A 71706-nucleotide genomic window follows, 5' to 3' on the forward strand; every position below is an offset into this window, starting at 1 on the left:
TAGATTTTCTGACTTTGATTTCTACAGCATTATCGGACGTAGCCCTCTCAAGTGGAATAAGAAGGCCAAGAGAAATTCTCAAAGTGATTTTAAGTGTTTATCAGATACCTAAGACTGAACATGTATCTTTTCTGAAGGCCGTCTTCAGTTTAATAGTGTGCCAAATAATCCTCACTAAATTCTTCCAAAGCTTTTCTGAGCAGCTACCCTAAAGTTAACCAGATCTGTGTTAACTTAATATTAGCGGAAGCTCTAATCCAGAGTCTATAAGAAAGACAAGACAGATGGGGAGAGGCTGTGAAAGTTTATTTAGCAACATGCTTCACTAAATTTTCCTCAGACCTGTTTTGAATGCTTCCTTCTCTTAAAAGAAACCTCAGAAGATAATCTAAGGGAGAGAGATTTTACTTTCCCCAGTTGTTTTCAGTGAGAAAATTTTGCATCATAACAAGTAAAACCAAATGTTTTGGGGCTACTTTTTGGCCAAAATGGAAAGTGCAGAATGAAAATTTTAAGTCTAAGTAAAGAAAGCAAAGCATGCCTGAATGCTTTATGCAACAGCAAAAAGGTAAGATCAAAAGTTCTGAACCTAGATTCCAACAGTACTAGTGCCAGCCACTGAACTTTGGGTAACTGCATGTGCTCTTGACCTTGAACCAATTTCATAGTAAAGGCATAGACAGACTGAGTTACATCACAGTATCTGTGGTGAGTTGTAAGGAAATAAAAGGACTGTAAGATAACTGAGTTCAAAGTCATAAACAGTTTCAATACAATGGGGGTTTTTAAGGCTGACATGTTATATACGTTAACTGCAGTTGTTTTATTTGGATGGCTATTCTGCAGAGAGTTTGCTACAGGCACAGGTTTGGTATCAGCTTCAGCCTAGAAATGCTGCTGGGATAGCAAATGATATGGATGGATAGCAAATTTTTGCAGTAGGACTCAATGTAATTTACAGTGATGAAATCAGTGAGTGGCTTTCTCCTCTTCATGTTCTTTGCAACATGTTTTGCTACCTCCCGGTAGGGAAAGGTTATATGGATGTGTATATATATACACACACACATTTATACACACACACATTTATATGGGAAACTTAACAGAACTACACTGTTTAAAAGGTGAATTATCAAGTAGTTGAAATATTCAGGGAAGCACTATCCAGGTGCCAGAGCAGATACTGAGTCGATACGTCTTAAAGTATGTAAAAGGTTTCTTTACGCTAGATATTAAGAGCAGGGAATGGTGGTTTGTAACTAACAAGCTGAACAACCATCTTAAAAGAGAAAAAAATCTAACAAAAAGAAGACATTCCAGGCTAGGAACTAAATAAACCCACAGGTTCATCATTTCAGATTGACCTACCAGTTTATTCAAGCCCTCTTTGGAAGGGCATGAAAAATTCATTCTCCATGTCCGGCCAGCCCGTCGTCTCTCCCTGGGACAGCCACGGACTGTCATGAAGTGTCACAGCTGCGATTAAAAAAGCCAGGGCCATTCACCTCTGTACTCTGCCAAGGATGCCGTTAAAACTTTCCCTCAGACTGCTGAAATCTTGCTGGAGGGCTAACTTTCAGGCTTCTGCTCCCTGGATTGGAGCAGACCTAATGAACTGATTTCCCAGTTCTTCCACCCTTCAGCATACGCCAGAAAACCTATTTTCCTCCTGCAGGTATGGTTCTGAGCAGAATGAGAGGGACATACAAATAAAACGAGCAAACAATGAGGAACAAACCACCTGCAAACAGAATACTCTCATACTAACCATCTTCCACAACAAGGTCTGTTGGTCAGTGTTTTTGTGATTCATTTTGTGGTCAAATTTATCTGTGGTAGAAGCCAACCACGTTGTTTCAATTTAGATTTGCTATGAATTTGGCCCAGCATTCCTAGTTTAAAGAAACAAGCTTCACAAGCTTCACGAGAACCTTCAGGGATGTCACCAGGTCTTGCTGGAATGAAGCTTAAAGGTCCACTCTCACCCACCCATTGCATTCAGGCTCTTACCGCTTGGGATGGTGCCTTGAAAGGTAACGTGCCCAGGGTCAGCCTCAGCTTTTTAGTGCAAATGCAGTATTTTTCTCCCCACAGTCTTAAGGAGGCATGGACTCTCTTATCACGTTCAGTGATGTGTGAGCATTTGTTTCCTCATTCTCTAGTTTCTTCCAGATCATTCCTGAAATATCTTTTGTAAATCATTTTTATGATGGGTTACAAAGTAATCTCTGCCAAGATTTGACAAGCAGGACGAAGACTGATCTCTCTTAATTATAGTGTTCATAATTAGTTCTTTATTTTCATGAATTTTTTTTTACTGTCCAAATTCTATAGCACTACAAGGCTATGAGTGATCTTTTTTTCATTCTTCATTCAGCAGTGGAAGAAAATTACCATTGTTACTGTTGTCATATTTCACTATAATACAGAGATACCCTATTTTCAAAGCCTGGTAATGGCTTCTCTGCAAGGAACAACTAAGTAGATTTTAACCCATCACCTTGAAAATGGATAACTTAAGGAGGGTGTGACAGAAGTCTGCAAAACCAGGAGTGGTGTAGGGAAGGTCAATAGTCGTTGAGTGTTTGTTCTGTCCTCTGATACAAGAACAAGGCTATATTAAGGCTGTATTAAATGAAACTAGCAGGATCCAGGTTCAAAACAAAGAGGCAGAGGTGATTCTTCACACCATGAGCAGATGTGTGGGGCTTGTTGCCAAGCAATGTTGAAGTCTACATCAGTGGGTGAAAGGCTGGACTAGTACATGGAAGAGAAATCCGTTGAGGGCTACTAAATACAGATACTTAGCTCAGAAACTTGCTTGAGCTGAAAATACTTGAGGGATGGAAGAGTGTTATGAGAAAGTATCCTATATAGTTACTCTGCTTTTACTGTTACCTAAGCATGCCTTCATAGCCACAGGTGGGGATAGCCTGTTGGCTAGAAGGTCTGACTGCTAATGGCTAAGTGTTAAAAATTAGTGTGTTGAGAACTTTAAAAACTTGGTACACAGAAATCTTGAAGCTTACAGGATGCTTTGCATCTTTGGGGTTCAGAAGGAAAGTTGTCTTGTTTGTAATAATTTTACCAGTTCATAAGAATTTTATCAATTCCTGCTTCTGATAAGGAAACTGCAAGAACAGCTTTTCTAGCAGGATTGTAGCTGAAACTAAAGTTGGCAAATCATTCAGAAAACTAAGGTATTGGACCACCTTTTCTGAACCTCCTAAGAGGGACTTGTTCAACTCAGCATAGTTAGAAACAGAAAGACTGGGATATTTAGGTTGATTGTTTTGTTCAATAGTACGTAGCTTGCTCAGGCAATCTCCGTACTGGATGAATAAGTGGAACTGTAACATTACACTGTTGAATGTCTGCAGTCAGTGTAAAAGACACAAGGATGCTAAGCACGCTGCAAAACAATCAGAAACACAGTTCCTTTCTAAAAGGATTTGAGATCAAACGTTCTGATACCGCAAGTGGATCAGTGCAAGCAGAACAGTAGTGCCCACAAACGGGGCAGAGCCCGAGTGAAAACCCTGGTAACGGGGTCGGTGCCTCCTGCGTGCAGGATCAAGATTTTCTTTTGGACTATGTGGAAAAAGATCAAGGTGCAAAAGAGCTACGGGGATAACACACACTTTATTCTGAAGATTGAGCTAAATTAATTATTCTTGTTATTGAAAGCGACAACTTACTGAACAAGAATGATTAGTGTAGTGTTATTCAGATGACAGTTTTAGGAGTCATTTGTCTTGAAGTGATGCTGGTACCTGGACGGAGAGGGCCAGGGAGGCTTGTACGCATAGTGGGGTGAGCAAAAGCTTGGATTTCCAAGAGGCTTTCTAAGCAGCCGTAGAGTGAAGGGAAAGGCCCTTGCGTGCATAAATAACTGGTCAGAAGACAAGAAATAGAAAGCAGGAGAGAATGATCAGTTCCATAAAAACGTTTGCTAAATCTTCAGAAGACAAAAGTGAATCAAATGTGAGGTTTTACTCCTGGGAAAGGCGTAAAGGAGATGAGTGCCTCTGTATGAACCTGTGGCTGACCTGTGTTTTGAAGACTGTGCAGTTTTGTTCCCTCAGCTCCAAAAGATGTAGATGGGAACTGGAAATAGCTCAGAGATGGACCTCTGCTCTAACCCAGCACAGACGTTGCTCTGTTCCTATGTCAGTGGAACAGACTCAGACTGACACTGTATCATGAGAAGCAGACCGAGATGCGTGAGCTTGACAGGCAGAAGGAGGAATCAGTGGATCAGCAGACACAGCTTCAGAGCTGAGACTCTGAACAGGTACTGCTTCTGACTTCTTCAGTGAGTCATCTGTAATTGTGCTCCATGTCAGAGGACTTAGTCACAGCCTCATTTGCTGAAAATAATATTTTTAGCACTATTTCTTCAAAATAACTGTGATACTTTTACGTTTTTGAAGTGGGTTCAGGGCTATGACATGTTATTTTTTTTCAAAGAGAATTAATGTATTTTTTGCACAGGAGGATTAATAATGTTCCAGCTACTGTATTATACATCTTCCTAAAATAAGAACTACTGGAAATTCTCTTCAGTTCTCTGCAGGTGCAATGAGCTGGGCTTCAGTGAATTTTTTTTTGACTGTAAGTGAAGTGCCAGAGGCAGAATTTTCTACTGTTAATTATAGTAAAGAAGATATAGTCTGTCATTTTAAAGTTTATATCTAATGGACTATTTAACTTCCTATAACTCTTATATATTTTTTTTTCTTTTTGTTCTATCTGTGTCACACTGATTTTTATTTGGCACAACTGTTTAAAATCTCTCATCTTATGTGGGTTGATGTAATTACAGAGCTGAAATGTGTCTTGATGTAAACTATGCTCTCTGCTCCCACTGTCGTGTTTGTCCTTATGGTAAGGTTCTTTTCAATACATTTATTTTTATGCATTTGTTAGTTTGAATATTGCAGGGTACTTTCATTGCTTGGGCACTGAATGTGTGAAGGACATGCACAAGAATCTCCAGCTAATTGGGGGTTGTGTGTGTTAATCCTTGCAGATATATGGGAAATTATCCCCTGAATGGCTATTTAAGTGCATTCCAGAGGTTAAGATACATCTTGAGTTATATGCAAGAAAGGCTTTGGTTGTGTACACAGAATTTAGGTGGAATTGAGAGGCCTCATTTAAAAGATGTATTCAAGCAAGGGATCAAACTCAATTAACAGCAGTAACAATGCAATTGCTGCAGAGTTAGAATAAGGAGGAAATTCCGGAGGCCTTTAATGAATTTCTGGTTGTAGAGAACACCACCTTTGGTAGTGTGCTGGTTTTGGCTGGGGTGGAGTTAATTTTCTTCATAGTAGCTAGAATGGGGCTATGTTTTGGATTTGTGCTGAAAACAGTGCTGATGACGCAGGGATGTTTTAGTTATCGCTGAGCAGTGCTTACCCAGAGCCAAGGCCTTTTCTGCTTCTCACCCACCCCACCAGCGAGGAGGCTGGGGGGGCACAAGGAGTTGGGAGGGGACACAGCCGGGACAGCTGACCCCGACTGACCCAAGGGATATTCCAGATCATACGACGTCATGCTCAGCAGATAAAGCTGGGGGAAGAAGAAGGAAGGGGGGGACGTTTGGAGTGATGGCGTTTGTCTTCCCAAGTCACCGTTAGGCGTGATGGAGCCCTGCTTTCCTGGAGATGGCTGAACACCTGCCTGCCCATGGGAAGTGGTGAATGAATTCCGTGTTTTGCTTTGCTTGCGTGTGCAGCTTTTGCTTTACCTATTAAACTGTCTTTGTCTCAACCCAGGAGTTTTTTCACTTTTACCCTTCCGATTCTCTCCCCCATCCCATTGAGGGGGAGTGAGTGAGCGGCTGTGTGGGGCTTAGTTACCAGCTGGGGTTAAACCATGACAGGTAGGAGGGGCATGATAGCATTCCCTGGCCATGCTGGTTTATTATCTGATAGCGATGTATGCTTTGTCAAGTGTGGTGAAATATCTGATGGGGCACTTCAGTGTGAATTGTAGTAGCTGAAGCAGTAACTCCCGCGCCGGTGTGCCTCTTGCATAATTGAAATACTTCAGACTCTCGCAGGATATAATTCTAAGGGCATTATTTTCTTTAGGTCTTACGGCTTTTATTTAAGTTTATTATTTTGGGGCCCAGTTCTGTTATTGAGAACCCCAGAGTTGAGGATGACTTAATTTCCCAGCACCTCCTTTGATTATTCAGTTGCTCCCATCATCTCGAAATGCTGTATTAGCAGTCCGGCTCTCTTCTTTTTCCACTCGCATGCAGGGCTGCCACTTTCCCAAGGACTGTCGTAACAACAACAACAACAAAAAATAAACCTACAAATACAAGGCAGAGGTTTAGTCACTTATTATGCTTCTGGCAGACTGTTCTGAAGGTTAAAAAGAAGCATGAAATTACTTTTCTCATAGGATGATGACAGATTCATGCACACTTAGGTACTATTTTGACACACCTTTCTAAGGGCTAGCAGCAGGAAACTACCTGGTTCAGCAGGTGGCACTCTGTCCTTTGACTTGGCGCCGAAGCCGCCACCAAAGGGCCAAAGGAGTAGAATTACTGGATCCGTCCTCGCACGGCGCGGTGGCACCCGCCGCCCCGGAGAGCCGCCGGGACGGGCGGTCGGCTTTGCGCGGGTGCCTCTGCCTGCCCGCGCGGGCCCTTCTCCGGCCGGCGGGCCGGGTTCGCGCCTCCCCGCGGCCCTTTTGGCTCCTCTTTATTCGTCCCTTCGGCATTTCCTACCTCGCCCGCGCTCGTTCCTAACGTGAGCCCCGGGGGCGGCGGGGCGGGGCGGGCAGCGGGGGTCCCCGCAGCCTCCCACCCGGGGAGGCGGCGGCGGCGGCGGCGGCGGCGGGGCGGTGCGGTGCGGGAGGCCGGCGCCCTCCCCGCGGGGCCGGGCGGCGGGCGGGGCCTGGCGCGGCGGCGGCGGCGGCGGCGCGGGCCGGGGCGGGCGCACTTGTTGCGGGCCGGCGGCGCTGCCTGCTCGGCGGCTGGGCATGGCCCGGCGCTAGCGGGGAGAGGGGCGCCGGTGGGACCGGCCGCCGCCGCCGCCGCCATGGGGCGGTACTCGGGGAAGACGTGCCGGCTCATCCTCATGCTGGTGCTCACCGTCGGCTTCTTCGTGGCCGAGCTGGCGTCGGGCTACCTGGGCAACTCCATCGCGCTGGTGTCCGACTCCTTCAACATGCTCTCGGACCTCATCTCCCTCTGCGTGGGCCTCTCCACCGGGCTCATAGCCCGCCGCAGCCGCCGGGGCCCCCGCGCCACCTACGGCTACAGCCGCGCCGAGGCGGTGGGGGCCCTCAGCAACGCCGTCTTCCTCACCGCCCTCTGCTTCACCATCTTCGTGGAGGCCATCCGCCGCCTCGCCCGGCCCGAGCCCATCGACGACGCCCGGCTGGTGCTCATCGTCGGCACCCTCGGCCTTGCCGTCAACCTCGTGGGGCTCCTCGTCTTCCAGGACTGGGGCGCCTGCTGCCGTCGCCGTCGCCCGCCCGCCCTGCCGCCCGCCGCCGCCGCCGCCGTGCTGCGGGCCGTGCCCGGCGGCACCCCGACGGGGGAGGCGGATGAAGCAGGTGCCTTTCGGCTGCAGCCTCGCCTCGCCTCGCCTCGCCTCGCTGTCCGGCCTTCCCCTCGCGTCCCGCACCTCTCCCCACCCCTCGCACCTTTCCCCATCCCTCCCCGTCCCCTCCGTCCCTCCCGTTTGTCCCCGGAACTCGCCGAGCTGCCGGACCCATCCTCTGGGCCCTTTCCGAGCCCCAAACCCGCTCACGGGCCCCGGGGACTGTCTCTAACCTCGCTCAGACACCCGCTGCCTCTTTCACCTTGTACTTTACGCCGGGCTGCTGGGCGTCCGCTTGGGATGGGGGGAGGAGGCGTTGCTCAGACAGCTGCCTGGAAAATGTTTTGGCTTGTTTGGTTTTTTTCCTTCTTGTCATCTTTGAAATAAGTTGGTTTTGAGAAGGTTGATGTTTTTTCTGTTTGTAGAACTTATACACAACACAGCGTTTCTTCTTTGAATGCAGGTGATTCACCAAATGACCAAAAAAGCCCTGAAGAGGGGTCTGAGAAGAAAAAAGAGAGAAAGTCTGAAGCCTTGAACATCAGAGGTACAGCATGGGAGTATGCCGCTAATATTATATTAACTTTAAACACTCTCTGGTTTCCATTTCAGACTCCCCCCCCCCCCCCCCCCCCCCCCAAATATCAGTAAGAAATGGAGCAAAAACCCAGGACTCTTCTATGTATCTGGACGCAGTTATCTTTAGCAGAAGGGGTTTGGTTGTATGGAATAGCATAGATAATAGCAAAATAGTGTGCTGCTGATTTGGCTCCGAGTGTGCTCACATTTTGATTTTAATTCTTTAGAAGAGTGCAGCTGAACTCTTTGGAAAGGGGGCAAAGCCTATTTCACTAAGCTCAAGTCACTAGAGGCCTTATAGGAAGGTAAAGCAGGTAGCTATGAGGTGCTTCTTTGAGTGTCACTGCTGTACTAGTTGAGCAGTTTTCAACTTTCAAATACTTTTGGGCAGAAAACAAAATTTCTTTAAATCCCAAGGTTGATAATGTTTTATTGTCAGCACAAGGAAAAAGGTGCTGAAACTGGTGCTTCAGCACAGTGTTTTTCCAGGTCCTTGAACTGTGAACCTGTCCCTGAGAGAGTCTGTGATAGGTTTGGCCCTTCTTACCTTGTAATTCAGCAGCTCTCTGGGTATCTGTGGGGTGAAACTGTATAGCTGCTTCTAGGAATAAATTAACCAAGTGCCTCTCTCCCTCTCTGTATAGGTGTTTGTATGCACACAGGTTTACAGACCTATTCTGAGCAGAGCCAAAAGCAGGTATCTTTGAATATATTAAACATTGAGTTTGTCCCCAAGGAAAGGGCTGTCAGCTGAAACAGAAAGGTAGAGAATAGTAGTTTCAGGCTTCTTATGGTCACCTCTCAGCATCTGATAATTCCTCCAGAGTCATGTAAGTTGGCATCACGTGAATTCAGCTTAAAGAGGTCGACACGGCAGTCAGGCACCTGGTTGGGGCGTTTTTTTGGTGTGTGTCTGTCTGCCTGTCTTTCAAAAGTGTTTTCAGAGTTACACAAGTGTGTCAGTAAGGGAAGACACTTTGGAAATCAAACCATGTGCTAGAGCCACAACACTTTCCTGAAAGTCTAGAAGTTGGTGTCACTGGATATTATAGCATTATAGTGGTAAGATTATTGGAGCAGGAAAAGCAAACTGTCACTTTCAGGGATGGAGGATAGAAGAATAAGAAACCGATGAGTATATTTTAGTGAAGGTCTTACTTGCCTGAATGACAGTGCTTAGGCATAACGATGCTGGAAACCCTCAAAAACGTCTGAAGGATAAGGAGTTTTGTTTCAGTTATTTTAAGATACCTGTCATCTTTGATTTTTAAAAAGAGAGTTTTTCTTTAAGTGCTACTTTAGTATGTCATCTTTGCAAAATCTATTTTTGTTGTCCTTACAAATATTCCTTGCTTCTGTAGCCAATACTACAGATATGTGTGTTTAAAATTCCAATTCAAAATCTATGTTTTTCCTTTGAAGTTAGTTACATAGCTATACTTAACTTCATAATCACTTGGCAAAAAATTCTGTATATTATAGAATTGAAGCCTCCCTGAAAAACATGGCTGGACAAAACAGATTGGCAGAGAAGCTGCTTCCTTGATTTTAAAAGTGGTAGGAACAGGAATCCATACATTCTGCCTGACAGGATTAATTATTGCAGTGTGTGTAAAATTATTCCTTTTACTTCTTGAGCATATGCAGAGTCGTTCAGGCTTTCCAACACAAGCTGTTGGAAACTCTGCGTTACCTATGGTCTTACCATACTGACTTTATCTAATAAAAATTCATTTTTGGTTCTATCTTATAACCATAGCTTTTGGGGATCGATAGGAAAATGGGTTCATTTCTGTCACATCATTAGGTGATGCCTAACCAAGACATACATGTTAATGGTGTTAGTAATGTAAAATAAGCATTTTCCAAATTCCGTATTCTCAATTCATAATTTATCCAAATTCTGACATACTTCCTTTTTTCTTAATTCAAAAGACTTTCTGAAACATTTTCCTGTTCTTTCTAAGCTGTGCTCTCTAGTTAGTTGCCTTGGCAATTGCATCCTGCCTGTCCCTCTTGTTAGTGCAATAGCTGATAGCCCGTGCTGAATCAGGGTTAATTTGTAAATGAAAAGGAAACACTGCAACACTGTTAGGAGGAGTAAAACCCTGTGGGAGTCTGCCAAATGGGGCAGAACGCGCCTGACTCCAGCAGAAAGAGTTGGACTCACTGGAAGCTTGTACATTCTTATCTGACCCAAGTGATTCAGAGGAACTCCAGTGGTTATTGCCTTCATTTCTCACACAGAATATCAATGTTCACGCACGGAGCTGGCAAGAAACAGGAGCACTGGCACAGCTCTAGGTCTAATCCAGTGTCAAAACTCTTCGCTGTGTTGTTAGTGAGTTTCGGAGGGAACCTTTTACAGTTTCTCCAGCCCAGAGGAAGTGATTCAATTGGAGTGAAGCTCTTGGAAGTGCTTGTTGTAGGGATGTTAAAGGGAGATGGTCCATTTTATTCTCTCACAGGCTCTGAATGAAAAGTATTGACAAAGAAATTAACTTCGTATATTTAGAGATGTTATGAATTAGGCATGGGCTGGAATGAAATCCGAGTCTGAACGGTAACGACTGACAAAACTGGAGTGCATCTGAGCAATGATGGGAAGAGGGAAGATTATGTAAAGCAGTAAAAAAAAAGAAAAAATGAGTTCTTAGATTATTGTAACTTTATAGCAAGAAGACTACTGTGGTCATTGTAGTTGAAAGGGCAGCTAAAAATATGTTATTACGGGAGCCTGTTTTGTGTCTTTACCTTTTGTGCAAAAACATTCCTATAGATGTAAAAAGTGGTACCCAGCATTCCTCTCAATTAAGAGTAGTCCAGGCACATATTAAACCATGGAGGCCATGTGACTGACTCTCAAACTAGATTCTGATTTTTTGGGGGAGTCTGAGGGCTAGTACTGTTAGTGGGACAAGGTTTAATATGACTATCAAGCTTGATCCGAAAATTGGAGTTTGAGGGCATTTGGAGCCATAGGTTTCACTTAAGTAATTTTTCAGATTCCAGCAGTGTCATAGAAGCTGATGGAGGAGAATAACTGTTACTGGGGGTGGTCTGTGGCTCTCTTAGCTTCAAGGTAGAACAGATAGATTTAGTCATCAATTTTTAATTGAGAATTGAGATTTAATGTGCCAGGATCTCTTAATAATCTGCAGGCATTTAAGCAAACGCATTTTACGTTGCCATGGCATTGCAGTTGGACTGCAGTTGCTAGCATACCCTACATGTTTAATAATGCATCCCACTTAAGCAGCTGTGGTTCAGAGTCAGTATTTCCCTTGCTATTTTGTTCTGAAAGCTGTTATTGAAAACTTCGGTTATGATGTTAGTGTCTGGAATACTGCGTCAATTAGAACAGACTTGCAAAATGCAGCATTGCTCTCCTCCTCCCCGCCCAAAAACCCCCTCTAATGGAAATTGTGCCATTTGTTTCAGGTGTTCTTTTGCATGTTATGGGAGATGCACTTGGATCTGTGGTCGTGGTAGTTGCTGCTACAATCTTCCATGTACTTCCTCTGGGGAATGCTCCGTGTAACTGGCAGTGCTACATCGATCCAAGCCTGACAATAATTATGGTGTTCATCATCTTGTCTTCTGCATTCCCACTTATCAAGGAGACCTCAATTATTTTGTTGCAGATGGTTCCCAAAGGTGTTAATATGCAGCTACTGAGTAAGTCAAATTTGTTGTTGAAATGCTATTAATTTTAATGATATATTTCAATGCATATGTTATTTCTGGAATGACATCTTTGGATTATTTACTCGTAATAGCTCTAAATTCTCAAGAACTGTGAGAAATAGTCACATGCCTGTGTCCTAGCAACATGACTCAAATCTCTCTGGATTAGTTAAAGCATGCATTTTGAGAATGTGGTACTCCAACAATACATCAAAAATGCCAGGTCTTGAGCTGTTAATGCTTTGTGTGGGGTGTTTGTGAAAGAAACAACATTGAATTACAGTATTTCCCAACCCAGCAGCGGCTTCTTCCAAAAGGCTTCCAAAACAGCTTAGACATTTCCATGAAGGTTGGTTAATTTTGTAGCTCTCCGGCGTTGTTCACACTGGTTAATTGTGGAGTAGCACTGGTTATTTCTGGAATTCCACTGTGCTGAGGGCTAAAGAAACCAGAAGATGGGTGTCTTGGCCAAGGAAGTGGTGCTGTAACGCTTCTGTGAACAGCTGGTAAATTGCTGTTTGGGAGCCTCAGGGACAGGTGAACCCAGAAGGAAGGGTGGCCTGCTCCTGTGGTCATCTGGAGACTGAACTGAAGGCAGCTGGGAGTAGACATATTTTACTAAGTACAGCTCTTTTAAAAAGATAGTTTGGAGACTGCTGCTTTCAGATAGGGCTCTTAATGAGAAAGCTGGTAATTAGCCAGTACACAAAAGCCTTTAATGTCTTTCTCTTATGTCTTCCAGCTGACAGACTAGCTCGTGTACCGGGGGTTAGCAGCCTTCATGAGGTGCATGTTTGGGAGCTTGCAGGTGGGAAGAATATTGCTACTCTTCATATCAAGTGCCAAACCCCTACTGATTACCAAGATGCTGCTTATAAAATTCGGAAGGTTTTCCATGAAGCAGGGATCCATTCTGTGACCATCCAGCCCGAGTACATTGACCACAAGACCTCCCAGCTACTGTGCAGCTCACCCTGCATCTCAAAAGCTTGTGACTCTCAGCTGTGCTGCAGTCAGCGGGAGCCCCCCCTGGCTAAAACTAATGGCTATACTGAGAAAAACGATAGTTGCCTTTCTGAACTGCATAAAGACAATGGTTCAAGTAAAAACGATATTGAAATCCCTATCGAGTACCCACTGGCAGAGGATAGCATTAAAAATGTTAAAAATTGTGACATGTCTGATGAGAAATCACAGTTGAGCCGTACACGACTTTAGGCAATTCCCTCTACTCTGCGTAATGTTTTCATAGAACAAATGTGTCCTGGCTGGGAAGGGGGTCATTGGTGGTTGTAGCTGAAGTTGGTGTGGCAAAAAGATTTCTGTGCTTTAGCTGTAAACCAAAATACACCTAAAACCCCCTTGTATCTGAAATAAGGATTAATATTTCCACGAAGGGTGTTGCATTCATGTAAGATTTTTTTGATACAGCCTAACCCAGTTCCTTACCAAACTACATGTGAATTTCTGTTGTTAGAGTTGGTGGGGTGTATTGCTGTCTGCACTGATGCTTGCAGTTAATGGCCAGTGGCACTGGGAATGAAACTCTGGCCTTTTCTGCTGAAGTGAGCTGTTTCCTGAAAGCCCTGTGGCCAGTTAACAATTGTACTGGGCTAAAGTACTGTATATTTATAAAGGACTTCAGTAGAGATGCTTTACTGATTCTTAAAACCCATTTTTGCCATAGACAGTTCGTGTTTAACAGTAACGCTTGTGCTTCTGGCCAGTGGGGTTTGTGAATGAAATTAAGAGTGTCTAAGGGGGACGGGAAGCACTCAGGAATTTTTACTTCCATTGTTTTCTTGATTGACTCCTGTATTTAGGGACAGAGCGGAAGCTGGTCTTGCTTCTCAACTAGTAATACTGGAGTCCTACCCGAATCACAGATAAGTATGCTAAAGAATAGACTTCTTGTCATGAAAGCAAAGAAAGACTTACTAACGTTGTCTGTACTGATTCTAGCAAATGGAAGTGCAGGCAGTCATCCAATTAACTTTACCTTGTTCGCTGTTGTGATTGTGTACAACTCAGTCTTTTTTATTTTTTTTTTCTCCTGACAACAGAAGTTATAATAGCCACGGTCTTAATTCATCATTGTGCAGGATGATTGCAGTATCTTTAACACTGAGTGTCTGTCATTATTCATGCTGAATAAATAAGCTAATGTGTCTATTATGAACAGTTAAAATTCTGCAGTTCTATTATTAAGACAATTTAATACAGTATTAATTAAGAAAGTCCCTTTAAAGTTTTATATGCCGTATTTTCACTTAGAGGGAGCTTTAAAAGAAATTACAGGGAACTTTTCCTGGTTTAATCTCAATTATTTCTTGTTGGTTTGTTTTAAAGGTCTAAGCCCTCCCCTTTGCCCTCCTCCTCGTCCCCCTGCCCAAAGGTGTATTTCCAAGTGTATTTAGTGAAGCAGTTCCATTATCTTTTTGGTGCTTGCTCTTTTTGAAGGTAGGCAAGCGTGCTCTAAGGAAAACAAGATGACGTGCCCTGTCACCAGTGCTGGATTTAGGTCAGGTGTGTTCTCCAGGTTTCTGGGAGAGGAGACCCACTACCTAATCCACAGTGAGTGTGGTGCTTAGCCTCACTGGCTATGCAGACCGGATCCAGAAGCTTTCAAATACATCTTGCTGTCAAAAGCAGCCTTTCAGTGGTCTGTGTGGCCTGGGCAGGCTATTTAATTCATTTATTCATAGGGACACCTTTATAAAATAGTGGTGTCTTTACCTCAGTGACAGCTTAACAGAAAGGGCAAACTGATTTCCTGCCTGGGCTGGGAAAATACCAGGACCTCCTTGTAAAGCTGGCTTGAAAGCAGCCAACTCCTTATTAATAAGGATGATTACATTAAGTCAATGAATATTAAAACACACAGCAGGATATTTTGCTGCTTGGAAAATGGTATTTACTGAAGCAGTGATTGCAGTCTAAATAGCACGTTTCTAGATTGTACTTACACCTTTTGAACAGATTCTTGGCTGAACTAATATATTTTATAGCCTTCCGTTGTAGGTTTGTATTATATAAATTAAACTATGTGTTAGTATAATTAAAAGCTTGATCCTGCACTCTGTCTGATTCTGTTGGCAACAGCAGAGGTGAAAGCAGCAGGATCTTGCTTGGCAGTTATTGCACGCATTAATGTAAATCAGGAAACATTTTAAGAATTGCTCTATCTTTTAAAAGCGTGTAGCATGAAGTAAGATAGCATGAAGTAAGACAGCCCTTTCCTCTGTTCTTTTTGTCCTTATTTTCATCTGTGATGATGTCTAAATGTCGAGGTTTAGATGTAAACAACAAATATATTTATAGGTTTTTTTGAGACCTGGAATAGAAGGCTCCCAAAATAACAACAAAGTCTATGGGAGAACTTACTTCCCAGATATCCTCTAAAACAAGCACCCTTTTATAATTATGCATTTGTGTCTTAAATCAGGTAATTTTTTTATATATACATTTTATTAAATGGTTGAAAGATGGAATGGCAGTATTGTTTACTCTGGAATTAGAGAAAACTAGTATGTGTAATGTTGGGGCATTTGACAAAATAGACCATCTTTTTCTTTATCCTTCCAGTGTTTGTTAAAACTGTGCTTATCAATGTTTTTTAAGTTTTTAAAAGTGTTGTAACCTGAAAATACAATGAAGTAACATCCTGAAACTTTTTTTTGAGTGTACTGTAATTATTGCCTGTGAATAAATAGGAAAATACCAGGGATTATAGAAATCTTCAGGTCTAGAAAACAACCAGATTTTTAAATTTGCTTTATTACTTAAGCAAGCAAACCCAACAGAGCCATGTTATTGATAAGAACCTTGCTTTTTCTGTGTAGGGACCTTCAGGGTATTCAGCTAAGGTTTCTGACTTGGTATCCTTGCCTTCCTTTGAGTCTCGCAACAAAGTATTTTTCTTCTCTAAGTGTGTCACAGCTAGGCTGTACTGGGTGGCCCCTCTCTACTTCTGTAGAAGACTTCATGCCAATCAGTGTGTATTTTGTATTGGCTTATTCCCCTTCAGTTCTTGGCATATCACTTCTAATTCTCTTGATGTAGGCTTACCTCATTTTGAAATACAGTATATTTCAGTATTTGCCCTTATCTATGGGCACTTGTTCTAAATTCAGTTTTTCAGCGTATTGTACTGTCATAAATTCTCTTTTCTGTAATCCCTTATGATTGCATTGTTATGGTATTCGGGTTCTCTTGCAGTGGTTGCCCCTATCTGTCCATCACTGTCTGTAGCAATGGAAATCCGCTTAAAATACAGGTGACTTTCAACTGGTTGTCCAACTTATGTGGTCCTCTGATCCATAACCAGTCATACATGTGACCTAGCTGTATGTCAACAAAACATTTGCTAGCCTTGCCAGACAGTTTTGGAGTAAAATTGAAACCTGGAATAAATTAACATGGCATTGAATGCAAAAGCAATTTACTGGCCTTCATCAGTCATGGGCCTTTTCTTAAAGTGATTAAATTTTTTGTTACCTTTTGGTATGTGCCAAATGTGCCAATTTGATTGTTAATTTTTGCTTCTTCTGTAACTCTCTAAACTGCCTTTGCTCTTCTATGTAAAGAAAAATAACTGATGCTGGTTTTAGGAGTATTGCCTTTGTTTTACCAAGTTTTCAGCTGACTTCCTTTTCCTTGTGTCCTTCATGACACTTATTTTGACTTGTAGTGCAACTGTGGTATTTTCCTCTTAATGTTTTTCTTATTCTTTGTCTCTTCAATAAAAGCAGTATGGTTTTGCTAGCCTTCTGATCATGGTGATGTACCTATAATACCATTTAGAAAGACCTCTTTTATGCACTGGTTTAATTTTTGCACTCCATTTTATTCAAATTCACCCACTTTCTGTTTTTGCTATGTGATACACGTTACCATTGCAAACCACCTTTTGACGTTGTTTAGTTCTTCCTATACTGTCCCCCTCCCCTTTCTGATTATAACACTTTCTGTCCTGAATGCTCCCTTTTATTCTGAACTTTGAAGGGAATGTACCAGCATCCATATTTTCCCCAAAGTGAAGTTCACCACCCAATGTCTATGGATGGCTTGACGTGAGCTACTCCAAGGACTATTTTATGTCCTGTGGTCTGTGTAGCAGTGTTGTCTAAGTAGTCATCCTGAGATATAAATATTTATATATACTTAAATTCTTCACAAACACTCCACCTGAACCAACTTTTTAAAGAATGTTGGTTTCTAAACCTGAGCAGGTATAATGAAATCAGTAGGGTTCATTAGTCATTCATTAATACTTTAGGGGAAAGCTTGGATGACTAATTGGAAAGCAGGTAAAAGGGACTTTTCTGAAAAGATAATTCAAAAGCTATGAAGATTTCTGTAGATTCTACTACTTACTGTGCTGTACAGTGGAAGCACTTTCTATGTTAAATACTTTATTTGAACAGTGATACCTCGGTATGTCACTGTGTAAGTTTGTTACATTTATGGAGTTGTGTTGCTTAAAAGTTTCCTCCAGTTTTTCTGTTCATTATGTGACTTAAATAATGTGCCAAAATGTAATTTCCATGATTGCTGAATCAACGAATTGTAAATTTCACTGTGGTTTTATTAACTATTAGTGAAAAATTACTTAAAGTTATGTACAGCTATATTTTTTTTCAAAATGAAGTTTGAATGTCTTGTAAATAAAGTGTATTTTTAAATAAACCTGTTGTTCTGAGCTTGATATATGTTAGCAATAGAGAGCTTGTGTCAATGTGGATAATTTTAAGACCTTTGTAGGAGTAAAGTTTGCTCCTAACCTGTGAGCTTGTTAATGCCGCAAATTTTGTTACATATTTGGAGGAAAAGGGGAATGCCACTCAAAGATTTTCCTCTGCAAGCAGCCTAGAGTTGCCTAATCTGGGAATGAATTTACTGCTCGTAACTCCAGGGTACCAGGCAAGGATCTTGGCTGCAACTGGATGGGCTCTTCACAGAACGCAGCTGCTGTGTCGCTGCCTGGCTCTGCTGGGTGATGCCCGCTCATTCCGCGCTCAGCTGCTTCTGCTCAGCAGCTCTCCTGCTCGCTCTGTCTTCAGATTCGCACCTCTGCGGGAGCGAGGATGTCGCCACATGCGGAAAGTTGACTGTATGTGTGACATCAGGCTCGGGAGAGCTTTGAGATTCTCTGTCCTGGTTTCAGCTGGGATAGAGTTAATTTTCTTCTTAGTAGCTCGAACAATGCTGTGTTTTAGATTTAGGATGAGAATAATGTTGATAATGCACCGACGTTTTAGTTGTTGCTGAGCAGTGCTCACGCAGAGTCGAGGCCTTTTCTGCTGCTCACCCCACCCCACCAGCGAGGAGGCTGGGGGGGCACAAGGAGTTGGGAGGGGACACAGCCGGGACAGCTGACCCCGACTGACCCAAGGGATGTTCCAGACCATACGGCGTCATGCTCAGCGTATAAACTAGGGGGAAAGCTGGCTGGGGGGCTGCTGCTCAGGAGCAGGCTGGGCATCTCTTTTTGTTATTTTCCTTTTAATTACAATTTTTTATTATTAATATATTTCAATTATTAAACTGTTCTTACCTCAACCCACTAGTTTTCCTACTTTTACCCTTCCGATTCTCTCCCCCGCCCCACCGGTGGGGGAGTGAGTGAGCGGCTGTGTGGGGCTTAGTTGCCGGCTGGGGTTAAACCACGACACTCTCACTTCTGGGTTCAATGACCTGAATGTGCATGTTAGAAATGAGATGAGGCCTAACGCTAAATTCAGGTGCTGTTTTTAGAGCAGCAGTCATGGAGGTGACCTCATATGTTCCTCTCTCCTTAACATCAATATCAAGTCATCTGCCACCTGGGTCCTATGCCACTGTGTCTGATTTTCCAGTTGTCCATGTACCTACATGTTTTTGTTAGTAATGATCAGTAAGGAGTCAGTAGTAGTTGTGTGTCATGGTTTGGGATTTGGGAGACAGAAATGAAAACTCTATAAAGCAATTCCTGACAAATAAAATTAGAATAATACATATGGTCAAGAGGAAAAAAAAAAAAAGAATTAAGAATAGAAAATAAATGTTGAGGGTTTAACCTAACTGTTATTGGTTGTACATGAAAATGATTGCAGCAGTGCTGCCCAAGTGATCCTGGGATTGCTTTTCAAAGAGCTAAGATCAGACTCTGACCAATAAATGTTGAAAACCACCATTTTAGGACAAGAAAAACAAGGGTTGATAGATTTGGAGCATGTGGTTTTAATCCTGACGTTTAATGAACAGTTTCCCCGCTGTGCAGACTGGCATAAGGCACTTGAAATTCAAGGACTTCTCCTCTACGTAGAGGCCCTTATTTTGTATCTGGGTCCTTCTGGAGCAGAAAGTATTTTCTGCGTTGGAGGGCTGCTACTGTTTTGATACTTACCTACCCTCCAAGAAGCCACAGAAGAACTAGGATGAGTTTGGGCTGGATGTAGTATGTTGCATTTTTAAAAACAGCTTCTAAAAAAAAAAATCCACAATCTGTATGATTTCTTATGCATCCAATATTTCTGTATGCAAAATGTTTATGCATTCAAGTTATAATATATATTTGGAATTACAGTTTGTTGGGCTTTCAGATGTGTGGTTTTAAACCCACACCCTTCTGTAAGAATATTTCAGGAGACTGCTGTGGATTCCCCACAGATGAGCGCACAACATCTGTCTGCTGAGGGTAAATACTTTCTGATCTGGTGGAGATCCTCTTCTGATCCAAAGTTGTAGTAAGAAGTGGGGAAATAATAGTGGCCACAAATGGGTGATGAAGGGTCAGTTAAATTCCCTGGGAAATTTAGAATATAGTTGGGATAAATCTTCCAGTTAGGGCAAGGTGGAGGTTCAGTAAAACTGAGAGTAGATGTACAATGAAATGTCGAGGGAAGTTAATGAGGAATTCAGCGGGGACGAGTAAGCCTCTGTCTCTTCAGGGACACAAGCTTTGCCCTCTGATGCAAAGATGGAATTTATTGTTGAGGCCTAGCTGTATTTTACAGGCAGAGAGCTATCTTGCTATAGAATTCTAGATGGAGAGGCATAATTGTAACGCTTACCATCAACTCTCCAGAGAAGTCACTAGAGCAGCCCTGCAGGTTTGTGCTGAACTTGTCTCTGCTGAAATGACATTGGCTGTCTGATTAAAGCAGCACATATCTTGGTCAATAGAGATAGCAGGCACTTGAATAACTGTGAAGTGTTATTTACTACTGTATTAGGAAATTAATTATACCTGGGAATATTCCCAGGCACAGAGACCAACAGGCATAGAAGAGCTTGCATCTATGCTAGTAAAATACCGTCCACTTCAAAAGAGGGTGGCTCCATGCTGATGGCCAACTGAGATTAGGTCCTTGACTCTGGACTGTGCCCAGGAATGGCTGGGGAGAGCAGTAATTGTCACAGGCCGTGAAATGCTTGAACTGCTTACTAATACAGATGATCACAGTTCATTCCCAGTCACTGTTTAATTTGCTAATATTGATGAGGCCCTTGGTCCCTGAGCCTCTGTGCTATTTTGCAAGGTAGCAATACCTGCAGATAGAAAAGGAGATGAAGCTGACGGTGGTTTCTTGGGATCTGGTTGAAAGGTTTCCTCTTTTTCCACACCTACGCCATGCTGTATCAGTGTGCAGGGCGAGCTGGGAGGGGAAAGGCTGCCCAGATCAGCAGTGCAGTCAGCAGATAACGCTATCACCGCGGCTGCTTGCATGGCTCTAGAAACAGAAGGCGCAAGGCAAGTGGCACGTTCGATATGGCGTTGCACTTTGCTTTACCTCCTTCCAGTCCAGTACATTTTTTTTTTTTTCCAGTGTTGACCCATGTTTAATAAAGCTCTGTGTCTGTTTAACCACGTATTGCTGACCACCCTGTGGGGAGGAGATGGAAACAAAACTACAGCAAGAGGCTTCAGGTATGTATGGGAAATAAACCTGTGAAGACATTATACAAGTCATTGAAATGGCTTGTCATTGTAGGTCCACAGACTAGGGTACAGAAAGTTCTGTACGTAAAGGATTGCGTAATTCAAGAGGTAGAAAACAATCTTTTTTTCAATATACACCTTAAAAATCAATTTTGTAAAAGCATCTCATGCGGATGAGCCGATCCCCCAAGTTTTAAACTGGGACGTACAACAGGGGCAGGAAATCAGCACAACGAATGCCATGACATCTTGCAGAACAGCACTTGCTTTAATTAGCTATTTCTTTCTAAAACAGCAGTATGGAGCAGGGATGGTAGCCTTTCTGCATACCCCAGCTTCCTTTGCCCAAATTGTTCACAGAGAGTGTTTTCCTATGGCTGGGCTTAAGAGTCCAGCAGCGTGCAGGGTCTACCCTGAGACAAAACAGCCACCAGCAGCACCTGCAGCTCTTGTGCTGGCTGGTGCACGCTTCAAACTTTTGCACCCAAATGATTTTGGAGACATTGCCATTTGGGGAGCACTTTTCTACTTGCGAAGGTCTCTGGTGCTGTGTAATTTCTAAGAGTGTAAGTGGGTGTTTGGTCAGCCGTACGTTGTCTGGGTGTAGCTTGGCAAGTCACGGCAGAGGGAGATAATCAGGGCCCCCAAAATAATTGTGAGCCTTTGCACGGTGCTGACAGGAGCTGCTCCCCAGCCCTCACTGAGGAGGAAGAGGGTCCTGCTTCTCCCCCAGCGCTGGCGTGGCTCTGGGCGAGAAGACCCGCGGTGGAGCAGACCCGTGCCTGTGCTGCGGCAAAGGGACATGGTGCATCCCTTGGGACCAACAACTTCAGCTGCTGCCCGGGAAGGGTTTGCTGAGGCTTTTGGGGAGGGAAGAGTGGGAACCTGCGTGGCTCCCACGGTGGCCCCCGAGACCCCATTCTCTGAGTACCCACTGCGCTTTCAAGCACGATTTCTGAGGCCATCCAGAAGCTGGCAGTGGTGTATACATCTTCTTTCTGCCTCCTACTCCTGGATGCTTTTTTACATGAAGGGAAGGGACTTACTTACCTGGAAATGTATTGAGGCTTTTTTACGATTTCCCTTAATTCCTATTGTCTCCAGGTGTGAGCTTTTTCATTTTTTTTTGCAGTAACTCTAATTTGCCTCTGCACTTTAGTATCCAAAATATGAAATCTAATCTTAACTGACCAGCTCCTTACATTCACATTCACAGTAAGTCCATCTACCCCTGAAAGTAACACTGGCTCGTCTTTTCATGCTAATATGCCAGCACTGAAAAGAAAGGAAAAAGCAAAGGCAGAGATCCCAAGGTAGAATTCTAAGGGCTATGAAGTTCTATAAACAATGAAATGGGTTATGCTTCCTTCTGGTTGTAAGGCAGGGTACTAGTCCAAGAAGCAAACTGATCATTTTGGGTTAGTGGTTGGGCTGATGTGAAGGCTATCCCCAAAGCCTGCCTTCAGCAGACCGAGCACCACTGTCCTTGCAGTTTTCAGCTTTGCCAGCCCAAGAAGGAAGGGATTTGGCTCCTGATGCAGACACACGGGAGCAAATTATCTGCTGGTGGAAGTGAGCACAAGTGTGTTGGCTAGAAGGAAGTTCTAGCCTATTTTCATCAGCTGAAAATTTGGCCCTGTGCTCTGCTCTTCTCCATGTGGCAGGGAACTGGGCTGCTGGCACAGCCAGGAGGGGTTACACAGCGACTCAGCGGTCACCTCAAGGAGATGAAAATCTATTTGTCTGGCTACAGTGGGGATTTCCAGGGACCATGGAGCAGTAAGGCAATGACCCCCCCTCCCGCTGACAGCGGCGCTTGTTCTTGTTCATATATATATATATATATATTATTTCTGGCAAAAGACAAAGGCTTCTGCTAATTATGTTATATTTGCAACCCCCAACTAACACTGATGTTACATTTCCTGCTGAAAGACAAATACTCTCTCTCTTAAGCACTCTGTGTCCTGGCCAAAGAGCAATCATGTGAGGCAGCAGCAACGGGAGACGAGGGGAACAAAGAGGAGCCTGGCTCACAGAGCTCTTTCAAAGTAGTTGTTCACTTGGCCAAGGAGTTCGGCAGCTTGCCTGTGCCTTCTTTGAATCCAGCATCTCTCGTACAGCCCCATGCCCGCTGCTGTGTGGGTAAGGGTAACCTTCTTTGCATGGGACACACACACACACACACACACACACAGAAAGCAAAAAGCAGTCTGCGCGAATGTGGCCTCAGGACAAGCAGCCCTGAGGAAGAAAGGGAGGGAGCACATCTCTCTTATAGGATGGAGATCGTTTCCACAGCAAGCGGCAGCAGCAGCTCTGCTGCCTGAAAGGCAGTCAGCAGAGAGGGTCTGATGAAATGGAGAAATGTCTTATATTTAACACACACACGCACATACATGTATATGCATGTATTTATTTTTGCATGCACACACACATATATACACACACATTATACTGACATATATATGAGTGTATGATACTGACTATGTATGACCGTATTTATTACCATTCAGCAAATGAGAGTTTCTGCTTTAGTCACCGTGCTGTACAAATACTGCTTGCTGGGTATGCCTGATATCTTCTATCTGGTATATCCTTCCTGCTTATCACTTTGAAATTGGACCAATTCAGTATGTCAAGATTGCATAGTTGCCCTTTAAATTGTTGTGCGTCTGCCTGGCAGAAACTGCCAGGGTCTAGTGGCAGGGTTTTGTGTGTATTTAGTATATTTTCTGTACCATTAATGAGCACTGCCATGTGGATCCGAACTGTGTGAGGCAGCTTTCTGCTAGGTACTGAAGTAATGTAAAGGGCAGAGGCATAATAATCAGACTTTCCTTGTCATGAGGTTCACGCTGATTTTCCCTGCTGTGGTTGATTTGGACGGAGAGGAGCACAAAAGTGGTCCTTAAAAGTTAGCTAGACATGCACAGGGAGAAAAGAAGAGGGCACGGATGGCCAAATACAGCCATTCCCCCAGGGAAAGTCCTCCAGCTGCTTCATTCAGGGGGTAACTGCTGCCGCAGCGTGTTTTTTGGCTGGCGACAACGGCCATAATCTGACCAGCTCGTATCGCCCCTCCTCAAGCGTGCCGGGTCCTGCTCCACCCTGACTCTATCTGGGGGCTCCAAACTCTGGCCCCTCTGATCCCTTTGATTATTTTCCTTCCAGTTGCTCTTCTCAGATGCTTTTTCCCTTGTCACCCGGTGCCTTCCTAATCTCCTTTCTTCCTTGTCCATCTGTCCAGGGCTGCCAATCTCTCCCTCGCTGGCATGCTTCTGGCCATCTTGTCCTTGCTGTCTTTCTGCTTGGAGTCCTCCTTAGCTTAGTCCTGGAAAAAAATCAAAAAGGGAGGTGTTCAGAGTGGCCTGGTCTAGGGCCTGAAAGAGCAGCCAGCTTGAAAACTAACTTGCTCTTCACAGAACTGCTGCTCAGTTCTATATCTAGACCTGGAGGCTGAAAATACACTGATGGTCAATTTTCTCTTTTTTTATTGAAAACTATCAGGTGGTGTGTTAGAGGTTAGAAAGTTTGAAGGCATGAAAACTCAGCTCAGTTACTGCGGCTAAGTGGAAGTGATTTTTAATATTACTACTACTACTAACAACATGAAAAGGAAAGGCTGCGGTGACTAGTTTCAGGCAATTTAGAGAAGGGGATCGATACAAAGATAGCCTGCAGTGTTGCTACTTAAGGAAATACTTGTGAACCCTCAAAGCTTTTGTGGGAGACCATGTAAATTCAGGGTTATAGGAAGAATTTGGCTAGAACATTTTCCACGACCTCCTTCAGGGTCATGCAGTGATTCCCGAGACGAAGCTCCCTCCAGCCACTGAGTGCTCTCCCTTTGGCAGAGACCACAGATATCCTCAAGACCATCCTTGAAGTCCTGCCCATCCGCAGCACTGACAAACCACCCATTTTTTAAACCTAGATTTCATCTTATTCGAGACCAGGCTGGCTAGACGGGGCTGCCGTGAGGCTGACCTGCGCTCAACCCGTTCCTTTCTGCCTTTGCCACCTTGGTTTCCTGCGTCCCACCAGCAGCGCTCGGAAAACCCCAGAGCATCCTTCTGATGCATGATTTTTCTCAAGACATCAAAAGTATTGCAGAGAGCTTGGGGTGAATACAAAATCAAGAACGATGAGCCTGCATGCATCTCTTGTTCTCGATTTATTGTTTGGGGCGGGCAAGGAAAGAGGGTGTTTTGGGTTCAGTTACAATAGAGGTTTATATGTGCTCTTTACTCAGCACTATGTGCTTTAGCATAAACCTCCTGACCCCTAGGGAACTGCTGCTGTCATGATAACAAGCAGACATTTAGAGTTAATGCTTATAATAACATTTCATATGGTAAAAGATTTCCAGGGTTTACAACTTTGAACCTGTTATCCTATACCAGATTAATACAACTGTATTTACAGAAGTGATTACAAGGGCACTTCTCTTGAGACAGGCAACTTTTCTTGTATGAATGATTAAACAATTCTGACTAATTTGACTGCCATTACACTTTTTAAGGAAAAAGTCTAACAGATCTTGAGCAAAGATTCCAGGCCCTTAACCATTTAATCTGATTAATTAAAAATGAAGTTCTGCTGATTTGAAAGACTGGTGATTCTACCTTCACTGAGACTGTGGGTATTGCAAGAGCTGTGGGAATGAACCTCACGAACGGCCACTGTGACGCTCATCACTGCTGCCTGTTTTGCCTGGCTGAACCAATGCCTCTGTCCTGTCAGATTTTTTTTTATAATCCACCCCCCTCCTCTGGGCTTTCAATGATAAGACTATGTTAATAAGGCTGAATTTTGTTTGCCCAGCTGAGCATTGTAAAGAAACCCTCTGAAGTCTTGTTTGACTGTATACTGAGGAGTAAATGTTTACAAATGTTAATCTGTATAGAAATGTCCTAAAGTTTATTGCTCTTAATATCACTAATCATTCCTTTATTAGGAGAGCACCCGAGAACAGGTGAAGGTCAGCACCCTGTTTTACCAGACGTACTAGAAACATAAAATGAGTGGCACTTCTGAGCCTGAAGAGTTTAAAATGTAGACCAAGTTCTCAAACTTCCTGCTAATTTGGGGATTTTTTTTGATGTGAATTTTGCTTTTAATGGGATTTGCTGTGAGTAGCCAGTCTAGCTATGGTGAAAGGACTGTCAGGAGCATGTGTAACTTTTGCTTCTTGGTTGCTTTGTCTTGACTTCAGATTTAGTGACGTTGAGTCCACTTACGAGTTAGTACATCAGGATTTATGCACGTAGATATATTTTAATCAGTGAACTCATTGATTTCAGTTGTTCTATAAAAAGCTTAGGCTTAGTAAAGAGACTAAGAAGTTAATGACCCCATTCTTCAGCTCTGACAGGAGTGCTCAGGCTGGCTTCCATCCTGGTATCTATGTCAAGCTTTGTGCTTCACCTGTGGATTCAAAAAGGAAATTATTCGGTCCCTGGTCCCAGGCCTGTGGCAGTCAAGGGATGATACCCTTCTGTAGATTTTGGGTTGTCAATGTAATTCAATTAATGCTTTTCAAGAAATATTTCATGAAGTCCTACGTGAAAGGCAAACATAAGCAGCCAGGAAACAACCTTTACTTTTATGGAAATCATGCTGAATTGGAGTTGTCTGGGAGTATAGGCTCTACACGGTCAGGAATTTTATTATCTGCCTGAACCAGTTCCTGTTTTTCTTACCTGCTTACCACACTGTGTAGCCAGAAATCTGCTTTGTATGCTATCCACAGAACAACTTAAACATTTATTTTAAACAATGGGGGTTTCTTAATGAGCTACTTAGCCTGCCTTTTGGAAGCACGCACCTCTTCTTTTACACTTCCCAGGGACTTTCTGGGTCTGACTCCGGGTTTTGGATTGCACACTCAGGGCTGGGAATCCCAATGCTGCTGTCGCTGCTGGAAGTTTCTAATGGGCCTTGAGCTCTCTAGTCATATCATGAGTTTCAGTAGGACAGCAAAAAGCATCGTGAGATGAAAGGAAAACCTTAAAATGAAGACTGTGGCAATTCTCTGATGACTTGTTTCTCTGCTTCAATGTCATTTGTTGAAGATGAGCCTGTTGAAACAAGTGGCAGCTTAGTCCTTATGTGTCAAAGTAACACTAGGAGGGTGTTTTGTGAAGACTGCAGCATTTCTAAACAATAAAAATCTTTGCTACTCCCCTTCTCAGTACAGGAAGGACTGGTACAGGGAGTCCTGCTGCCCCCGGGGTGGCAGCAAGGAGCCAGCAGGACTCATCTGGTGTGGGTCGATTTGGTCGATGCAAGGACAGGCTGCTCTCTGGAAAGCTGAACTTCTTTACACCAAGAGAGATTTTGGGACGTGGCAAGAAACAGCAGACTACTGGCATTTGACAGCTCCCGTTGGACTTGCTTTCCTGATCAGAAGCTGCTTAGTGGTGAGAGAAACATAAACTTTACGTGGTAATTCCCTGGCAGTCTTGCGTGGTACCTAAAAGCCACGACCCTATGAGCTGCCCTATACTTGCTGTACGGTTTCAGTCAGACACTTGCATCTCAGAATGAAATAAGCTAACAATGTAAACTGAACCACACTTTAGCTTTTATTCAGTGGAAAAAATCAGAATGGGTTATGATATCCCTGTTATCTTAGTGATGTCTTTGGTTACACATGCATCTGTCGGCCTGATGCAAATAAGCAGAAAATAACACAACATATGGGATCTGATGTATTTGTCCTTCTGCAGTTGATGTAATAGATTCCCCCTCATCCCCAGGTACTCAGGCTTTCTTTCTTACTCATCTTTTCAAGCTCTAACTGCTGAATGCTTGTCTTTTTCAAACACTTTTCTTCTTCTTTTAACTTACCTTTAGTATATGATTTCCTAGGGTTTTTCTTAGTTTACATAGGAACAAACAGAAATGGCAGTGCCCTCAGGGGTCTGGAGGCACAAATGGGAGCACAGCAGTGAGGTGACCTCTGACTCAAGCAGAGACCCTCCATGTGTGCCAGCACTTCAGTAGGGTGAAGGTTTTTTTTGATTGCGAGTTTCACAGACAGGCAATGAACATGCCTGTTGGACACACACTCTTGCCAACAATATTTCCATCCTTGTTCCTTTTTGGTTTTCTCTTTATTTTCTTTCACATCTCCACCATCAGGAGCTAGTCTTCATTCCTCTGGTTTTTTTATGTCTGTTTGACCAGCAAGTCTTGTGTCCTCTGCAGTTTCCCCATCCTGTTCCCAGTTACCTCCTCTCACCTTCTCTCTTCTAAGTTCATCTAGTCACGGTCTTCTAAGTGTTGGGTTCACAACTTTGACAGTTACAGCCTTGGTCAGTGTGAGCAGTATATACATGTTTTTAGATTCACCAATAAGCTCAAGGAACATGCTGGCATTGTAGGTGGGAATCCACAGTGACAGCCTCCCCTGCCTGGGAGCAAGACTTGTCATGTCACAACTCCCAACAACCTTGTTTTTGTAGGGTGGTGCTAAATACGCCTCTGCCAAACAAGGAAAGAATCCGCTTCACCACATGGCCTGCCACCCTCCAGTCAGGGTCCAATTTGGTGCTCACTTTAAGGCATTTAAAGCAGCCTGCTTAGACTTTGGGTTTATTTTTGGGGAGTGGAATGTGACTGATATCCCTCCTCCCCATCCCACAGCTTGTCCTGGTTTTGGCTGGGATAGAGTTAATTTTCTTCTTAGTAGCTGGTATAGTGCCGTGTTTTGGATTTAGTATGAGAAGAATGTTGATAACACACTGATGTTTTCAGTTGTTGCTAAGTAGTGTTTAGACTAAGTCAAGTATTTTTCAGCTTCTCATGCCCAGCCAGCAAGAAGGCTGGAGGGGCACAAGAAGTTGGGAGGGGACACAGCCAGGAGAGCTGTCCCAAACTGGCCAAAGGGGTATTCCATACCATGTGACGTCATGCCCAGTATATAAACTGGGGGGGGGAGTTGGCCTGGGGGGTGATCACTGCTCAGGAACTAATTGGGCATCGTTTGGCAAGTGATGAGCAATTGCATTGTGTATCACTTGTTTTATATATTCCGGTTATTTTATTATTATTATTGTCATTTTATTATTATTATTATAATCATTATTATTTTCTTCCTTTCTGTCCTATTAGACTGTTCTTATCTCAACCCACGAGTTTTACCTTTTTTTTTTCTGATTCTCTCCCCCATCTCACTGGGTGGGGGGGGGGGGGAAGTGAGCGAGCAGCTGCATGGTGCTTAGTTGCTGGCTGGGGTTAAAACCACAACACACCTATATACAAAATCCCTCAGGGGAAGGTAAGATGTCAGTAAAATAGAAAAATTAGGTGGGAAATCATACTAAAAGGTGGGAAGAGTCAGGGCTGCCAGCCTTCTTCACCTTTAGGTTTGAAGATCAGCTTAATCTCCTGAGCCATGATGTAGGAGTCTGGCTCTAGCTGTTTCTCTCTTTGCCTTGACATAAGCCAGAAGTGCAAGCCTGATAAATATTGTACTGAGTTAAATCTTTCACTTGCACTGGCTTCATATTGGTGTTGCAAATGGAATTAATCCTGGTTCATGCTGGAATAAATCAGGTGAAAGTCTGTGCCATGGTATCTTGAAGTCTCAGTAAGAAGTCTAATCTGAAGTGCAATAGTTTTTAAATCCTAGTGAGCTTATTAGACACTGGATCATGGTTGAAGTAAAAGTTTAGGATGACTCGTGTACCTTTGGTATCAACAGAGGGTTGGTTCCTGAGTCACTAATAATTAGTAATAATGATTCATAGAAAAGACAGAAAGTGGTGGTCAAAGGTGAGATGAATCATGCTGCCAGTGAAGCCCCATTTTGCCACCGATCCATGTCTTCCTAAGCATTGGGGCTTTCCTCTTTTGGAAGAAAGAGGGAGTCTCTGAAAAGCAGCTGTGAGAATGGCTTCAGGGGAGTCTACATTTTTTAACTACCAATGTTTTGCGAACAAAAGCATCCTGCTCTTGTTTAAAACTAGCATTTTCTCTCCTCATTGCCAGTCCTAAATACACTCGTGGTTCTATATCCTTACACGTTAACCTCACACAGCGTGAGACTTGCAATGCCGTGCTGTTGACTGCCAGGGCTGTTCCTCCAGCCGTGCACAGGAGGAGCTGCAGTGAGGAGCAGGTTGTGAGGTACCTGGGACCATGTTAGCTGCTGTCCCTCTGCCAGGAGGGGCATAGCCTCGTAATATTTCCTCCTTGCTCTTCATTTTCATCTCTTTATTAAAGGTGCTGCAGGCCAAATTGTCACCTCCGTCGCATTGCCATCTGCAGAACTTTAGCTCCAGGTAAGCTCCCCCTGCAAAGCCAAAGTAAGTCAGGTCTTTGCTAACGCTAGTCAAATTCAAAGTCTGTTGAAGATCCAGGTTCATTGAAGTCCCGACAGGGAGTCATAAATCACTGTCCTGGGGATCAGGAGCCAGCTATATGGGTTTTTAGATGTGGGAGGGACCTCTTGCTGGACTCCTCACTCAACCTTTAGTTCAAGTCAGTATTTGAGGGAGAACCCGTCAAATCACGGACAGGTTAATGTGTGCTAAGACCACCTCCCAAAATAACAGCACTTATGTGTGCTCAGTACAAACAATCCCAAAGTAATAAATCCAAATGTTTCAAGATGTTGTTGGATAAAAGCAGATTAAACAGCATAGGGGTGGAGACGTGCCATGCTTGTTGACTGTAAGCTGTGAAACGAAGAAACGTGACTTAACAGCATTCTGACTATACTATTAAGCAGGTATTCTTTATGAGCAGCGCTGGGCAGCACTGGCGGTTAGTCCACCACAAGTGCTCCAACGAAACAATGATCTCAAACAAATTATATTTACAAAATTGTTACATATTCATGTTATTTTCCTGGAAATATTTTCCATAAACCCGCCTATTCTAAAAAAAATGGTATCATCAGGTTATGGTCTTTTATTTCATGGTCCTTGCTGCCATCTGGTGTCCACTTCTAAAATCGCAGCCTCTCCGGTTGTCGTTTGCTTCATCTGGTGGTCGTACCATCTTCTTCATCGTTTGTCCTTTAGTTGAACTTTTCTTGTTGGCAGCTCCTGATGCATGCGTTGTTCATTATTATTTACATCAAGGTTTTACTTCTCTTTGTTCTTCTTATGATTGACTTATCTGTTTGCACATCTGTGGGTTTTGGTTCTCCATATCATGAGAACATAAATTTCATTGCATAATGAATACACACGCAGTTCTTTGATCCATTACAAAACCTAATTAATTTTTCGTTAAAGTATAATCTAAACATTCTACTTTTAAACAATAGGTTATTGATTAGTGTTCATACATAGGTCAAGGGGTCTTGGGACTGATTAAGAGAAACTTAATTACATTATACAAGATTCAGCAGCTTCTCTTCAACCCCCCCCCCCTTTTCAATATGCTTGCAAATTCTTTTGCAAAAGTTCATATTGTTCATGTTTGACTATTGTGGGTAATGCCCAAATTCTTTTAGTTAAGGTTCTTAATTTGCACCAGAAGATAAAATTCACTATTGTCAGGACTAGAATTATTATCAATAACACAAGTAAAGGATGGATCAGTACATCTGGTACCTTTGTGGCTGATGGAGAGTAACCTACAAAAACATCCCACCAATGATGAACTGTTTCTGATTCAATTTGTCCGGAAAATTCTTTTAATTCATTTTGTGTTATGATAGTTTTCACTAAGGATTATTTCATTTTTGTACATAATCTTTAAACTGTTTTATCTCATTCAAAATCTGGTTTAGCTTCTCCAATGAAATTCCAACTTTACTTACATTCAGGGATTCATAACGCCAAAACAAAGCTAGCTGTTCTTCTGTCGTAGCAATGAAAGTGTAGGTAGTGTTTTTCCAAAACAGATAGGTCATGTTTCTCAGACATCCTATAAACAGTGTTGGCAATCCAAATTCCTTTACACTTCTTTTGTCATTTGTTACAAAGCACACGTGCCTAGCATTAACCTCAATAAACATTTCTAATTCCGTGATTGGCAAGATTGTCCATTTGCACACATTAATTGTTTGTTCTAAAAAGCAGGATACCTGTTGCGCAGACTGTTGACTACAAACCATTCCATCTATGGTAGACTCACACAGAGTTACCTTGTGTGTCTTATTTTGCGTGTCTATAAAATTTCCTTGAAATTGGGGAATCCAATATTCATGCAGAAACAGTGAGGGCAGGGTTATAAATCTACACATTATTTCAGATTTGGTCACGTTGTAATAAATGACTTTACCTATGCACCAATCATCTATGCATTTTAGGTATTGTGGGTAGGGTTTGAGTCAATGGTCCCCATTAATCCATTTTCCTAATAATTGCCTTCACATCCATTCATTATTGCTCATCAGATATGATTCTACCCTATCGTTCTGTTGAATTTGGTATATGGTCTGCATAATACGGACTGTCCAATTAAACAGACTAGAAATATTTTTTTCAATTTGCATAGAGGTACTTATGGTCTGTTAAACAATTGCAAAATCTTGTCATAATTTAGGGTCAAGAATTGTGGGATTAAAGCTGTAGGCATCCAATCAGCCTGTATTCGGATGAATTGTCCTACATCATGTCCAGTTCGACTAATTTTATTTCTAATCGTTTCTAAATCTACCAAATTCAACAATCCAACACCAGTTCCAACACCTCCCAGAAGGGTATCATATCATGCTTTCTAACTCTACAGGGTGGCGTTGTAAGAAATGTGATATTGAATTGCAAAATATGCTTTTGGCATTGTTGAGCTACATTGATATATGTCAAAGGTAATGTTTGAACTTGTTCAGTTCTGACAATAGGACTTAAGTTTAATAAAGTAATCATTTCAGAGCATGTAAGGTTTGTATCATGACAAAATATAGATTCCCAAGTAGAGTTAAAAGAATTTATTAGTAAAGGGTTGCTTTTAGTAACATTATGCCATGGTGTACCATTGGGTTTCATTAAATCCGGGACCCCGTTTCCTGAGCAACACTCTATGGCAATATTGGTATAAATTTGTAATGAGGTTAAAGTAGAGTTTTTCAAAAACCAGCATCCTTGGAACTGTGATCTTGGGATGTTGATGTCGGTTGCTAAAGGCCAGTACCATTTCCAATTAGTTCCATTCGCTGTTACCTAACTGTGGGGGAGAATGAGATCATCAAAACCACACCACCACAATGTATCATTTGATATCGAAGAGGAAAGATTTCCTGTTGTTAAGGGCCAGTTTGGGGTGAAGGTATTGGTTAAGGTTAATATACTCATCATAGTCACAAGTGTCAGGAAAATCTTAATGTTGTTGGTCCCACGGGTTCCAACATCCATTGCTTTTCAGGTGCTTTCTTCATTCGGGATTAGTGAATCCAAGCGGGTTGTTCTCCAATTTTGATTGCAGTGAAGGTCATCAGCAGTACCTGGAATGGTCCATTCCATCTCTCCTCCAGCAGTTGACCTGAAAAAGCTTTAATATACACCCAATCTCCTGGTTTAAAAGGGTGAATTGTCTGATCTAAGCCCTTAACCCTAGTTCCCACAACTATTTTGTTGATGTTGCTTAATTGGTTTCCTAATGCCATGATGTATTTCTGTAGAGATCCTTTGCCTAATTGGTTCAAATCTTCCCCTTGGTATTGGGTTTGATAAGGTCTACCATACAAAATCTTGAACAGACTTAAATTTTCCTTAGGTCTTGGTTTAACTCTTATTCTAAGCAAAGTAAGAGGAAGTTCTTGGTACCAATATAAGTCGGCTTCCTGACAAATTTTAGCCAATTGTTGTTTTATCAGATGATTCATCTTTTCAACTTGTCCACTTGCCTGTGGTTGATGAGGAGTGTGTAATTGCCAATTAATTTTTAGTATTTTACTGACCTGTTGCACTACTTGTGCACAAAAATGAGTATCTCTATCCAACGATATTACCGCCGGTATTCCAAATTGAGGTGTTATGTTGTTTAACAACACTCGTGTAACTTCTCTTGCTTTGTTTGTTCTGCAGGGGAAAGCTTTTGGCCAACCTGCAAAAGTATCTGTTAGTATTAACAAATGCTGATACCCCCCTTTTTTTGGGAGTTCAGAGAAGTCCACTTGCCATTGTTGTCCTGGGATGTTACCTTTTCCAATTGTCTCAATTCTTGTTCTATTTGTTGTGTTAGGATTATTCCTTAAGCAAAGTTCACATTGCTGGGTGACTTTAACTGTCATGTATAGGTTACAACCTATCAACCTTTCATTCAAATATTTGTATAGAGCATCAGCTCCCCAGTGAGTTTTATTATGTTCCTCTGTAATTAGTTTCCATAAAATACTAAAGGGTATTATAATATGTCCATCAGGCATATATACCCACCCATCTGTTTGTTCTTTTCCTCCTAAACTGTTAATCAAATCCCTATCCTCTTCAGAATAGTTCACAGATTCTGATTCTAAATTTAGAGTTTGAAGTTTACCGTCTGGAATCAAAGTCAGTGTTCTAGCTTCAGCTTGTTCTGCAGCCTGTTTGGCTTCATGGTCTGCCAATTTATTTCCAATTTCCTGTTCAGTGTTACCTTTTTGATGTCCTCTACAGTGCATTACAGCCACTTTCTGTGGCAATTTTACAGCTTCTAAAAGTTGTAAAATTTCTTCAGCATGTTTTATTTGTTTTTCTTGTGCTGTAAGCAGTCCTTGTTCTTTCCAAATTACGCCATGGGCATGTAACACCCCAAAGGCATATTTGGAATCAATCCATATGTTGATCCTCTTCCCTCTGGCCAATTCTAAGGCTCTGGTTAGAGCTATTATCTCCGCCTTTTGTGCTGATGTTCCTGCAGGTAATGATTCGGCTTCAATCACCTCGTGGGTAGTGGTCACAGCATACCCAGCTTTACGGTTTCCTTGTTTTACAAAACTGCTTCCATCCATGAACCGTGATTCCTCAGCATCTTCAAAAGGTTCCTCCTTCAGATCTGGTTGGCTGGAGTAGACGGTTTCCATCGTCTCCAGACAGTCATGTGTCACAGGCTCTGAGGTATCTCCACTGAGAAAAGATGTTGGGTTCACAATGTTAGTTATTACTATATTGACATCATCCTGTTCCACTAATATAGCTTGATATTTTAAAAATCGCGAAGGAGAGAGCCAATGGTTCCCTTTTTGTTCCAAAACAGCGGAAACAGAATGAGATACTAGCACAGTCATTCTCTGCCCCAGGGTAAATTTGCTAGCCTTCTGGATGTTGAGAACGACTGCTGCAACTGCCTGCAGCCATCCAGGCCAGCTTTGCTCACTTGATTCAACTGCTTGGAGAAGTAAGCAACTGCTCTTTTTTAAGGTCCCAGTTGTTGGGCAAGAATCCCCAAGGCTATGCCTTGCTTTTCACGTGAAAACAACCCAAATGGTTTTGAAACATCAGGGAGTCCCAAAGCTGGAGCCCTCATAAGTTCTTTCTTGAGCTGTTCAAATGCTTGTTTGGCCTCCCTAGTCCATATTAAAATTGGAGAGTCTTCTTTTAACAGCTGATATAATGGTTTTACTAAGAGTCCATAATTATATATCTATAATCGGCACCAACCTGTCATGCCAAGGAATGTCCTGAGTTCCTTTACCATCCTGGGCCTGGGTGTGTGGCAGATTGCTTCTTTTTGTTCCACTCCAAGTTCCCTCTCTCTTCCCGAAATCTCGAATCTAAGATAAATCACTTGTGGCTGGATCAACTGAGCCTTCTGTTGAGAGACTCGATATCCACTTGAACCCAAAAAGTTAAGTAAAACTTATAGTCCATTGTATGCAATCTTCCCTTGTTTTGGTGGCAATTAAAAGGTCATCTACATATTGTAACAGAGTTTCCTCCTTCGATGGGGGATCCCAGGTTTCAAGTTCTCGAGCTAACTGATTGCCAAAAATTGTAGGACTGTTCTTAAAACCCTGAGGTAACACCATCCAGGTTAGCTGGGTTTTTCTTCCAGTTTCTGGATTTTGCCATTCAAAAGCAAACAGCTTTTGACTTTCTTTAGCTAAAGCTAAACAGAAAAAGGCATCCTTTAAAGCCAGTACAGTAAACTATGTTTGATTGTTTCTTAGCTTTGTTAACAAAGTATATAGATTTGCTACCACCAGGTGTCTATCTTCTACAATTTTGTTTATCGCTCTTAAATCCTGCACCAATCAATAACTTTTGCCATCAGGCTTTTTCACAGGCAAAATAGGAGTGTTATAGTCTGATTCACATTCTATAAGTAATCCAAATTGCAAAAAGTTGTCAATTATTTCCTTTATCCCCTTACGATCTTCTAATTTGAGAGGATATTGTTTTATTCTTACTGGCTTGGCCCCGATTTTTAACTCTACTTTTACTGGCATTGCATTTATCGCCCTGCCAGGTATTCCTGATGTCCCTACCTCTGGACATACCTGATTCAAGATTTCCACAATTTCTAGAGGTGTTTGAATTTTCTTTTCAGGTTGTATTAGAGCCAAACACAAAATTTCGATTAATTGTTTTTATTTGACTTTCAATTCCATTCTTCCCTCTTTAAACGTTATTTCTGCCTCCAATTGTTCAAGTAGATCTCGTCCAAGTAGAGATTTCAGAGATTCAGGCATATATAAAAATTTGTGTATCCCCATTTGTTTTCCCAATTTAAATTCAATTGGTTGCAAGAAGTAAGCCTTTTCTGATTGGTCAGTAGCTCCTACTACATTAACAAAATCCCTGTCCACGGGTATAAGTTTTTGATTTAATACAGAGTAGAAGGCCCCCCTGTCTACTAAAAATTCAACCTCTTTACTCTGTTTCCCTAGCTTTATTCTAACCAGTGGTTCCGCTAGGGTAGATTCCCCAGGTCCTGTCACTCAGTCACTGCCTCCATCACTTGTTTAGTTTTCCTTAATTTGGGGCAATATTTTTTCCAATGTCCTTATTCTTTACAATATGCACATTGATCTGTTCCTAGGGATGGTCGAAATCCCTCTTGAGCCCTTGTGGGTCCTCCCCTACCCCTTCCTCAGGGACGTCCCTGGGTTCCCTGGTTTCGTTGTTCCAATGCTGCAATGGTGGCAGTGGCTATTGTCCTTCCTAATTTTCTCCGCTCATTATTATCTCTGTTTCTGTACATCCTCCATGCTTCCTCAATCAATTTTTCCAAATCCTGCACCTCCGGCTCTTTAAGTTTTTGAAGTTTCCTTCTAACATCCTCAAATGACTTTCTCAAAAACAACTAGACTAGTTGTTGCTGCCCCACATCAGGTGAGGGATCTAAAGTAGTGTATTTACGCACTGCTGCCCTCAACCAATCCAGAAACTCCGTGGGGGTTTCAGCTTGACCTTGTTTTACAGCATACAGTGCTGACCAATTTACAGTTTTGGGGACTGCATTTTCTAATCCAAATTTTATCCAATCTTGATATTGCTGTAACATTCGATAATGAGCATTATCATTTGGATTCTAATTTGGGTTATCTTGAGGAACATACTGACCGACTCCCCTGCCCATTACTCCAGCTGTAATTTGTGCCTGCTCGTGGGTGCGAGCCGTTTTTATGACCAATTGTTTTTCTGTTTCTGTCATTGCATCCAGCATTAAATCTATATCTTTCCAGTCTGGATCTTGATTTTTAACTATTAATTCAAATCTCTTACCAACCCCTAAGGGATCATCCCGATAACTTTTCACCACCTCTTTCCAAGCATCCAAATCACCCATATTAAAAGGAGCCTTAAGTCGAGTTGGTCCTCCTGGTCCCATTGCTTCCGTGAGTGGTGCTTGTATAACCTGACCCGTTTTACTATGAGTCCGGGCAGTGATTAGAGTAAACCCCCCCCCCCACCGCCTCTCTTCTCAGTTCCTCTTCCTCATTAGGGAGTCCCTCTAACAGGTCTAAGGGAGTGGGTACGTAATCCTCAATCCTCTCCTCTACTTCCTTTTCCCGAGCCTTTACCTTCAAACACCTTTCCCCAATACTACATGCTGAACACCGCCGCTTTAACTCGCCCTGACCCTTTTCCTGCTCTTTTTCTGCTCTTTTTCCAAAGCCAACACCAGAGGGTCCTGCAGGGCCAAATTAATACCACACTCTTTCTGCCATTCAGAATGACTTCTCAAAGTGAAAAACATATCAGCATATACAACCTCATCCCACTTCTTTTCTCAAAAATAACATCAATTGCAACGGAGTATTATAGTTCAAAGTTCCGTTAAAAGGCCACTTCTCTCCATCCCTTAAATTATACAAAGGCCACCCCTGATTACAATATTTTATTAAGGTTTTCTTATTTACGCTTCTACCTGGTGGACCCCCAGCATCTTTCCAATGGGCTAATATGCACCCTAATGGGCTTTTCTTTAAAATTCCCCCCCTCTGTTGACTGCCCATTGTAGTACACACAGAATTTCTATGCAAGGAGCAGTTGGGGTATTCTTAATACAGCAATAAATAACTATTATCACTAGCAACAATATACCAAAATCAGTTCCGTATATTGCAAAAGTCATTCACCACAATTCCAAGCCAAAAGTCAAACCCGAAAGTTACCGAAATTCCAAAGGTATACCAAAATATTCCAAAACCTGAAATAACCAAAATTCCAAATGTGTACCAAAGTACACCAAAATGTATACCAGTAAGGTGCTAGCAACTTGCTATATGCTGTCCAACAGAAGATCTTGTCTTGTGGATTACGGACAGTTTTCAAATTGACCGGTCCCCAATCAAAATAAAGCAAAAGAATACCTTTTTCTGATGGTCCTTGTCTGTTCCCGCAGTGATCCGATTGAGGCGAGGAGTCCCTCCGGAGCAATCCCTGGGGGTACCCAAGGGAGCCCTGTTCTCAACTGGTCCTGCAGCCGAGCAGAGAGGGTCCCATCTGGGGTGCCAACTGAAACGAAGGAATGTGACTTAACAGCATTCTGACTACACTATTAAGCAGGTATTCTTTATGAGCAGCGCTGGGCAGCACTGGGGGTTGGTCCACACAAGTGCTCCAACGAAACAATGATCTCAAACAAGTTATATTTACAAAATTGTTACATATTCATGTTATTTTCCTGGAAATATTTTCCATAAACCCGCCTGTTCTGAAAAAATGGTATCATCAGGTTATGGTCTTTTATTTCATGGTCCTTGCTGCCATCTGGTGTCCACTTCTAAAATCGCAGCCTCTCCGGTGGTCGTTTGCTTCATCTGGTGGTCGTACCATCTTCTTCATCGTTTGTCCTTTAGTTGAACTTTTCTTGTTGGCAGCTCCTGATGCATGCGTTGTTCATTATTATTTACATCAAGGTTTTACTTCTCTTTGTTCTTCTTATGGTTGACTTATCTGTTTGCATGTCTGTGTGTTTTGGTTCTCCATATCATGAGAACATAATTATTCATTGCATAATGAATACACACGCAGTTCTTTGATCCATTACAAAACCTAATTAATTTTTCGTTAAAGTATAATCTAAACATTCTACTTTTAAACAATAGGTTATTGATTAGTGTTCATACATAGGTCAAGGGGTCTTGAGACTGATTAAGAGAAACTTAATTACATTATACAAGATTCAGCAGCTTCTTTTCAGCTGACTGGCACAGTATCTCATAGTATTCTTCATACAAGTTTTCCTCACACAAGGAAATTATAATGAATAAACTAGTGACCTTTCACCCAGCCTTCAGCTGAAGTATGCAGCAAGACTTGAACAAGTACGGAAAAGAAGATCTTTGTACAGTATGGATCTTTCATAACTTCCCTTTCCCCCAAAATATGATTTAAAAAACCTATTTAGTGAAATTTCTCCAGTAGAAAGAATATCCTTTAGGGAGTTCATCTGAAGTATTATGAACAGTGCCACATATTCATCTAGCAAACAGAAGCATACAAGATTACTTAATAAAACATTCAATAAGCCAATATGATTATTAGTGGGTGATACTGAAAAGAGGTGGTGTTAAAACATTTCTTATTGAAAGGAAAGCAATGCTGCAATTATCTCAGGTCTGAAAATCTTAAGATATTGATCAGCCAAGGTAATCTTTGTTAGATTAGATATTTGTCTCAAAGAGATAGCCCAAGGGAATACATTTACTCTTTGCCTTAGGAGATAGGGTTTTTTTCAGATATCTGTCCATTAACCACTGAACTCTGATGAGGCGTGGAGTTAAAAGCATTTTCAAGATACATTTCTGCATGATGTCATTAAAGTTTGGAAGACATAAACAGTCCTAAGATGGGTATTTTAGATTTGATTGCAGCAGACTAATGATCCTTGTTGATGTAGATTTTTTCTTTACGGTCATTGTTTTCCTTATTCTAATTTCTGAGAAGGCAGGGTTTTTATTTAGTCTCTACCTTGGAACACTGACAGTCTTCCCAAGGTGAGTTGTTTAGCAAAGGATTAAACATGTCTGGTGGGTCATAGTTTGTGACGATGGAGGTGAGACCAATGTGCAGGGAAGACTGAATTTTAAGAAGGAGCTTCCAGAGGAAGTTAGAGCTCTTTCACAGTAAAAGTGGTAAAATATTGCAAGTATAGGAGTAAGTATTAGAAAGCAGGACAGAGTAGAAAAAAATTATTTCAAAGTCTGGGAACTATGTAAGGAAAGAGGTGTAAGAAATATTAGTTAAAGGCTATCCCATTTCCTTTCATCTGAAAACTTTCCTCCAAAAACTTTTTCAAAATTGATTTTTTCAAACATTCATCTTCTTTTGGACTGTCTACCTCCGAGCCAGGAGAAAACTTGGCTGTTTCAAAAGACCCAACACAATTATGAGTTAAAAAGTAAACCAGACCAATCCATCACACCAAACCCAGTCCCTTTAAAGTTACTTTGAAAATCTTTTCTTATAGTCTGTTGAAATTAATTTGTTACCATTTCTTCCCCAATGTGCATGACAGTCCTTGTTTCTTCTCTGTTCTGTAAACTAGAAAATAGTAGATTAGTTGTTATCATCACTGTGTGCTACCAACAGTTAGCACAAAGATAGCAATGCCTGTAATGCAGGCATCCACATGCATTTTTTACATTGGAGGCATTTGAAATAGAAGTGAGAGGTACGGCAACTAAAGGGAAGATCACTGAGGGTAATTAACACAGTTTGAACTCAATAACTCTCATAACTGTAATAGGCAAGAATTTTCCATTACACTTTCTCATCTACAATGGACATATCTGTTTTTCTTTGGAGATGGTTGAAGTATTGCTGGCCAGATGTAAGATACGGTCTCTTCCCTGCAAGAGGTAGGATGTCCTGGACACAAGTTACGTGTGTCTTCTGATTGCAGGATGAGCCGATAGTGCTGAGGCTTCCATAGAGGCTGGGAGCTCAATCCTTTAGTTCCTCTTTCTGCCACTGCAGGACACTTCCCTACATTAAATTTCTCTAGTGTAGTATCAGGGCCAGTTTCAAGTGGAAGTGATTTCCTTTGCAGAAAGCATTCCTTACTTGACTAGATAAATGCTGAGAAATGATGGAGAATTACTTTACCATAGCCAGGAAGTATGGTGTAGGGATCTGCAGCTAGAAGTTGATGTTGCAGAGTCTTTCTCAAAAAAAAAAGTTATTGTTTGCTGAAAACCAGCAATAAAACAGAGGAAGAATGGGGCACTTTCTACTAAATAGCAAGACACCATGACAAAACCTCTGCCTACACAGCAGTTTTCAGATTCAGATGACACGGATCCTGGAGCCCATTTGTGCAAGTTATCAGAGCAGTCTGGTAATAAAGAGTTTACTCCCCTGCTATCAGCCTTTCCTAGCAGCCGTTGGGTTCACCCACCTTATGGTTTGAGTTCACATACGAGGTGGCTAGCAACCCTTTAAGAATTTGCTCTTTGTGTGTAAAAGATGAATTGTATACCCTGAAGTCTCTTAATCTCTGGACACTGTAAATGCTTGTATGTCCTTGGGGCACACATTGCTTTTGCAAATGAGGCCCATTCAGTGCTCACCTTGAGCGAAGGCACCAGCCCCTGGTCTATCTGCATCCACAGGCTCTTTTTGTCTTCCTAGGACAGAGGTCACCTCTGGGGCACCAGCAGCATCCACTCAGCCCATTCCTGCCTCCCGTTTGTGTCATTCCCTGGTGCCCTGAATGAGATCAACCTCTCACTGTACTGTGAAACAAGAAGTCATCTGCTCAAGGGTCAGTCTCAGTCCTCACAACTGGTCTATTCGTCTCATTTTACAGCTGCTTTCCACCAAAGCTTCTGAACATAATTCCTGAAAAATCGGTAACAGTAGCAAAGTCGCTAGCAGATTTTTTTGAGTGTCTGGCGTTTCGCACCTCTCACAGAGACCCCATCCTTTGGGATGTGTTTTTATCTGCCTTTGATTTCTTTCTTCGTATCTTTTTCACTGATCTCATTTTTTAAAGGTATTTTTTTGTTGTGAGGTGATTCATTGCTAGCAGTTTGTAGTGTTGCCTGCTCGGCTATATTGTGAGTGTGGTTCTTAGGGGATAAAGGCCATTACCTTACATTAGAAAGAGAACAAATGGAGGAGAGGAGAAAGGCAGGGCTTCTACACCATGGGTGAATGAGGCAACCGGTGCCCAGCGAGCTTGTGCTTTGCTAAAGACCCCCGCTGCACGAACCGTGCTGCTGGTAGCAGGGGCTCGCAGCTCCCTCCTCTACCTGGGACCTCTCGGGGCGGGCTTTGGGCAGGGCAGGGATGCACGGGATGTTTAACGCTTGTATGGAAGGACCATTGCCTCTTGGCACCGGCAAGGGCACATGGTCACAGGGGAGGGGGGAAGGATCCCTTAGCCTCCAGGATATGCTTGCTTCAGGTTTTGCGGTTGCTTTTGGCCCCCCCCCCAGCAGCAGTAGAAACCTCCTTTCTCCCAAATGAAAGCTGAAGTCACCCATGATTTCATCAAGTGGGTAGCTTAATAAACCCACACACCGACATGAGACTTGCCACGATTTTATGCCTGCCGGTGGCACTCCGGTTTGTACCAGCTCACCAGCCAGCCCAGCTGCCTCGGCAGAACGGCGTGGGGTGGGTAATGGGTGCGTGCTCCGCCGGCACCTGGTCCTGCCCTGGGCTTTTTTGGGTGTCTCCTGTCAACGGGAGCAGCAGCTGGTTTGAGAGCTTGTGAGATTCAGGTGCGATTCGTTGCAAATTAGTGTGGCTGCGAGGTGGACAAGATCCTTAAGGGCTGCTTAACCTCCAGAAAGCAGAATTTCTATGCCCTTGCAGGATGGACGCTCAGGCAGTGAGACTAATTTTTGTGTTTTACACTTCTTGAAGGAGACTGGGGATTTTACAAGATGAAGAACTACTGCCTGTTTAGTGAATTTTCACTCCTCCCTCAATCTTAACTAAATCCCATTTTGTCAGAAAAGCCTTCCCTCAATCTTAACTAAATCCCATTTTGTCAGAAAAGCCTTCCCTCAATCTTAACTAAATCCCATTTTGTCAGAAAAGCCTTCCATTTATTTCAGTGGGCTTTAGACATATATATTTATATCTCACTTTTTCTTCTTTTTTTATTTTCTCGTTTAACTGTGCTTTGTTGCTGGGTTGTATCAATCTTTTATTCTGAGGTTAATCTTAATTGCAGATGTAAAATAGCTTGGAGACCTGAGTGGAATAATTCACTCCCATAAATCAGGCAATAAATATGCGTCGGGTAACTGAGCTGTTGCTGAATCATTAATACTCCACGCCACCACAAACGCGTATGGGTGTTCGTAATGGCACGGTTTGACTGGCGGGGATTTGGATGCTCACGAAGAGATTTGCCTGCTGGGCAGCCGCAGCCCTATGGAAACGAGCCCTCTAGTGGGTACTTGGAAAATGAACCCATGTTGCTGCTTGGCAATGCAGGAAGCCTGATAAAGGAATGAATGAAAAAAATTGCCTAATATTGGGGGGAAAAAAAAAGAAAAGAAAGCAAAAAAAGAGACGGTGGCATTTTCTTAAGCTTTACCATTGAAAAAAGATTGGAAGACGATTTTTATGAGAAGTGATAAACATCACCAAAATGCTCATTCAGTGACTTGCAAAACTCTTTAAAGCACTTTTATTTAGATATTTTTTCATTGAAATAATGAGATTGGTTTACATATTGTCATAAGTATCAAGTCCTTGGGAGAGAAAAAAGATTTGAATATTTATGAAGTACCTTCTGAATGTTCAGGAAAAAAAAGATCTGTTGTGATTTTTTCCTCAAGGAGAAAGCATAAATATTTTATTGAAACAACTTTTAAATTTTTCAATCTTTTTCAAGAGATTTTTCCAAGATTCAAACAATTTACAACCAATAAACAAAGACAGGCTTTGTGCTCTAACAAGCTTTGCAGGCACCACCTGCTTCCGGGCCAGAGACATCATGTGCCTTTTGTTACTATCGTTATTCATTGTTAGCACATCTTGTTAAGAGCAAAGCATAAAAGATTAAGCTTGCTGGCCCCTCTAACACAGAGGTATTGAAGTTACTGTGTGTTCTGCTTGTGTATGGAGATGTGTGAAATGCCTAGACAGTGTCTGATGGAGGTTTGAGGTGTCAATTGTCTTTAGCTGCCCTCAAGAAATGATTTGTAATTAACATTTTCTTGTTGCTGCTACTGTGACAAATCTCTGCAGAACACGGCAGCCTCTGCAGCAAGCTCCTCTCTGTGTGACCTGGTGCTGTATCACTCCACACTTTCCTGTAGGATCGATAGTGTAATCCTGAGTTGCAAGAAGTCTTCCTTTGTGTAAGTATAAACCTGACAACTTTTGGGTAAACCTCCAGGTGATCCTATGCCACCACTGGAGCACAGCTCCTGTTGCCAGCCCCTTGCTCACCTCACTGGTAGAACGAGTGGCCACAGACAGGAGTTACGCTCCTGAAATCTGGTTCCTTATGGGTTAGTGCTATATCTTCTTCATCCTCTCCTATGTCTAACTCCAGTGCTTCCTTCCCGAGGTCCTCCATCCTACGGCTGCTCTGTGCTTCCCACTCACCGGGGTGCTCCCAGGAGGCAGCGGAGCCTGCTCCACCAGGCTAGCCGCGAAAACCCACCCCATTCCTGACCTAATGCGAACTCCTGCTTCAACCCAACCGGGGGCATGGCCAAGGGCAGACCTCTTGGCACTGTTCTTCTGCAATCCGTGCAGCCACATCACTAACAGCTCTTTTCAAGGTAAGAGTTTCAAATGTTTTTATTTTCAAATGTGTCTGTTTTCAGACTTTTCTTGAGATGTGAGAAGAAAAGGCAGGGCCCCCAAAGGGGGTGTTCATGCACCAGTCAGCCAGACAGTGGCAATTTCATTCCCTTTTGTGGGCCTACCCAGAAGGTCTGTGCTGATAAGTTGTGCCACTCATGAGTTGTGCTTGTCCTTGCTGCTGCTCCATGAAGCTCTGGTGGAGGGGATCCATCCTTAGACCTATATTGCAGCTTCCATGTATAACCTACAAATACTTTTATTCTTCAGATACATCCTTGTGCTCTGTCATCAGAGGGTCTTCTCTTTATCTTGTGAGACTTAATCTGTCTGATTTGGAGGCTAATATAGTAATGCTCTTTCTTTTATATTTCCAAAACATAAACTCTAGATGAAGATTAGTGTGTGTTGGGGGCAGGAAGGGAACAGAAAATAAGATGGGGGGGAAGGAAAGGCAGTGCCTTGACACCAGTCTGAGGCTGAGTGATGACTTGGTATCACCACAGAGTCTCGTGTTCCCTGGAATTATAAAGTGATTTCAAAGAGGGAGGGGAGTAACATGGTTTTATGTCACAGTGAAACTGGTTTTACCTTTGTCAGACAATGGAGAATTCCACTGTAAGGCATTATGTATTAAATGCTTCAGAACAGAGATGTTTGAAGCTTTGACAACAGTTGTAACTTTCCTTACACACTAAGTTATTATCTTGTGGCATTTTAGTTTGGATTTAAATCATGACTGAACTAAAGGGGTTTGTCATGTTCATGGTTTGTGTGACAAAAGTATGAAACCACTAAAATGTATGGAATTCTGGGTATTTATCACAGAATAAATGTTTGGATCACTTAATAGCGCTAGTCTTGTATTAGATAAAAGTGTCTGTGGAAAACTACTTGTTTTGCAAAGAACTACTAAAACATTCCATCAAACTTTGACTTCAACACACCAAAAAGACTCATGAGTGCAGTTCTAGTGAGTGGTGCTGGTGGAGTTCCCCACTCGCTTCCCTTTGTAGAGAGGATGCTTTTTTAAAAGAAGTTGGGATTTCTTCTCTCCTACTCTGTGGATTTCCCCAAGGTGCAATGGAAACAAAAGGCTTTTCATGACTGTTTTGACTATACTTCACGGGAACCATTTTTCCAGAGATTGTGCTGAAATCAGCTGCTCATAGAAATCCTATAACAGGATACTCCACATCATGGAGAGCAAAACAATGCAAGTTCAGGCAGCAGTGAGTCTTACAGTTGGGCAGGATCACAGCTGACCTCTTCTCTCCATCTCCAATCAGGGGCATCTTGCAGTAATTCTTCCAAGTAGAACATAGCTTGCAGGGGGAGCAGCTTCTTGGTTTTGTAGAGGCTCCTTTGCTGTGTGTGGATACCTTATAGTTTTGTCTGTATTTGGCTGTTCCACTAATGAATGTGCAAATTTAGTAGTAACCTTTTCATCCTCACTAGAAGGAACGGGATCAGGTTCTCACAGAATTGAACCCATTTGTTGAAGCTGTCTATGGGTAGCACTGTTACTTTCCTTAGAAGTGAGCATCATTTGCAGAAATTAGTTCTGTATTTGGGGCTCAAATCCAGGGAAATTAAAGCCTAACACCCTGTCTTGGACAGGTAAAGAGAGTATCACTGAAGTTTACAATGCATTGTCTGCTTATCTTAAGACTTGCAAAATTTGACTTCTATGCAATCTATTTGTGCAGACTTCTGTAGTAGTATTAATTGCCCTACCATACTATGCAACCCTAAGTAATCAACATTAGTATGTTAATTAATGTAATGACATGTTTGCACTGAAGAATAGGGTATATAGGCTAATGATGGCCCATCTCTGTTCTTTCAACATTTGAGTATTATATAGTGTACAGAAATTGAAAGCAATTTATGCAATTATGTAGATCGCCTTAGTGATCAGACCTGACAGACCACGGGTTTCAGGGGAGTGCCGTTACATGCCTCAAATGTACTCTTAGGCAGGCAGTTGACTCCAGCAACCCAAAGAATCCGTAGACCACCCCAAAATACATTACCCACAGGGTTTCCCTGCTGTTGAGAGTTTTTATCGGGTTGTTGTTTAGGCTTTTTTTTTTTTTTTTTTTTTTTTTAATTATAGGTTATACCCTTGCAGAGAACTAGGGGTGCAATGCAACCTTGTGATTGGCAATCACAAAACTCTGTGCCCTGCCTTCCAAAATCATGTCAATGATGTGAACATCAAATGCTCCCAAGGTTGTCATAAAGTGGACCTGATATGGGGATTTTGAAGCACTGGTACAGTTTTGGCTTTAAGTGCAAAATCAGTTTAGTTCCACATTATTTTCTTTTAGAAATCCTCACAAATATTCTCATTGAACAAGAGTGTGTGTTTGCAAGGTTGAGGATGAAAAGCTGTAATGCATTTCTGGGCACAGGTGACAATCCAGTCTTTGAAGTGTTCACAGCACTTGAATGACTGGGGTGTTGGAAGAACCGGATTTGAAAATAGCAGGCTCAAGATAGAGCAGTTTGGAAGAGCAGCCATGTAGGTAGCTGAAAGAACTCCAGGGAACAGACTCAATTTGGGCTAAGTTTTAGCTGAGTAAGGCATGACTAATAGGATTTTTAACAAAGCATTTTTCAAGTCTGTTGAAAACATCTATTTCCCTTGAAGGAAATCAAACACTTGCAAGATTTTCACTGATTCCAAACTAAAGCTCACTGTCTCACATTTAGCTTATGTGGTGGGAAACTGCATGCAATTCACTTTGGAAACCTTGCTAGGATTTAATCATCAGTGAACTGAACCACTTAGGTTATTAAGCATTCAGCTGTTCTGCCATCTCGGTGTAAAACTGGGTGCCTGCTTTTCTTGTCAGCTGGGGTGAGAATGTTGGAGAGCAGAATACAGAATTAACTGGAAAATTAGCATAGATTGAATTACACTTGTGGAAGCTGTATGTAATTTGGATAGAAAGGCTGGAAGTGTTTACAGGGGGATGCAGCAGCATGAAGAGTGGGCATGGGTTATAAATGCATGGGGGCAGGAGGATGTTTTGGAATGTGGCAGTTCTTCAGGTGGAGAACATGTGGAATTCATGCCATGGTGTTAGATGGCATTGTTAAAACTGTGTAACAGTCCTCCCCCTCCCGCATCCCCCAGCAGTGGCTTTGTGTTTTGGGGCTAGGCACAATGTAGAGGATGACTTTCACTGATTGCAAGTGTGTCTTAGCAGATTATTGATTAAGGGTATGATTGTATTAGTTTACTTGGGGACAGACTTCTTGGGGTCTGTAGCGATAGGACAAGGGGTAATGGTTTTAAACCAAAAGAGAGTAAATTTAGACTAGATATAAGGAAGAAATTTTTTACAGTGAGGGTGGTGAGACACTGGAACAGGTTGCCCAGAGAGGTGGTAGATGCCCCATCCCTGGAAACGTTCAAGGTCAGGTTGGACAGAGCTTTGAGCAACGTGATCTGGTTGAAGATGTCCCTGCTCACTGCAGAGGGGTTGGACTAGCTGACTTTTAAAGGTCCCTTTCAACCCAAACCATTCTATGATTCTACTTAGGAACCTTTTTATTGAGAAAGGTATTAGTGAGCTTCTGTATAGTTAGCAGGTGCTACTCAGAAGGTGGTAGTGCAGTTGAACAAGGAGCAAAGGTTGTAATTTCTTTAGTCCCAGGGCTTATTTTTAGTCATTGTATGAGAACGTAGATATTTGCCTTTCAAGTCTGCAAGTCTACCCACAGCCACAATATAGTAACTCTCTGCCTATTGCCCATGGAGACTGTTATTCTGCACTTACGCTTTGACAGAAGAGATAAGTGGAGAGCATTCCCAGGTCACTTAAGAAACATTTCAGCTGCAGACACATAACTCTGTAAGGTGATGGGCACTTTGATCTTTATGGTGCTAAAGTGATTACATGTTGGTTTTTTTACTGTTTTTGGGACAGTCTAAATATGATTATGAGTGTTAGCAATACTGAATATTATTTGTAAGGTAGACCCTGGATCATGTGAGCTTTCTATGCATTTGGTTGTATATGATTGATATGAGTAGACTTGTACTAGAGTGGGTTGTGCTTTTGTTGTAGAATGTTTTCTTTTCATGTAATGTTTGCTTGAGGTGACCACAGATATGTTGCTTGGAAACTGTTTTATGTCTATTTTCTCTTTCAAATTCTCAAAAGTTTTGTGCTACATAAGTTGCATAAGATGGTATGTTCTTCAGGTATTTTGGGGACATAACATTGACATCTTAGCTGACTTCCTGATACCTCCACATTTTGGATGTGGAAGTTTGAAGGGCAGCTGTGAATGCAACTGCTTCAAGGATTCAGCATGGAAATTCAAAACCAAATTTATGTCCTAATAGATTTTCATGAATTCTCTGCTATTTATTTAATTTGGCGTTGCCAAGTTAGCTTAATTTCTCAGCTGGAAGCGTCATAGAAGATGAAAACTGTTTTGAAGAATAAGAATGGTTTGGAAGTTACGCTTCTAAATATCTCTGTATGTGACTAAGATTTTTTTCAGTGATTTTCATCTATAGATGGAGTCATAAGGTGTAGGTATGGTAAAACATTTTAAGATTTCACATGGCTTTTTATGTTGAGAACTGCTGAGTTTGGTGTGCAGTGATAGGGATGATCTTGACCTAAACAGAGTAAATTACTGCGTTGCTGGGGTGATACCTCAGGATCTTCACTGGTGTTAGGGCACATCACAGTGCTCCCCAGCATGGGTTTGTCAGAAAGCTTTGGGAACAGTGTTGGCTTTTCCAGACTTCCAGCAGTTTAAGCTGGGAACCCTCACTTGGTATTTCTGGTTTCACGCTCCAAAGGAGCAAACAATTTCTTCTAAGATCATACTGAGCTGACCTCTGCTTCTGGCAGCGCTTTAGGTTTGGGGACCCATCTCAAGTAACTCTCCTCTGGAGTTCTCTGAGGAAATGGGGTGAGAGAGGAGAAAAAAGGCTGATTGCTTTACTTCTCATAGACAAAAGACTTCTCTCTCTCTTTTTTTTTTTTGTTTTTCTTTTTTTTTTTTTTTTTTTTTTTTTGTTTTGTTTTGTTTTGGTTTTTTTGTAAACAAGAGATACTGGAAATTCCTATTCTTTAGAAAAATCTGAAATGGTTGAACTTTTATTCCATATTGGAATTGGGTTGTCTTCAATGTAAAGCATTTTCCAATGAGTTCCAATTAGCTGTAAGCATAGAAGGTGCGGCAAAAGTTAGATTACATGTCATATGTATTCATAAGATTGGTTTCTGCTGTTTTCTGTTAGACTACACCCTTCAAATGTTGAAATATATCAAGAAAAAGAATGATTTGCTACACAAGTGATCATACCGATTTGCCAGGTATGATCACACTGGTCTTTTATGTGGCAAGGTAACATAGAAGTCCAGTTCACTGCTAATGCTTGTGTCTGTAGCGTGACGTTAGTCTGCATACTTCACAACATGAGGCGCGTGCTTTCCAAGAGACACTGGATGATATTTTAATGGGGGAAAAAGTTAATTGCCAGTTGAATTGTGAACATAGCTTTCCTAGAAATATGACTGGATGGGATACAGTTCAGGAAACTGGGATGTTTTTTGTATTTTTATAGGACAATTGGGTGCAGTTGTGACTAGCACCAAGTTAAAGATTCAGCCTTCTTGGCGTTTGCATGGGAAGCCATATGTGACTCCATCTTCTATCGCTTCCGCAGCTTCATCCACATTGCAGCTGAGCAATGTTATTCTGCACTGTTGAACAGTGCCCGTGTAACACAGCAAGAGCCTGTAATGCAGTCTTAGTAGAAGCAGGCTTTGGGTCTGCTTTAGTCAGGTGATTTGTAACATCTTTTTTCATATCGTGTCAGTGTAAGTTGAGAGATGCAATGCATAATCTAGTCTGCTGTTGTACTGAAGAACAATTGTCACAATTCTTGTTGTTCCTGTTACAGGTGAAGAAACACAGTTTTGACTTGAGCAATAAGGAATAAATTTTGAATGTTAAGTATGGCATTCTATGGTGCAAAGAAAAAAGGAGTAAAAAAAAAAAGTAATAAATTGCTAATGGGAGTGTGGCAACTATGGAAAGCTTCTCTGGAACCTGGAAAAATTGCTTGTAGAATGGGAGTATAGCAAATGTGTATGTGTGTATATACAAAAAATATTTCTTCGCAGTCTTGAGGGGAGGAAGTAGAAGAAAAAGTGAAACAGAAATTGACCGAGTTGTTACAGAAACAAGAAATTTCCTATGCCGGTTTGTTGTGAGCAAGTGAAATGTATTTTCATGCTTTTGTGAGTTTGGAACAATTTGTATCTTCCTCACACTTTCATTTTTAAGTAGCTGGTATTTATGACATGATTTTGCTATTGATTTTATAAAACGTATATTTAAAGTATACTTCAGTAAAAATGGAAAAAATGTATTTTTAAACCATAAGTATGCATATGAAGTCCATGTAAAGTGTAGGTGTTGAATATTTTATTCAGGTTGCTGGTTTTGTCCACGTATGAATACGTGTGTACATACATATGTAAAAGGTTAATGGATAGTCTGGATTTTCCAATATCACAGTGTACATTTTTCAAGCATATTTTAAGGCTCAGCACGTCTCTCACATTCTGTCCCAAAGCCATAGAGAGGTCTTTGTCCAAGGATGTGCATATATTTATGGAGGGTGTGAAGTTTTTTACAATTTCCTTGGCAACCTAACAATATTTACACCACCACAATTTTCTTATGCAATAAACATTTGCTGTTCAGCTGGCTAGGGCATCCCTGCTTTTCTCTTCCTTTGAGCTGTGTGACTGGGTTATCCCAGATAACATTTCTGAATTGTCATTTGCTGGGCATATGCATGGACAAAGGACCTGTTTGGTCTCTGTAATTTTTTTTTTTTTTTTATGTTTCATGGAAATGCAAGCAAGAATTCTTTGCGGTCCCATAAAAATTTTGTCAGGGGTGCTTATAGGAAACAGGGAAGATTTCCCTGGCAAAATACTAGTTCTGTGGCTTTTCTTGCTGCTATTTCATATTTCCTACAATAAGTCTTCCCAAGTCCTTTGAAGTCGTCTTGCTCATTTGCTGAGGGCTGCTTCAGTTCTCCATTTGCACAGCTTTTCTGCTTTTCAGAGTGAACTCTTTAAAATCCAGAAGATGTTGTCGTCATTTATACCTAAGTACGTAATCAAAGGATACATTCAAATAGATGAAGGAGGGCGTTCTAGTTCAGCTCGCGCAAGGAGAGATGTGTAGATTCAGAAGAGCCTTTCAGGAGTGGGTGCACCAAGGCTGTAAAGGTTTCTCTTCCATCTTACTCAGGATCCAGGCTGTGTAACCAGCAGGAGTCACCTTCCTCCTCTGCAGGATGGTACTTCTATTTCAAGTCCCCAGAGGAAACTGGAGACATTAGGTAGGCCTGGAAATGTAAATAAATAATAATTAAAAAAAAAAAAAAGGGAATATTATTCTTACAAGAAAAGATTGGTTTAGAAATTGGAAAATTACTAGTCAGTGGAGAATTTACTTTTGAATTTCCTAACAGCTAACCCTCCTCCTCTGGCCTGGGCGTGCTGTTTATTTTATTTTAAATGGTTAATGTAAGCCTGCATTGTAATGTAGGTAACAGCTCCAGGAGTTCATGGCTCTGCTGTGAGTGTTGGTTTGTCCCTGCATCAATACGTATTATTGACCACACAGTATCAACGTGGCCTGAACTTCTCTACCCCTTCTCTTCCTGATCACCTTACGCTCTGAAGGAAACAGCAGTCTTAGTATACTTTCTGGAGGGGAAATGTTTCATTATCAGAGATGCACAAAAGGCAAGGGCTACATCAGCTGGCAGAGGAATGATAACAGGGATTTCAGGGTGCCACTTAAACATAAATATCAAAGAACATTCACAAATAGAAGGGTGGACTGTAACATTTGTGAATGGCAAATGGATGAAGCGGTGTGGCTGTGGGAGAGCACCAGAACCTCGGTAATGGGGCTGTGCTGCTGCCTCTGTCCTCGGGGGCTGTGGAAGCTGGGGTGCGTGCCCCACTTTTGAAAAGCAAATCTGGCAGTAACACTAGGTAGTCAGAGGGGTAAATGTGTCCCACAGTCATACTGGTAGATAAACTCCAATGCGACTCGCTTCTGCTCTTACTTCTGTGGGTCATTCTTTAATTATCTATACCGCGTCCATCCAGATTAGACTGTAAAGTCCTTGGGGTAGTGACTTGTCTAAACGATGTATTGCTATGCACACCTATGACACTGTGCAAATAATTAACTGCTGTAATTATCGTGCCTGTAAGGCACCCTCACTTGACATTGCTACTGGGCAGTTAGTATCATTCGAATGTGACTCTGTCAACCAGACTAAGACCTTGAATCTAAAACCAGAAGAGGCTAAGCCCTCATTCACTAACATGTTCTATTGCTTTTAAGCGTTTATGGAAAGAAACCAAAATTTTACCAGCTGAACTTTTCCTGAAATGCTTCCTGGGTGAGAATGACCAAACAGCCTGGGGACCAATGCTTCGCAATGGTGAACATCCAGGAGAACCAGGTTCTAGCCAACGCTCTGCTAAATATTAAACACACTTCTACTCGAGACAGAAGGAAATGCATTAGCAAGGGCTGTTGTGAGACCTTGCCAAATTTTTAATCTATTTCACCATCTTCCAGGGTGCTCATCAGTAGAAGATGAGATTTCTAGGGGTCATGGCCTCCTATAGATGCTGACTTCCCTTAGTGTACTGTCATGATGCTCAGTGTGTTGAATTGGACACGTTGGCTCTTGGGAATAGTCCAAACCAGCAGCTGTGGGCAATCCCTGTCTCACTTGGCTCTCGAAATGCTGCCTGGGACGTTTTCTACCCCTTTTTTTGGCTCCCAAAGTGATGGAGTCCCTTGAGTATACACTGACCTTACCAGAGCTATATACTTGCTCCCAGACAGTTAACACATGAAGAACAAATGCTTTTCTTTCCCAGGCAAGAGCAGGTAAAAGCCTTAAGGAAGGAGGGTAGAGCAGTCAAAAAGCACTACCAAAGCTCTGCTCCTACTACCTGCTCCCTAGCTCACTTGAGAGCTTCTTCCGCACATTCCCTTCCCAGTACCCCTAGCAGCTCTGCAGAGGCGCCAGCTCTTGTGCAAAGGTGTTATTTTTGCAGAACAGGAGTCCTGAGCTCTTGCAGAAGGGTAACGGTGGACTGCTGGTTAGCAAAGGCGGCTGTCAACAGAGGCAATGTGCAAAAGTAACCTTATACCTAGAACGTGCAGAGATCAAACGGGCCTAACGTTGCAGAAAACCAACACAGGCGTGTGTATGCTTGTGTATGTGAAGCTTAATCCCGTGGTTTCAGGGAAAGGGTGGTGTTTGCTGCAGAAAGCACACTGGTGCCAGCAGGAGCTGGCCTGGCCGTGTCAGGGCGGCAGTTAAGAGCTTGAAACCAGCACCTAGAGCAGTGGTCAAGCTACTCAGCTGGAAGGGGTAATCTGGGGCTGCTGGTCAGTGCTTCCTGGGTTATTTCCTTTCTTTATCTCCAGTGGTCAGCGCAACGCCTCAACAGCCCCCTAAAAGGAGGAAACAGCCCTGTTCTCCCTCTTCACAGCTGAGTACTTCAACTGCTTCGCTACAGGATCAGGCTCCTTTCCCTTGTGAGTTTTACCTCGCTGCCTTTTTACCTGGCTATCCTCCGAGGTGCCTTCAAGAGGGGGAATGGACTAGGATCCCATCTGGTTTGTTCGCTGCTTGGTGCTGAGGCACAGCTTGGAGGGGGGATGCCACAGATTCGCACCCCTCTTGGACTGAAGAGGCCCTAGGCGTTTGCGTTAGTGCCCTTGCACCACCTGGGGCTTGGCACGGGCATTTTTTTGCACCATAGGTCCTGGCAGAGGGGTCTATTCTGGCACCAAGGAGACCGTGCCCTACACTTCAGACATGGACTCAGATGCTACATCTCATCAGTTGTCCTGCAACTGATTGTTGTACTGACAATTTCGGGCTGCAGAGGTCATGTGCATATATAGATGCTTGATTCAAAAAGGCCAGTGAGCCTGTTGTTGCAAATTCATACCAAATCGGCTTTGTCACATGGATATGCTTTAGCTTTTCAGCTCTCCCAGGGAGCAGATTTGTGTTATTCCCATTTTAAAAATAAGGGCTAATTGACTTTTTCCTAAGGGCTACAGCAGATCATAGCTCTGCAGAGAAGTTGTGTGCTGTCCTCAGGCTGTGCTGCTCCGTTTCGGCGTCCCCTCTGCGTCAAGGCCAGAGGCCAAGCTCTGCACCTCTCCCAAGCACATCTGCAGCTCTATTGAACTCAACAGGATCGAACACTTAGGAGAGCAGAATTTGGTCCTAAATAGGCAAAAGATTTAAATGGGTGATTTGAGACACAAGGACAAGAGGGGGATTTCTGAAAAGTAACAAAAGGTTGTGAAATTGCTAAGGGATTAAGTTGTTTGAATCATTGTTCCAGCTCTATTAAAAAAGGTATAAATTCATTTCAATTCTTAGCGGATTTCAAGCTGCCAATTTCTGAGCTTTCACAGCCTTTGATGCGATTCCAGCTTTCTATGATGTAAGTGGATTATTTTTTTCCTTAATTCTGAAGAGGCCATTTCCCTCCCAGCCCCCTCCAGAAAAACATTGCAGCAATCAGACTCTAACCAAACACTGATTTTGGCTCATTGTGGGTATTAACCCGCTCTCTGCAGTGGTCTACTTTTCGTATACTCCTTTCAAGGCTGGAGTGCAAGATGAAGATACCAGTGGTAAACTGCTATTTTAAATAACAATGATCCTAAATCACACAATGGACCATGCACTCCAGTTCCAAACTGCACACATAAAGAACAGTTAATCCATCCCTTAAATACAGCCAAGTTTGGGGTGGAATATGGCAGCTTTTTAGCATGCAGAGCAGCAAAACACAATTTAGGCTGCAGCATGAGGAATAGTTTATCCAACTGAAGGCAAAAGGGAAATGTAGACAGGAAGAATGCAATTATGTACCTGGACTTACTCCAAGATACCTGAGCTGACATTTCTGCTCTAGCTGAAACAGCCCCAGAACCCTTAAATCGGGGAAAACAGTCAAGACTGTCCACCTTGTGCAGTGGCAGGGACCTCCAGTGGTATCAGAGCCCTTCCTGCTGATGTGGATAAGCTGGATCACTGCAGGTTCAGAGGAGACATCTGCCTATTGAATTATCACTGTTACAGCCTGTACATTTCTAGCATAGTATTACCTCTGACAAGAATAATACACCAAGTGAGAACTGCTGAAATCACAGCTCAGACAAGTGTGGCTGAAGAAATTGATGTATATTTGGGACCAAAAATAATACAGCTTTTAACAGCTAGTTGCAAGGACAAACTTTGTATTTTCTCCATTTTAGACAGGTTGTACTTCCTTATGGGGCATCCAGCACCTTTTAAATTACACTGGTAACCAATGTCCCGAAGGGTCTGGCAGAGCATCCAGGAGCAGGGAGATGCAGAAAACTTCCTATGGGCACTAAGGAAGAATGACTATTCTGAGATGGGGCTATAGGGTGATGGACCTCCCTTTTCGGTGACTGGCATACACTGCAGTGTATCGTAGCATGAGCAGGAACTTGGCTATTGTCCAACCTAAAGAGTGGTTTAATTTTGCAATGGAGCATACTCCTGCAGATTAAGCTCTTAAAGTAGATCATCTTCTTTGCCTTGCATGGCACTAAGTGTGTGCTATCATGGCAGAGTCATGAAGAATTTGGGCAAATGCTCCTCTGGCTTCTCCAGTATGAGCTCGCTTGCAGGTGTGCTGAGGATCACTTGGTGCTGCTCTGACAGTTTCTATTTTTAGAGTCTTCTGTGCTATAAACAACATCCTTAGGCTTTCTGTATTAATTGCAGATGTTGCTCTCATGAGCAAAACAGTGGTTTGTAAATTTAGATGTTTAGCTCTTATAAACGCCTTATCAGAAGGTTTTAATGAGTAATCATAACCAGTCTCATTACTTGAGGCTTGCTAGTGATTCCTCTTTGATTGCTGTAGTCTTCCTTAGGAGAATTCAGTACACAGGCTGTGAAACTGATACTGCTGTGATAAATATATGCCTGATTTTGGGGATGGCTAGGAATTATTTGTTTGTTGTAAAGAAAATGTTTTCTCTGCATAAGCATTCAACAAAAGAACTCGAATGTTGAACAGATACAATTAATTTGCGTTAGTCCAGACCTAAATTTTACAAACAACTGAAATCTGAAATTTTGTGCTGAAGATGTGTCCAGCAGGACAACAACCTTCAGGATGTTTTTCCTTGGGAATAACGTTGCTTAATCTAACCTCCAGTATGCACTAGATGGCACTATTTTATAGCAAGTGTACCTGTCATTTGTCCTGCAACTGAGTTTATTACTCTGCGGGGAAAGTTAGCGCTCAGACAGTGGTTACATTTGAAATACTGGTAAACAAAATCAACATCTTACACGGGATCTGACTATTGTCACTTAATACACAAATTGGCTTAAAGCAATTCTGAAACAACACTTGGTTAGGGATTTTGGCCTGGAATCTGGAAACAAAGTCCACAGCTGAAGCTTTAAATCACACTGACTAAACCAAAATCAACTAATGTTTTTGGGAGGTTTATATGGACTTTGATCCCTTGCAACCCTCCTTAGCCCCTGGTCTGAGCAGTCCTAAGTTGTGCAGGAGCACACCACCAGAGATGAGGTAACCCTATAGACATGCATGTATACCCTGTATACCCTCGGATACTAACTCACGGGGCCCTGGATTTGGCCTAAAATATACAGCATAAACATACCCTGCCTGACTTTGTAAATTCATAGCTCTCATCTGTAAAATGAGAATTTCTCTTTATTTTCCCTCTTATTGGATTAGCCTGTAAATCATAACTATGTTCAAGTTTCCCTTTTTTTGGCTGGGGCCTTATGACTGCTATTACTATGAATAATGCTACATCTTCATCATGTATTATGGTCCCCAAATAGCAATAAGCTGTATAGGAAACTCTGTCCCAGGATAATACCGGTGTTTTTTTTACAGTCCAAGTAGATATTTATTTGAATAATATTAAGATTCCCCATGTAGAATAGCGGACACTAGTTGTCTAAATTCAGTTCTTACACCCTATATACCTGAACACAGAATGACTTTGCGTTGCTCATTACTCTATTGCACACACTTACTGCTAATGTCACTTACGGGGCTGTGAGAGGACAAGTGAGACCCAGCTATTTGTTGGGTTTTTTTGTTTTTTTTTTTTTTCCTGTGACACAGAAAAGCTTTTGGTGGCTCTGGATTACCAGGTCACATTCATTTGCAGCCCTTCTAGGGTTTGAAACTGGCAATCCATCAGTGATGGACAAAAGCAGTAACCTAGTGAGCCACCAAAGCACTCTTGAGAGCCAGTTTGCAAGCATTTCTGAGGAGGCTAAGATCTGTCTTCCCTTTCACAAAACCATTTTGACTTGTCTTTGTTCACTAGGTGGCACAAATGCATAAGAGATAGATTTGGAAAAGTTTTCTCTGAGGTTTTACATTCGATGCTGTAACTGTGTCCAGGGTAATTTTGAATGCATTTCAAGAGTGATTTGGGCTCCAAAGTTCATTTCTGAAGAAAGACCCGTACTGATCTGTTCACTGGGGACAAGCCAGTGCACTGAGCCTTAGCCATCTGAGCAATGCTTCTTCCAGTGCTTTGATATGACCAGCTGCATTCATGTCCTTTGTGTTCATAACCACCCTTCCTGGTCTTCTCCCACGTCATAGAACCAGGGGAAGACAAATTTTCGCTAGAACAACACTAGTGTAAAGATGATAATGCACATTTTTCTTAACTGGAGAGGCAAAATGCTTGGGGAAAAACTTTTAAATTTTCTCAGCTTTTATAGTCTCATCCACTTAAAAAAAAAAATAAATTACATGTAGATAATCAGTTATTGGGACTTTATCTCCCACCCCTGCCACATTCAGAAGTAGAATCAACTGGCAAAAAAAGCACAAAGATTTATCAGGAAGATGCATTTCTTGACCCTTCTTTTCTTGTGTACTTTTGCAAAGAGAAAACTTCAAAATAGAAAATGATCCATTGAAAAGAAAGAGAAATTTAATTTTCTGGTTTCAGTGAGGAAGCCGGAAGTGCCGGGGAGCCAACTTTGTTTGTGTAACTTTAAAAAAAAAAATAAAAATTCAATACTGAAAAAAAAATCCCATCAATTCCCATCATGGAGGGAAAAAGTGAAGAAAGCCCCTAACTGGGTAGCAGGAACAGTGTAAACTGGACAGCATTAAAAGAAATACCAGCAGACACAACAGATGGCAGCCATGTCATTCCTCACCTAAGGTTTGGCTGGAGGGAGGGAGTGGAGGCAAAGCTGGTGGCGCAATGATGGGAGCTGACCTGCCTTCTGCCTGCCCTCCAGCCATGCCGCTTCTCTTAGAGCTGAAAGGATTGGGCTGGAGATGGAAACTTTAAAGACTTAATTCATTGTTTGAGGTTCCTTTTCTGGCTTGGCAATGCAGGTTGGCTTCGTACATGTGCTTTTAGAAAGTGCTAGCATAAATCCCCAAAGATCTGTGTCCTCTACTCCTTTCTCTAAGGATCTAATTTACTACTTAAGATTTCCACAATTTCACCAAAATGGTATTTTCCAAATATGACTTTTCTTTTGTCTGAGATATATTTACATACATATATATGTATATACACATATTACTTTCTGGCTTGATAAATTCTTTCTGTTAAGGGATAATGAGCTCTTGGGTTTCTCTTCCTACATCCACTGCTTAACTCTGAGGATAATAGAAGCGATGTGATTTCAAAGTCAAGGGTGAGTGCAAGACCTGCCGACTCATGAGGTTTGTGCTATGAATAAGGAGGGAGCAGGCAGTGGCAGAAAGCCACCACAACCATTAAAATGCAAGCGGAATACCAAAGGTAGGGAGGGCTCAGGCTTTGAAAGCGAGTAACTTAAACATTTTCTTTCCAAACATCTGTAAATTGTTAGTCCGATTTATTTTGAATTAAAAAAATCTTTTTTAGCAGACTGACAGATTATTTTAATTTTCAGCCATTTGAATTAGATGCTGCACCATTGCCTTTGTTGGAGAAAGTTGCCCCTGCTCATCAGGTATACTTGGGTCCTTAAGCAATGAGTACTTTTTTTTTTTTTTTAATTCCTCTGTGGACAATACCCTTTTATTAGTCTTTAATCCCATCTGATCAACTCCTTGAGGCTGTCTGCTACCCCTCTTGAGACTCTGATACGGTTTTCAGTCCTACTGAAAACAGTATTAGCTCACTTCCTAGGCCAGTCAGGTGAAGCAGTGTCCTGGTTTAATGATGCCAAATACTATAGCAAAGACGGGATGTCTGTGTCTCTGCATGGAAGCAGCCAACATAAAAAAAAGTCAGGACTTAAAGCACCCGTTTCCCCTCCACTGCAAAAAAGCATTTTGCTTTTGCTACAGTGATTATTGTTTGTTCGGTGAAATTACTTACTCTCTTTTTCTGGAAATCCTAAACTCAACTCATATAAGCATTTTCACCTCTAATTTCAAAAAGATTTACAGAATAAAGGAAATGTGTTGGACTACATCTCTACCATTCACTTTGGTAGCCAATACTGACTGGAGTTCAAATAAATGCCTGTGATACTGAGTTTGGTGCTCTGACAAGTGAAATAGCTGGACTTGATTTTTTTTTTTTTTTTTTTTTTTTTTTTTTTTTCCTGGATCTACAGCTGAGGGAGGACTTCCAGGAAGTTCAAATCTGTGCCTTGCCGTGACACTTGTAGCAAATACATCTAACCCTTAAACTTGGTAACAATTTAAATCTGAATTTAATTAGACTAATTTCTACCTGAAATCACATGAGGTAAATAAGAGTTAAGTGTTTCTATAGATTATCATGTTCAGCATCAGATGATCCACCTGCATATAAATTTCAAGTAATTTGAAGCTGCTGAATTATCCTTGTTTTCAGGCCCACACCATAGGATTTAATATTGTTTTATCCCAAACTATGAAATTCTTCCTTGGCATCTGAAAACCTTCCAGCTTAGCTTGAAAGCAGTAGCAAGCTCAGCAGAGCTTTGGATGAATGAGTTATATTGGTAGGTCCCAGAATTTATTCATCTTTAATAAAAGCCTGACCACCCTACACCTGAAGCCAGTATAGGTTGTGACAATGACACCACAGGGTGTTTCACTTTTTATGATTCCTCTTCTTAGTATCACAAAGGTCTTTATGGCCAGGACAAGTTTTCTGCTGACCGTGACCAGCAGATAGTAAACGTACCTTCCAATAGATGACTTGATTTCTGAGTGTTGTTAGCTTTGGCCATTATAGTAACAAGCATGCATTAATGTTTCTAGATTCAGGCCTCCATTCTGCAGACTCCCCTAGATGGGTGAACTTCTAAGCAATATGGGCACCATGGTTACATGGGTTTCATCAGGAACAGTGTGATGAGCATCTTGCTGGGTCTGGGGAAGTATTTGGTTAATGCGTAAGGGAGCAAAAATCTCCCTTCATCTCTGCCCATCTCCTTTGAACATTTGACAAAATATACACTGACAGATTCCTGAGCAATGCTCCAAGGCAGTGGGTATCCCAGTGCTTTCCCAGACCTTCCCCTGTTCTCCCTTGTTGTGACAGGTCCTAAGCCGTTGAACTAACAAACTACTTCCACCTAACACAAATATAACAAGTACAAGATAAAACCAATGGAAATCCATGCAAAAAAATTCAGTGACAGAAACATGCAAACATAGATTGAAAAAGTGTCTACCTGTTTAACTTCTTAATACTCTACCATTTGTACAGTGTTTGGGGGCCCTCAACATTGAGGGATTCTGAGAAATTACTTTTCGTGGAAAGTGTTTAATGGCTAGGCATAAAACAAATCCATCGGAAGCACTTGTCCAGCCTGAAAAGTTTAGGTCTGGATAACTTTAGTCACCTCTTTTATGCAGAAGTTGGACTGAATGTTTTGCAAGACCAGGTTTTGCCGTGTTATTTCTGTTAGTTCCCCCCCCCCCCGCCCCTTTCTTTCAATCAGGATATTTCAGTAGCTTTTCTTTCTTGTACCTTTTCAGCTTGCTTTTTTTTTTTTTTTTAACCAATCTTTCTAGAAGCTCAGAGTTTGATTTATGCACAGTTATGGGTGAAGTGTGATATGGATATGAATTGGGTAATGCAGCTCTCTAAGCTACCAAATGTTTTACAATATTATACTGAGAAACTGTACCTTTGCAGTAAGTGGTGGATGAAAAGCACCTCATCAAATCAGAGGGAATCCTAGAAGTTTTGCAGGGAGTGTGGTGACTTTCCCACATCTTAAGTGGCTGGCTCTTCCTTCCTATCAGCCTCCCATTAGCCATTCCAGCAGTAATGGTCTTGCTGGCCTCTGATGCACTGGCAAGATCGTATAACTTAAAAGCTTAGGGCAACCCACAGTAGTTGCTGCAATTTGTTCTTCCAGCTTAACTAATGGCTTGTGAAGTTGGAAATCCGTGCCCTGAGTATGATGGATTTTGTTTGGAAATTGATCCCAGTGGATAATTCATTTAAAAGAGTTCCTAGAAATCAGACATATCCAGGGAAACCTGTTTAAAGCAAGGCTCATCTCAATATACAGGGCCAGCACAGAGATACGAGAAAGAATCCTTACGTGATAAAAAGACTCATGTATATTTAGTGTGTGCACAGTCATGCTGAATGATTTTTCAAAGCTGCTTTCTTCCTCCTTTTTTTTTTTTTTTTTTTTAAATTCATACATCATTCTTTGAGCTGTCTTTGCATGCTGTCTTTCCCATGGCACTTGGCCAAGAAAGAGGACACAGGGCTACTCTATAATGGGAATCCAAGAGGAAAAGGTCAGTCATTCTCAGCCCACAATAGAGGACTTATCAATCAGTTGTCAGACCGTGAGACCAGAGTGTCCAGTGTTAAAGAAGTCTGAAATAGATCATCATAAACACCTCACAGCTCTTCTATAGCAAGTGCGTGGAGGACATGGGAGGGAACTGAGCTAGCTGTTCCTTCAGGTCTGAGAGAGTGTCATCGTTCAAAAACCTTTTGATAAACTGTCTTGCAGTTCCAGCAAAAACAGTACACAAAGACAACAGTCTGCAGGGTTAGGAATTTCAGATCAGCAAAGGGAGGGGACGCATGGGGATGGTGGAGAGTAAGGAATGCAACTAAAGGGTTTTAGAAGAGCTATTCTTAGTCTCCTCTGTGCTGCTAATTGTTTAAGTAACTGCTCTTCTAGTAGAAGTTTTTCCATGTATGTGTTCACAATCTCGCCACCAATCACACAAACCAAAAAGTGTCTGGGAATGTACATACAAAGCAGTGGTTGCAGCCAGCAACTCGCAAAAGGTATTGGCGGCCCAAAGCTAGTGCATAGTATGTAGGACTTTAATACAAGCTGGGTAACTCAAATCGAAGATGCAAACAATAATGTGAATAATTAACTCTGGGGAGGTTCACATCTGTATCTGAAATGTTCCAGCTGCCCTCTCCATGTGTACAAAAGGCTGAACCATAATGCTGGATCCAAGCAGACATAATCTGGGAAAATTCAAGGCAACATGTAATCTTCCTTACTGGCAGCCATCTCCTTAAAGAGAACAAAGAAAACTGCAGATGTGAACTCTAGAAGCATTATGGACATTCAAGATTTTAATATGGATGCTATGTGTACAGTTCTTTTAAAAAAAAATAATTAGAGGGCTGAGAGAAATGTTAAACTTAAGTCAGAGGGAGACTTGAAATCCACTTAGGTAGGTATCGTAATATAGATTGCCCTATTAAGGGCAGTTGGCCCTAAACTTATTTTTCTATATTTACATATGTATATTTATTTATATTTAGAGTGGAGGCCTGTTGGCTGGAGTCAGGCCTTGCATGTCTTCATCCAGGATGCCACGTTCTGGGTTCATTAGGGATCATTTTAGACTTGTAACACCTAACATTAATTTGGGATTAGGCAGCAAATACAAAGCTGAGGCTAGCTTAGATTCTGGTCTTATCTTGTTAAAGTATCTGTTAATGCCCTAAGCAGAAGGGTTTGGGTTAATCCAGAGATGCACTCAAGATGCTGCCACTCTTGAATCTGGACACACATTTAAAAGCTCCAGTGCGGGGTGGGTGGAGGGCTACTTGGACCATTATAAATATTTCAAGATGATGAATAAGCAAAGGATAGATATTTTGATTTCATTCCATTTCTGTTATCAGCTGCCAATTCTTTACAGTCCCCACCCTAACTCTTAAGGCTAAAGCCAGGCTGCAGAACCATTGTAAACCTCCTCCTGACACTCTCAGCTATGACAATTATTAGACTGAATCAGTTTGTGTTGCTGAGCCATGCCTCCCTCTTTGGCTGCAGCTGAAAGTGTTCCTGAAACACTGCTCATCCAGGTAACATCTTTAATGTGCTCTTGAATTGAACAACAAATCTGATTGCCTCTTGTAGCTGGATGGGCATTGTCCTGCACGGGAACATTGGTGATGGAGAGGGAAATCCACTTGAGGGCCATGTTTTGCTGAGTTGTAGTGGGCTGAGGTATGCTTCTTGCTCATCTCCAGTGCTGCTTTGGGATGACCAACCATGGCTGTCTTCTCACAGCCTTCTCACAGAAGACCCTGCGTAATATTTCTTTCTAGTATTGTTGCTGTCTATGCAACTAGTGAAACTGTAGGCAATGTTTCTTGCTAATAAACCATTCAGGTGCCCTCCTGGAAAGGAGCCACACCCAAAAAGTTGGTGAAAAAGCAAAAAACAACAACAAAAAAAGAAAAAATAGAAAGGAAGGAGTGGGGAATATGACTGTTTTGGGTTTCTGGACTGTATCTTCAAGCATGTCTCTGAGTTGATTTGCAGGCAGAGAGAAGCCTGTGCTCTGAAGCAGCCAGATGTGAGCCAGCTGTAAACTGAGAGTGGTGTGGCTGTGTTAGGGCAGTGTTGAACCTGGGGTAGTCTAAACCCGACTCTCAGCAGGGCTTGTGTTCACTGCTGGGCTAACCATGCTTGTATGATTTCACGTTTGGAGCTGGCAGGCTTGGAGAGCACAAGCAGCCACCTTACTTCAGCCCACAAAACACAATGCAGGTATGCCCTTGTGCTGGTAAGAAATGATGGCGATCCTTCTCCCACTGGCAGTGCTGAATTTGCTGCCCAGCGTCATCCGTTAATGCAGATGGACGTGCCGCACTCTCTTACATCCATGGGGGTTCAGGGCATGTATGAAGACCATCTGTGAGTGAAAGGTAGTGTTACACTCAAAATGTTGTTCTGCAGAAAGAAAACGTACCTTGTACGTAATGTCCAATATTATTTGTGTAACTGAATTGCTATCAGTATAATTAATGAATAATTATTAGTCCAGATCTAAATATCAGAGAAAAGGAAAATAGAGTACAATTCTAGAAAATATCTCTGTGATACAGTTAAAATTGCTATATACATGCTCCCTTGTACCTACCCTTTCTCTGATGTTACACACAACCTTCCACTGCCCTTTGGGTCCTGAAGTCACTGGCTTCAGTCTGGAAGAGAAGTTAGTGTGTTGTCAGTGTCCTAAGTCCTACACATAGAGGCCTATGATAGTAGTGTTGAAGGCTTTTTTCTCTTACTCTAGGGTACCTTTGGGACTATTTTTAGATTTTTTTTCTAACACGCTTTAACACTTGTTTTTTTCATTAGGCTGCACCTCCACATTACACCCGGATTTGCTGTTTGGAGTGTCTTACATCTATTAGATACTTGTTTTTTGTTCACTTTATTCCCCCTAATACCAGTTTTACACATTTCCTGAGTCTGCAGTTCTTTGGTGAGATGTTTACATCCCCAGGGCCTCCAGTGCTGTCTCGTGCCCCCTTTCTGATTATCCCATGCCTGTACTCCTCTACACTGTGACCTGCGTCCTCACTTTCAAGCCTTCTGCTGTCATACGTTGCCTTTATTCGCCTAAACTATATTGTTATTCTAGACAATATTTCATTCTGCTTCATTCATTACTACAGAAGAGCTACTTGTTACAACGGCCTCTATAAAAATGATGGTTGTACAACATAATTAAACAAAGATAAGCGAAGTAAAACAGATAAAGCAATTGCCACCTGGTCATTAAAAAAATTACTTTTACAAGGGAATAAAGATGAAAGAAAGCTCTAGGCAGGCTGAGACAAGTCCAGATAAGGCTTGCAGAGCTGGTATGAAGCCTGTGGTCTGTTACTAGCCATAGCAATACTGTATTTATTGAGTTTCGATGGAGAGGAGTATGAGGTGACTGGTGGTACTGTTAACTGCACCTTGCATGATCTTTGCCCATCTTTTGATGAAGCAGGAGCTTCAGCTACCTGATAGCTGACTTCTGTTTTCTTTTGAAGGATGCCTGCCTTTCCAGGAGAGTCTTGCAGCCCTCCATAACCTCATGGGTTATGAGACGTGAGGTGGCCCTGCCCGCTGCTGTGGCTCAGAGGAATATGAGCATTCAGGTTTTCTTGCTCCAAAACATTCACTTCTTGTGAACGGTAATGAATCAATTGATATTTGCTGTTAGCAGCAAAAGACTTTTGACAAACTCCTCTTTGTATAAGTTAAGGGGCATTTTTCAAACACAGGCACACATGTAATTAACATAAAGCACCAGAGAATTGTGTCCAGGTTGTGTACAGGTCTATAAATGTGCAGGAATCAGGTTTTCCATCTTAAGGTACGTTCTGCTTCATTATGTAGGAAAACAGCAGGATCTCTGTGTGTGTGGTTTTTGCTTTTTTTTTCTTTTTAATTTTCCAGTTGTTATGAGAGGACACTTAATTAGTTTGCACAATCCCTAAGAAATATCCCACTTGCATGAGGAAAGGATAATGTATGAGAGCCTCTGCACACTCCAGTTGGGAGGGCAGCGCTTTTCTCCTTTCTCTCTCTTCTTTCTCAGGTGTATGGCTATTTTTCATATCCGGGACAGTTCCATTTCTCTGCTCAGTCAGGCACTCAACCATTTCGCCTAATTATATCTGATGTTTTACTCATAGTATTATGCTGCTCTTCAGTGGAAATGAAAAACAGATTGTCTCCTTGGCAGCAAAGAATAACAAATGTGCTGCATCGAATAGCTGCTAGATGAAAAAGGGCCAGAATCTGCCTCTGTGCCAACCAGTGCTAAAGACACGCTGACAGACAGGAGGCTGCCCTAAGAGCTACTCCCAGCTCCCTTGACATCTAAAAATGCTCTGAAGTGAAGTTAAGGATACTTTTCTGAGATGTGATTGTGGATATCTGACTAGGCAGAGGGTATTGAAAAATTTCCAGTAGACTTTTGAAATTTATTTCAGTGAAGTTTCATTAAAAAAAATAATAATCATAATAATGCTACAGTTCGATAAGTTGAACGACAACATTTCTTTTTCTGGACACATGTTTGTATTTTGGCTTTTTTGGAGGCAAATTTTATTTATGTATTGGACTTGTTGCAATTAAAAAATAATGAATCTCTCCCTCTGAAAGCAAATTATATATATGGAAATGAAAATATATTAAAAAAGCAAAATGAAATGAAATATTTTGCCTTTCAAAGCAGGATATTTTAGCGGACCTGAATTTATTACTTTTTTTTTTTTTTGTTAAGTTTTGCCTCACAGAACATTGTGGGTTTTGTCTTTTTTAATGCTTGGTACCCCTTAATTCCCCCTACCCTACTAAGACTCTAGAATTTGGCTAGTTTTGTGGTTGTAATGGTGCCTATGCCATCTATACTTGTTACTTACAGATTTCATAAGGTATTTCTCTCTCTCTTATCCATATTACCAAGAAGCTTTTTATTAAGAGTGTGAATTACAGTAGGTGAATGTTCATGACTTTTTATAGAGGTGGCACAAGTCCAACGTTTGATTTACTTCCTTTAAGATTTGCAGATACTGACTATTAGATCAGAGTCACAAAGATGGAAGAATGAGCAGAAAAACTGCCACGAAAAGTACTTACCTTGACTTTGTGTAATTCCATCCTATTCCATTCCATCCTGTATTGACTGTCAGGCTCTCTTCCAGAAACAGTGTCTGTGTGCCCCTGGGGACTTCCAGTGCTTTTTCCTGGGGAGAATCAAACAATGGGAAGCCAGAAGTCCTTCACTGGTGCCCAGTGCAGACAATTCTGCTCTAAAAATCCTTTGGTGGACTGGATTTGACAAAATCCTTTGTCCAACTCCAGTCATGATGTGCATTAGGCAACCTATCTTTTCTGGCATCGTTACTTTTCTTCTTCCACTGTTACCTAATTTCAGTGAGAAATGTGAAATGTGAAACTCATGATGATTGCATCTTCTGCTGGTTATGCTGGTGCAATGCATAGTTTTCATGTGACTTGACATACAGTTCTGCTAGCAGTGGGCTCTGTTTGATATCTTCATAGCAAATGTTGGGAACCACATTTCATGTTTCAAGGAATCTGCAATGATAGTTTGGAGTGGGCAAGCCCAAACAGAAGAGCCTCTGGAATTAGCTTTGTCGCTCCAGGAAAGGTGATGGTGGACGTCTCTATTCCATCCCATTCCAAATGATTTCTCATTAACTTGATGAAAGGCAGCAGAAAATAATTATTTTTCCTATCGTGCTAGTAAGGTCCCCAAATATTTTGTTAAAAGTTTATGAATCTGAATGTCATCACTGCAACCATGCTGAGTTTCAGGAATATGTAGTTCTTGGTTGTTTAATCTGTGATTTTTTTGTTTGTTTGTTTGTTTGTTTTCTGTTTTGCTTCTTTGTGTTAAAGTATCTTACTTCACTAATTTTACCTGCTCTGCCAGCTCACTGCTCAAGACAGGATTGTTCATACCTATCTAATTTTCCCATCTGATTTCCTAATCACAAATGTCTGCTTTTTTTTTTTATATTGACTACTGAGCCATTTCATTACTGCATCTGTGCAGATAGACTTTCTTCTGCTTTTTCACTGGCAGTTAGACATAGCGCTACTTTGCATCTTACTTTTTTTCACTTACACAGACAAATCCTAGCCTTCCATCATTACGCTATAGCACTGTGCAAATGAGAGGCTCATAAACATTGTCTATCCTTCCCTTACCAGCCAGAAAGCCTCATCAAATATATCTTGTTCATGTTACTGTTATCAGTCAGGGAGCTCAGTCTCCAGCTAGATCGTGAATTTCAGCTTTGAATCATCACTACTACTCAGTCTTAATAGAAATATGAGGGAGAAATGCGTTTTTGTTTGTATGTGCAAAAAAATGCTGTTTTTTTGGCTGGAAATGGAAAACAGAAATGAAGACAGAAAACATATTACCCTGCAGATTCTCAAAGCCTTACATCAGCCTCCTTTTGGTTGTGGTATACTGCTGCAGTCGTTGGGTTATCTCTGAGCCAGACTTCTCTGACCCAAGATTTCTCATCAAGACAAGCACTGATGAGAGTGCCCTGTGACTGCCTACTCTGCCTCTGAGAGGTGGACACCAACGTACATCATGGCAAGGTAAAGTCTGGCTTAAACTCTGTCCTGGAGGAGAATGGACAGCTATGACTATATGGCACTTAAGGAGCTGGGACAGTAACTCAGAATGAGGGTATTTTTTGTTCCTAATGCTTCTTTTGAAGAGTCGTCTTCTATGGCTTTCTCTCCCATTTTCTGCCTGGCTCTACTTCCGATGTTACCATTTTGGAGACCTAGCGGGTTGCCCTTGCAGAATAAGGAGCTTATATTCCCATCTCTTCATATCTGCTGGGTTTTCTAGGTGAGTTGCGAAGTTATGCAAAGAGATCTGAGACTGTAGCAATGCTGTTAGCTCCTGTTGCTCTCCAGCTTCTCTGCTCCCTCTCCAGCTCTTGAATAGCTGGAGTCCATCACTGCAAAGGCATGCAGGGTTTCTGAGCACCAGAAGGACATGACAGTGCCAGGACCTGCCAGGACAGAGCTAGGTTTCACCACTACTCCATAGTATGGTAAAGGTAAGGAGAATAGTCGCCCATAATGGTGGAGAGAGTAGCTATGTTGTGGAAAGCAAAGAAACATTGATTAGATCTGGAGATTTTATAGTGTAGAGATTGCTTCCTATAAGCAATGCTCACTTCTCCTCTACAAAGTCTGCTCTAAGACCAGCTTGGGACAGCTGGTGAGACTTTCCAACTTGTAAACAAAGGATATGGAATGGAGAGAAAATTAAGATAACACTGAAGTCTTAATTACAAATGAACAAAGTGTATGGCATTCCAGACTTTTTTGTGTGCTTGTAATTACTAATCTTGTTTTAAAGAGCAGCAGTAGGGACTCATTCTTAATTTCTACTTCAGCTTTCCTTTTGTGTTTCTTTTCTTTGTTATCTTTTAAAGTTATTTTTTTTAAATGCAGTTAATCCATCTTAGAAAACAGCCTTTTAAAAAGTGGGTTTTCATTGTTCCATACAGCCCCTGCCTTCCTACCAGCTCAAATCATGTTGACATATTCACACAGTTGAAGTTGGCATTTTGACACGTGTACACATCGTTTTCATCTGCCTCCTGGGGATGACTCCAATGCCTGAGGTTTCTTTTAACACTCTGAAAAGCCTCTGGCTTTGTGCAAGGCTGCATTCCTAAAGAGTATACCAACTCTGAGGTTCAGCCAATGTTTACTTTGTGAGAGAACTTTTTAATAGCAAAAGGAAAACAGTCCTCCTACATTCCACATAGGTAGATGCTATTTGCCATTTAAGAAAAAAATGCAGTAATAATAATGATAATAATGATAGATGGAATTGCTATTTCAGGGGAAGAGTCATAATTACAGTTGAATCATGGCTGTGGGCTGACGAATAGATGAGCACAATGTGTTTTGCCGAGTCAGGCATGTGATTAAGAATACATCTTCTTGCTTTGTCCTTTGTGAAAACAGGAGTGACTGGTGGTGAGGATATATTTCATTTTTATTGGAGAACTACTTAATATATTCAGCTTCAGGGGGACACTGGCTATAATAGGACCAATTGTTAGCTGGTTTAAGTCCAGACCTCTATAGTGATGATCTAACTTTGTTGACTTATCGGCAAAGGATGTGGCCCAGTATATCTGAGAGAGATGTTTCTTGTTGATGGCCCTCCAAGGCTGAGCTGACTTCATGCTGTAAGAGAAGCGACTATTCCACTCTTGCCACTGCATCGAACTAGGTGTTCATGCCCACCCCTTGCTTTGGCAATAGCAATTATGCAGCAAACTGATCTGGCTAAAAAAGTTTACTCTATTTTTTTGGTAGAGTTCCCATTCTGCCAGCTCAGCTGATTGACCTGGCTATCTGGCTGATTGCAGAGTCACACTGTTGCTGGAATTTTTACAGGGAAGGCAATAAGAATGTGCATGGGGTAAAGGCAAGGCACCTCACAGATCCGTTTAAGACATCTGTGAAAATGCTCCATTAGATATACAGTTGCAAACTAGGACCTTGCTCTTGCTGAAGTGAGCAGTAAAATTCCCCTGTGGTAGGACTGGGCTCTTACTGAATAAATCTGATGATACTACAGAAGAAACTTTTGTCGTCTGTGTAAAATGCATGTATCGCAGGGGTGAGGAGAACAAGAAACAGACAAAATCCATATTTTTTTTTTTAAATACAGTTTTAGTTCCCAATGCTGAGGGATTAAATCAATTATGGGTAATATACATTCTGGAAATTGAAGCATGTGGCATATGGAGCATGTGGAATGCCTTCATTAGACGGGGAACCAGCAGTCAGGAAGGAATGGGGAAACGTCTTTCAGTATTTTTTGGATTCTGATCTTCAAAAACATGTGTTATTGTAAGTGGCATGCTCCAGCAAGAGCAACGATCACTGGAAAAATGG

The 71706-nt window shown here is 41.9% G+C and overlaps 1 protein-coding gene and 2 long non-coding RNA genes across 4 annotated transcripts; 2 read left to right on the top strand and 1 right to left on the bottom strand.

The window, feature by feature from the left end:
- Positions 1-6983: 6983 nt before the first annotated feature.
- On the top strand, positions 6984-16598 carry SLC30A10 (solute carrier family 30 member 10). Its single transcript, XM_030034992.2, has 4 exons — positions 6984-7584; positions 8035-8118; positions 11592-11828; positions 12580-16598. Exons 1-4 carry the CDS (start codon positions 7065-7067, stop codon positions 13053-13055), a joined length of 1317 nt encoding a protein of 438 aa, XP_029890852.1. The 5' UTR covers positions 6984-7064; the 3' UTR covers positions 13056-16598.
- A 25144-nt stretch (positions 16599-41742) lies between these two features.
- On the top strand, positions 41743-44845 carry LOC115350401. The gene is made up of 3 exons (XR_003926425.1): positions 41743-41862; positions 44310-44422; positions 44635-44845. It is a non-coding gene; the product is annotated as an uncharacterized LOC115350401 (long non-coding RNA).
- An 18434-nt stretch (positions 44846-63279) lies between these two features.
- On the bottom strand, positions 63280-68106 carry LOC115350400. Of its 2 annotated transcripts, none has more exons than XR_003926424.2 (3): positions 67867-68106; positions 65363-65426; positions 63280-63495 (listed from the first exon to the last, which is right to left on the bottom strand). It is a non-coding gene; the product is annotated as an uncharacterized LOC115350400 (long non-coding RNA). The 2 variants fall into 2 exon arrangements; XR_003926423.2 differs by having other exon boundaries at positions 63280-65134.
- Between the last annotated feature and the right edge of the window lie 3600 nt (positions 68107-71706).

Source organism: Aquila chrysaetos, chromosome 13 (assembly GCF_900496995.4).
Source record: "Aquila chrysaetos chrysaetos chromosome 13, bAquChr1.4, whole genome shotgun sequence".
NCBI lineage: Eukaryota > Metazoa > Chordata > Aves > Accipitriformes > Accipitridae > Aquila > Aquila chrysaetos.

What these genes read in the sequence shown, in the direction of transcription:
- SLC30A10 (XM_030034992.2), top strand. Translation starts at nt 7,065, where the DNA reads ATGGGGCGGTACTCGGGGAAGACGTGCCGGCTCATCCTCATGCTGGTG. An exon ending in GGGGGAGGCGGATGAAGCAG is followed by an intron (nt 7,585 to 8,034) that starts GTGCCTTTCGGC and finishes CTTTGAATGCAG; the next exon opens with GTGATTCACCAAATGACCAA. An exon ending in TGTTAATATGCAGCTACTGA is followed by an intron (nt 11,829 to 12,579) that starts GTAAGTCAAATT and finishes TATGTCTTCCAG; the next exon opens with CTGACAGACTAGCTCGTGTA.